Source organism: Nyctereutes procyonoides, unplaced genomic scaffold (genome assembly GCF_905146905.1).
Source record: "Nyctereutes procyonoides isolate TBG_1078 unplaced genomic scaffold, NYPRO_anot_genome, whole genome shotgun sequence".
NCBI lineage: Eukaryota > Metazoa > Chordata > Mammalia > Carnivora > Canidae > Nyctereutes > Nyctereutes procyonoides.
Window position 1 is genome coordinate 10,228,117 of NW_026575025.1, and position 63,869 is coordinate 10,291,985.

Genomic DNA, 63,869 nt, shown 5'->3' on the forward strand with positions numbered 1-63,869 from the left:
ACTTAATCAACTGCGCCACCCAGGCACCCCTGGTTTGTTCTTCTTAAGTCACTTTGGATACACAGGCAGTAAAAGAGAAAATACCTGGGCATTAATTTAACAAGAAATATATGAGGTCCCTGGGTTGAGCATCTACCTTCGGTGCAGGTCATGGTCTCAAAGTCCTGGGGTTGAGCCCCACATGGTTCTCCCTACTCATCAGAGAGTCTGCTTCTCCCTCTCCCTCTGCCCCTTCCTCGTGTCCCTACTTGAGCTTTCTCCCTTTCTTAAATAAATAAATAAAATCTTTTAAAATGTGCATAATATTTATAAACAAGACTTTAAGACTCTACTAAGGAGCATTAAGAACAGGCTGAAGTAGGAGCACCTAGGTAGATCAGTGGTTGAGCGTCTTGCCTTAGGCTCAGGTTGTGATCCTGAGGCCCTGAGATCTAGTCCCATTCAGCCTTGTAGGGGAAGGTTGAATGATTTGCCTTATAGTGCTAGAACCCCACTGAAAATCAATTAGATTGGATCCTGTGATAGGATCCAACTGGATGACTATCCAATTTTTTAAAATTTTTATCCACCAATAAGGGAATTACTTTAAAATGTTGGGGGATTTTAGCTATATAGTGAACCACTATGCAGTTATTTAAAAAAGAAAGAAAGAAAGAAAGAAAGAAAGAAAGAAAGAAAGAAAGAAAGAAAGAAAAGGTTTAAGGAGTCCAGTAATAGGATCCAGAGGAACAGTTCCTGATATAGCACAAGTAAAATGTAGGGAAAATCTGAAAATATCTTTTTGATAAATGGTTAAACTAATAAGAAATGTAAGAGAAATTCTAAGTTAAAATTGTTTTTGTTATAAAAAGCTTCAGGGACGCCTGAGTGGCTCTGCAGTTGAGCATCTGCCTTTGGCTCAGGTCGTGATCCCCGGGGTCCTGGGATCAAGTCCTGCATCGGGCTCCTTGTGGGGAGCCTGTTTCTCACTCTGCCTGTATCTCTGCCTCTCTCTCTCTCTCTGTCTCTCATGAATAAATAAATAAAATCTTAAAAAAAAAGCTTCAAATCTACAAAAAGATAGAATAGCGCAGTGACCACCCACACATCCACAACCTAGGTGCAACAACTGTTAATATTTTGCCAAAATTTTTCATCTATATGAAAAAATAATATAGCCTAAACATATAATAAATAATTTTATGTAAATAAATATATATATAAAGTTAAAACTAGGTGTCATGACATATCAACCCTACATTTCCCATACTTGCTGAATTTTTTCCTTTTAATCACCAACATTCAGAGTTGAGAGCTGACATGATATATCAGCCACTTCCAGTAGTGGCAAAGATGATAGGGTTTTGTTTTGTTTTTATTTCTTTTTGGTTATCACCATGGACTCCTAGGTTTTTATAAATTCAATGTATTTTACTCAATTTCAATCATTTTTTTATTTTTAAAAGATTTTATTTATTTGAGAGAGTAAGAGCAGAAGTGTGGGGAGGGCGGAGGGAGAGGGAGAAGTAGACTCCTCACTGAGCAGGCAGCCTGATGTGGGTGGGGCTCAGTCCCAGGACCCTGAGATCATACCTGAGCCGAAGACAGACACTTAACTAACTGGGCCACCCAGGTGCCCCTACAGTCATTCTTAAAAAAGAGGTCGCATAACAGGACACCTGCCTGGCTTGTCAGTGGAATATGTGATGCCTGCTCTCAGGGTTGTGAGTTCAAGCCCCACCTTGAGTGTGGAGCTTACTTACCAAAAAGAAAATAAAAAGTCCCATGAGAATTCCCAACAAGTCTTATCTTTACATGAGTTGGGAGCCAATAAGATTATATGACCAACCTAAGAAAAAGGTAGTTGCAGTTGACCCAGCAATCCATTGCTTTGTTTATCAACACTTAGTCACCAAGAATCTTCATGAAAGACTCTACAAATCAATTAGCGCTTTCCCATATTATTAGCCTGAATTATGTAAAATGGATACTCTTGTGGATAACTATCAGTTATTGGCATTCTCATATAGGTCAACTTACTAATAAAATAAAGGATGATTCCTTGAGTTATAGATTATTTCCTAAACTTTGCAGTCACACTGAAGACAAGTCTAAACATTTTGTCTCAGCCTTAGAAGTAAAATGGTTTTCTAAAGGAAATTTTTTTTGAAGATTTTATTTATCCATCCATGAGAGACAGAGAGAGAGAGGCAGAGACACAGGCAGAGGGAGAAGCAGGCTCCATGCATGGAACCCGACATGGGACTCGATCCCAGGCCCCCAGGATCACGCCCCGGGCCGAAGGCAGCACTAAACCACTGAGCCACCCAGACTGCCCTAAAGGAAATCCTTTAAAAATATTTTCTTCCCTCTTTGGTATTATTGGGAAATCACTTAATTTAATCAAGGAAATATTAAACATTGGGCACCTGGGTGGCTCAGCGGTTGCGCATTTGCCTTTGGCTCAGGTCATGATGCCGGGGCCCTGGAATCAAGTCCTGCATTGAGCTCCCACAGGGAGCCTGCTTCTCCCTCTGCCTATGTCTCTCCCTCTCTGTGTGTGTCTCTCATAAATAAACAAATAAAATCTTTTTTTAAAAAATCTTACTCAAAAAACAACAACGACAACAAAAAAATCTTACTCAGATACTTGTCACGGAAATATGCCTAACCAACCCGTCAGCCTCTTATATTACTGTTTATTCTTTCCAACTCACCCTGTATTCTTCTTTGCCTATTAAAAGACATTATGGTCTTCAAGTTCTTAAGTACTAGAGAATTACTCTTTGCCTTAACATGAAGGGAGATTCAAAATAGAAGATATATCTTCTGACACGTTCGTTACTGTCCCAATTCCATATCATTACATCAGAAAGTATTTCGACACTAAACTCATAAATCAAACTCAGATCATTTACAAAACAATCATAGCATCTCATTGTCTCGAGTAGTCTGTAGTTTATTTTGGATAATATTTAGATTCAGTTAAGGTTATTTTGCCTCTTTTCTTAATTATTCATCTTACTTTTCCTTTGCATTACACTTAAGGCATGATCATTGCTTTTTAAGTTGTGTGGGTGGGTTATGTTACTTGTGAATCTCTTTTAGGATCTTCAAAGTGGTGTTACAAAATACCTTATAAAAAGAGGGTGTTGGATCTGACAGAGCTGAAGACAAGTGACCCAGAACAGACCTTCTCAACCAGGGGCAATTTTGCTCCCAGCAGACGTTTGGCAATGTGTGGAGACATCATTATAACTAGGGGAAGGTGCTCCTGGTGTCTAGTGGGTATGGTCTAAGATGCTGCTGCAAACCGAAGCCCTCACAACAAATAATTATCCCATCCAGTGTCTATAGGGCTGAGGTTGAGAAGCCTTATCCATAGAAACTCCTGCACAGATGCCCAGAGGATATTTGCAGTGGGTACAATACACCCAGAGCAGCATTGGTTAGACTAGAACATAATTGGAAGCAAACCAAATGCTTGCAACATTTATCTAACAAGATAAACTCCATGTGGCAGTGGAATATTACACATCTGTGAATAGTGAATGAACAATAACCATCATGAATGAATCTCAAAACGTGCTGAATTTTTAAAAAGTTAACTTGCATTTGCATGAAGTTTAAAATTGAGCAAGCTAAACAAAAGTCATTTTTGGATGGACACATCCAAAATGCTGTGGTAAAACTCACAGCAACTGCAGTGACTTTTAAACATGCTGTTTGAACATCCCCCTCCCCTATCTGTTGGGGGATGGAAAGGGGACTGATCCTTAGAAGGACAGTATTGCCTCCTAGGGTACTGGAGAATTTTGTCTTGGTAATCACAATTATGGGAGGAATAGACAGTAATTGCGATTAGTGGCTAAGGCCAGGGATAATAGTTATCCCCAAATGCACAGGACAGTCCCACATGAGGAAAACTTGTCCTGCATCCTGAACAGCTTTTTAACTGACTCCCTGGGCATTCATACAGATTAAAAAAAAAACTTTCACAAAAATTAACTCCAAGGGAATCTTAGACCAAAATGTAAAACACAAGCAATAAGACTTTTAGAAGATTATATGGGAAAAAAATCTAGGTGAACTTGGGTTTGGTGATAAGCATTTAGATAAAACACCAAAAGAATAATCCATGAAAGAGAAAAAAGTGGTAAGATGGACTTCTATAAAATTAAAACCTTCTGATCTGTGAAGGGATTTGTTGAGAGAATGAAGAGACAAGACACAGATTGGGGAGAAATATTTGCAAAAAAAAAAATCTGTATTTAAAACAAATAATCTTAGAAACTTTTTTTAAAAGTTTGTATTTAGGGCAGTCCGGGTGGCTCAGCGGCTTAGTGCTGCCTTCAGCCCAGGGCATGATCCTGGAGACCGGTATGTAGTCCCACGTTGGGCTCCCTGCATGGAGCCTGCTTCTCCCTCTGCTTGTGTCTCTGCCTCTCTCTCTGCATCTCTCTGTGTCTGTCATGGATAAATAAATAAAATCTCAAAAAAAAGATTGTATTTATTTATTTATTTACTTACTTGAGAAAGAGAGAGCAAGAGAGCATGCACAAGTGGGGTGGAGGGTGGCAGGGAGGGAAGCAGAGGGAGGAGGACAAGTAGACTCAGAGGCAGGGTTCAATCTTACGACCCTAAGATCATGACCTGATCGGAAATCAAGAGTCCAATGCTTTTTTTTTTAATTTTTTATTTATGATAGTCACAGAGAGAGAGAGAGAGAGGCAGAGACACAGGCAGAGGGAGAAGCAGGCTCCATGCACCGGGAGCCCGACGTGGAATTCGATCCTGGGTCTCCAGGATCGTACCCTGGGCCAAAGGCAGGCGCCAAACCGCTGCGCCACCCAGGGATCCTAAGAGTTCAATGCTTAATGGCCTGAGCCACCCAGGTGTCCTGCAAGACTCAGCAATAAGAAAACAATACATTTCATAAGTGGGTAAAAGATCTGAACAGACACCTAGCCAAAGAAAATCCACAAATGGAAAATAATCATGTGAAAAGATGCTCATCATAATATGTATTAGAGAAAAACAACAGGATACCACCACATACCTATTGGAATGACCCAAATCTAAAATACTGACAATACCAAATGCTGATGAGGATGTGGAACAATGGAAAAGCTCATTCATTGCTGGTAAGAAGGCAAAATAGTATGGGCATTTGAAAGTTTGCGAGAGTTACTTAGAAAAAAATAAACATAGTTTTACCACACAATACACGAATTATACTCCTGGGTACTTACCCAATTGAGTTGGAAACGTATGTCCATACAAAAACCTGCACATGAATGTTTACAGCAGCTTTATTCATGATCACCCAAAACTGGAAGCAATCAAGATGCCCTGCAACAGGTAAGTGAGTAAAGAAACTCGGGGATGCCTGGATGGCTCAGTGGTTTAGCGTCTGCCTTCGGCCAAGGGCGTGATCCTAGGGTCGTGGGATTGAGTCCCACATCAGGCTCCCTGCATGGAGCCTGCTTCTCCCTCTGCCTATGTCTCTGCCTCTCTCTCACTCCCTCTCATAAATAAATAAAATCTTTTAAAAATTGTAATAATCCACATAATAGAGTACTTTTCAACACTTTTTTTTTAAAAAGGTGAGCTATTGAGCCACAAAAAGACATGGAGAACCCTTAACTGCATATTGCTGAGTGAAAGAATCCAGTCTGAAAAGGTTACAGTCTGTCAGATTCCTACTACATGACATCAGAAAAGGCAAAATTATTTTAACATTAAAAAGATCAATAGAAAAAAAAAAGATCAATAGTTGCCAGGGATTCAGGGGATAGAGAGATGAATAGGTGAAGTATGAGGGACATTTAGGGCAGTGAAACTCTTCTGTATAACACTAATGGTGAATACATGACATGCATCTGTCAAAATCTTTTTTTTAAGATTTTATTTATTTATTCATGAGAGACACGGAGAGAGAGAGATAGAGGCAGAGACAGGCAGAAGCAGACCCCATGCAGTGAGCTCGATGCGGGACTCGATCCCACGTCTCCAGGATCATGCCCTGGGCAGAAGGTGGCGCTAAACCGCTGAGCTACGCAGGGATCCCCTGTCAAAATCTATATAAACACAGTCAATCTTTTTTTTTTCTTTAAAGATTTTATTTATTCATGAAAGACACAGGGAGAGAGAGAGGCAGAGACACAGGCAGAGACACAGGCAGAGGGAGAAGCAGGCTCATGCAGGCGGCCAGACGTGGGACTTGATCCGGGGTCTCCAGGATCACACCCTGGGCTGAAGGCAGCGCTAAACTGCTGAGCCACCCGGGCTGCTCTACAGAGTCAATCTTAATGTAAACTTCGGGCTATACTTAATAATAGTATTGACATTGGTTCATCATTTGGTTTTTGTTGTTGAAGATTTTACTTTTATTCATGAGAGACACAGAGAAAGTGGCAGAGACATGGGCAGAGGGAGAAGCAGGCTCTTCTAGGGAAGCCCGATATAGGACTCGATCCCAGGACTCCGGGACCACGCCCTGAAACAAAGGCAGACTCTCAACCACTGAGCCACCCAGGCATCCATGGTTCATCAGTTGTAACAAACATACCACACTAAAGCAAGATGTTAATAATAAGGGCAACTGAGTGATGGGGTTGGGAGGGTGAGCCTATGGAACTCCATGTACTATTTACTCAAGTATTCTATAAATCTAAAACAGTACTAAAAATAAAATCTATTCTTTATTTTGAAAACCAAATTGATAATTTTCTGAGCCTGGACCCTAACCCCATTTTACGTATGGACACACTGTATTATTTGTAAGGTTTGAGAATGCATAGCATCTTTCGATGACACAGCCACTGTCTAGGTAGAGACAGCTGCACTTGGTTTTGTTTGGAACTTTGCCAAGACTTGGTCACCATTTCAGAAAGTCACATCACCAGTAGCAAACTAGCGGTCTTTGAGCAGCTGGCTCACCACCCACCTATATTGTGTGCACACTGGCAACCATTAGACTCAAGGTAGTTTTATAAAGAGGGGCTCCCATCCAACTGCTCCAATGCGCCTGGGCATTTACATATTCAAACACACACTATTTTACCACTAAATATTTTTACCTATCCTCTGTAGGACAATTAGAACACCATATTGACTTTTTTGGTATAGCGGTAGGTTTTATTATATATTAATTCACAGTAGGATAATGACAAGACATTTAGTATATTTGTGACTGAGTCTGAGAGTTGAGAACCTCTCCTTTATATTAAAATCCAGACTCTGGGATCCCTGGGTGGCGCAGCGGTTTGGCGCCTGCCTTTGGCCCAGGGTGTGATCCTGGACACCTGGGATTGAATCCCACATCGGGCTCCCTGCATGGAGCCTGCTTCTCCCTCTGCCTGTGTGTCTGCCTCTCTCTCTGTGTGTGTGATTATCATAAATTTAAAAAATAAAATCCAGACTTTTTCCTCCTGTCCTAACCAGCGGTCCAGTGGTTCCAGAGGCTCAGCCCCCTGTTCCCCTCAGGCCTGCCAAAGGGATCTGTTTGTATGTCTCAGAATGTGGCAGTATTCTCACGTCCCTAGACTTGGTCCAGGTTGTTCTCTCCCTGAAACACCTTCATCTTCTTCACTTACCACTTGAACAAATGCAGTGTCCCCCAGCCTGTGTTCTTCTTGGCATTCCTTTGAAACCTGCGTCATAGCTGTGCACTACCTGCAATCCTTTTTACTTAATTTTTCTTATTGTTTTTTTGAAGATTTTATTTTTAAGTAATCTCTACACCCAACGTGGGGCTCAAACTCACAAGCCTGAGATCAACAGTCGCATGCTACACCAATGAGCTAGCCAGGTGCCCCAACTTAATTTTCATTAAATGACTCATCTTTCATACATTATTTTTGAATTTACATTAAATTATAAACAAATTTATCTTTTCTTTTATATTTTTTAAATTAATATATGGCTCACATACAATGTTACATTACTTTCAGGTGTACAATAAATAAATTTATTTTTAAATTAAATAAATATAAAAAATAAAATAAAAAATCATAAAAAATTAACCTTTTGTTATTTTAAACTTGTATTTTAATTTAGTGATATTTAACTTTTATTTAATTCTAATAAATTTATAAACATTTATTTATTATACATAAATGTATATACATGTATATAAATGTATATATACATACATTATACATTTATTATACATTGTTTTTCAAAGAAAAGTGCATATCCTTATCATAAATACAAAGCTAGCATCAATAGCCCTATAAATAAAGCAACAATAGGGATGCTTGGGTGGCTCAGTGGTTGCGCGTCTGCCTTGGGCTCAGGGGGTGACCCTGGAATCCCAGGATTGAGTCCTACATCAGGATCCCTGCATGGAGCCTGCCTCTGTGTCTCTCATAAATAAACAAAATCTTTTAAAAAATGAAATAAATAAAGCAACAATAAAAATAGATAAGGAACATAAACGTTATTAATCTCTATTTAGATAAAGTCTGCAGAAGCCCTGAAGCCATCTCTTTGTTAAAGAAAAGGGAAGAGAGACCAACAGATGTTAGAAACATGTTAGGACCGTTGAGACTTTCTCCTTGACATATTGAAGGCTTGAAAGCAAATTGGAAAAAAGAATAACTTTCTCTTTCAGCGTACCTTAATGCTGTCTCTTTACTACCTCAAATCAGTGTATATCATTACAATCCATTTATTTATCCAGCATTTATCAAGCACCTGAAACGAACCAGGCAGGAGCTAGATGTTTGCAATAATACAACACTGAGACAGACAAGTAGTCTTTGCCCCATAGACTCAGTCGACTTAAGAAACACACACACACATGTAATCTGGAAGTGGTCATAATATTACATTGCTTATGAAAATTTGCGATTTAATGCCTCTCACTTCTCCAACATCCCCTATATGCACGATGACTGCAGAGCAAACAAACCCACTTGTAAATTACATGAGTGACAGCAAGTCAGTTTCAAAATTGCAATGGTCTATAATCTCTTCAAAGTTTTTCACACGAAAAAGAAAATGTGGGACGTGGGTACATCTTAATAGGTTTGATATGATGGGACCTGGGGCCCTCCCAAGGTGGTTTGTTTGTTTGTTTAGCAGCAGCAGTGGGAGAGTACCTCCGGGTCACACTTTCCTCCGGAGCCTTTGCTTAACCTCTTGCTGCTCCGAACGCAGCTCAGCCTCACTGTCACCGGGAAGCCCGCCTGGACGCCCCAACTGGGCCCACGCCTCTACAGTGAGTCCCCAAAGGCCCGGCGCTTCCCCAGGTAAGCACTTGGACGAGAAGAGCCAGTCTGTCCTTCTGTCTGCCAGACCTGCCTGAGGGCTCCGACAGCACCCGCACCTGGCCCTCTCCTCGGCCTCCCGAGGCACCCAGCTCGGCGCAGCCCGCCAGGACCGCTGGCGACCGACGCTCGGGTTACCCCCTGGGCGAGTCTGCTCCTCCGAGGGCCCCCGCGTCACCCAGCGCTGCACCTGCGAGCTGGCGGAGGGGGAAGAAGCCGCACGATGTCGGCTCGCCAGCTCTGGGCGGGGGAGGGGCGGGGTACCACCCCCCCCGCCCGCCTCCCCCGACCCTGCCGGCAGATCCGGGACCGGCGCCCGCGGGGCGGGGAGGCCGCAAGGGATCTTCCCGGGTCAGCCGCCTCTAAGCTGCACGGGACCCCGCGGGATGCGAGCGGAGTCCAGCGCGGGAGTCTAGAGTCCGCGCCAGGAGGAGGTGGGGAGGGGTGGTGCGACCCTCTGTCCCCGCCCCGGGGGCGGAGCAAGGTCCGAGCCCGTGGAGCCTGACACCCTTGGAAATCTGTCCCGGCCTTCCTCCCTGGCTCCCGCCTCGCCCCCACCCCCGCCCCTTTCAGGGAGACCCGACCCCCCTTCCCCGTCCACCTCCCTGGTCCTCTGGCTCTCGGGTCCCGGCGTAGGTGCAGGTGCAGCACCCCACCGCTCTTTCACCCGGGCGCATCCCGCTGGGCGGCCATGGCGCGAGGAGACGCCCCACAGGACAGGCGAGTTGGGGGGTTGGGGACCGAGTGGGGTGCGGACGGGGATCCGGGTGGCGGTGAGCAGCGCAGACCCGCTGCCTTCGGGCGCTCGTAGGCTCAAAGCAGGCTGATGGAACTACAATTCCCATCAGCCGCCTCCGTCTGCTACCTGAACGGGAGTGACGGGGGTTGTAGTCCGCTCTGCGGAGGGGTGGCCCTGGGAGGCGGGAGGGGGAGGGCGCGGCCGGGGCGTTGCGTCCTCAGGGTGACCTTCTGACTGATCCCCACAGCTACCACCTGGTCGGGATTAGCTTCTTCATCCTGGGCCTGGGCACTCTCCTTCCCTGGAACTTCTTCATTACGGCCATCCCGGTGAGACTCGCGGCTAGAGTGCCAGCCTCATGGCCACAAACACCATTGCCTTGGACCAGAGAAGCCCAGGCGCTTCGCTTCCCCACCTTGCCGCCGTTGACTCCTCATTATGCCAATATGTCTGTGCGTTTGTCCACTGAAGCCCTGAGCCTCAGAGAGGGGAAGTGCCCCTCTTGCAGATAGGAAAGGCCAAGCTTTCAGGGATGCCCGGATCCTACAGGGGCAAGGCCACCAGCTCAGGGGCGAGCCTATGGAACTAGTGAAGAGCTACCCACCCACCGCCCCTGTTTGTCATTATTCCCTGGCTAGTCATTCCTGGCCTAATCCACTCCAAAAGTGGATTATGGTTTGGTTTTCACTGAAATAGCATGAGTTGCATTCATTCAACCAATAAACAGTTAATAAGGCGCATCTACTGTGAGCCAGGCCCTGTTCTTGGCACTGGGGCTACAGGAGGAAACATAACAGAGGAAGCCTCCATCCTCATGGAGATACTCCCTCAAGGGAAGGCAGAAATATGGGGTTTGTGTTCTCTCTAGGACTGGTTATCCATATATATTCAATGATACAACTTTCCAGATGCCCCTTTAGTGTCTGGCTCTCTGCTGGACCCTAGAGACCCAAATATGAATCAGACCCTGTCTTGAGAGGGAGCTGGGTGCCAAAGAGCTATTAATAATTTAAGAAGGAACCTGCCACCCCAGGCTTGGAGCAAAGTCCTCCTAGGTCCCCAGGGAAGGGAGAGTTCCTTCTGCTTTATAGAAGAGGTGATTTGTAACTTGGGAGAAGGATAGGTAAAGCACTGGTGTTTGGGGGCTAGGTGGGACTGGGAGGAAAGGGGAAAGGCATTCCAGGTGGAGAGGACTGCTGTGCAAAGGCACCAAGGCAGGGGAACACCAGCCTGTTCAGAGACAGGACCAGAGCCTAGGGTACCTAGAGCTTACCGGGATGCAGCAGGAGATGCAACACAAAAGGGAGGTTCTGAGGGGCCTTCAGTGCTGTTCCAAAATCTTGGGACTTTGCCCTGTAGGCAACAGGGAACTATGGGCAGGAGGGAGAAGGAAGTTAAGCAGGGGCTTAACGAACGTGTGTTCCAGAGAGAATGCAGTTAGTTAGCACCTGGGCCAGGGCCTGGCTTACAGTTAGGCACTCAGTAAATCCTCAGGAATCTGGAAGCTGCTGCAGGAGTAGAGGTAGAGACTGGAACCAGGGCACTGCAGAGGAAGGGTGATCGGAAGATAGAGCAAGGCCCAAGTTGGGGGTTCTTAGGGCTTGGGCTCTGTCCCAGACGTCAGCTGTTCAATTCAGGGAACATTCATTGAGCTCTGACTGTGCCAGGTACTGAGATCAGTACCAGGACGGAGAGACACTTCCTGCAGACTTTAACTGAGCAATCCCAAGCATGGGAGGAGACAGAGAGGAAAGGCTAGGGGGTTCCTCAGGGTAGGTTGGAGGGTGACCCCATACCCCCTCCCCTGGCATCCTGGCAGTACTTTCAGGGGCGGCTGGCAGGGGCCAATACCACCACCGGGGCCCTGGACACCAACCACACAGGCCTCGCAGACACCTTCAACTTCAACAACTGGGTGACACTACTGTCCCAGCTGCCTCTGCTGCTCTTCACACTCCTCAACTCCTTACTGTACCAGTGGTGAGAGGCCCCAGCCCTCGGGCTCCCCGCAGGCCATCCCTCTGTGGTCCCTTCACCCTGTGGTCCCTCTACCAGCCCTCTGTGGTCCCTCCACCAGCCCTCTGTGGTCCCTCCACCCCCCTTTGCTAAGGAAGCTCCATCTGGGCCCAGGGAAGACCTCCCATCCTTCCTCCAATCCTCCTGCATGTCCCCCCACAACTCCCAGTGTCCAACCCTGGGCTCAATCTCTTGCCTACCTCCCCCTGCCTGGCCGGGGCCCAGCCGATGCCCACTCTGCTCCTACTTGTGAGCAGCATCCCTGAGATGGTGCGGATTCTGGGCAGCCTGCTGGTCATCCTGCTGCTCTTTGCCCTGACGGCGGCGTTGGTCAAGGTGGATATGAGCCCTGGGCCTTTCTTCTCCATCACCATGGCCTCTGTCTGGTTCATCAACTGTGAGCACTGCTGCCCCTCCCTCTCCCCACTCAGTCCACCCAGGGCTTCAGCCCAGTCCCTTCTCTGTAACTGGAAGGGCCCAACATATTCAAGAAGGAAAGACCACAGCAGCAGCAGCACTCCCATCCCTGATGAGAAACTGAGAAGGAGAAAAGTCACTTGTCCCAAACCCACGGTGACCTAAGATCAGGCCTCCTGACCCCTAGCCCCCCAAACCTATGGCTATACCTGAGAAGAAAGAATGGGGTGGGGGGTGTTACACTAGGGTGCCCAGAGTCTCATGCCTGCCCAACCTAGTTGAGTTTCCCATGCACCCTGCCAGCACCTCCTCAAGGGAGCCTCTAAGGCCTGCCTAGTTGAGCGGCATCCCCCACTCTTCTCCCTCCACAGCCTTCTGTGCGGTTCTGCAGGGCAGTCTCTTCGGGCAGCTGGGCACCATGCCTTCCACCTACAGCACCCTCTTCCTCAGTGGCCAGGGCCTGGCTGGGATCTTCGCTGCTCTTGCCATGCTCATGTCCATGGCCAGTGAGTGGACTTGTATGGCTGGAGGGGTAGAGTGGCCTCTGGGATACTGGGGAGCAGAAAGTATTCTAGGAGTGAGATGCCTTGGGTTCTGGGTAGAGATGATGGGGAGCTGGGGGTTGGGCTTGGGAGTAAGGAGTGGGGCTCTTGGGTTCTATAGCGAGAGGATGATCAGGTGAGGATTGGATTAACTTGGGCCCAGGGGCAGGATTCCCAAGGCTGACACTGGTATCTGGCAGCAGCCTGGGGTTCAGGAAAGGGGGGGACTAGTTTAAGATTCAGATAAACTGGGTTAGAATCCTAGTTGTACTGCTTCCCAGCCAGGGGACTGGACAGGGTACTTCACCTGTGTCAGGTTCCCCACTGAAATGCCTCTTATAGCTCTGTCCTGAGATGGTAACAAAAATGAGAAGTGCTCAACAAAATGACAAGTAGGGAAGAGTGAGAGAAACAAATGCCTGGGCTAGGGTCCTGCAGAGGTTCCTGAGTTTGTCAGAGAGCATAGCGGCAGAGGCCAGGAAGTGAAATCTGAGAAGTACATCATGGGAAGTGGGACAAGAGTCATTAGCCGCCGCCCCCCCCCCCCCAGGGAGCCAGTAGGACCAGCCCCCCCTCCACTCTGCAGCTGAAGTTTCTGCACAGGTGGCGTGGATGCCCAGACCTCCGCCCTGGGGTACTTCATCACACCCTGCGTGGGCATCTTCGTGTCCATCGTGTGTTACCTGAGCCTGCCCCACCTGGTGAGCCTGGTATTGGGCTCAAGGCCCCACTGCAGAGCATCTCAGATACAGTTCTGAGTCTGAGGCCCTGAGAGAGGCCAGGGGAGGGGGAGGGGACCTGATCCCCAAAGGAGTCAGCTACTGGGGACTCCAGCCTCTGAGACGACAGGGTGGAGAGGGATCCAGACACCTCAGCCAAGCCAGGCAGGGCCAACACTTTCCTTCTGCAGGAGTTTGCCCGCTACTACCTAGCCAAGAAACCATCACAGGCGCAAGGTCAGGAGCTGGAGACCAAAGCTGAGCTCCTCCAGTCTGGTGAGCTTGGGCCCCTGCTGGGGATGTGGAAGACCCAGGGGAGGGTAAAGCTACCTCTACAGGAAAGCATTTTCCCTCTGGTACCTCCCCGTCTAGTAGCCTTGTGTGAGCTACTTCTGCTCACCCCTAGTAGCCTTGTGTGAGCAGACACAGAGGTCAGGAAGGGAATTCAGTGGAAGTAAAGTTACTCTTGCTGGCCTAGGGCTTCAGTTTTCCATTCCATAAAATGGGGAGACAGTAGAGCTCCAATTTGCTAGTTCTCTATCCAAATGCATTTGTTTGAATCCTGGCCTTGCAACATCCAAGCTGGATGACCTTAGGCAAGTCCCTTAACCTCTCTGAGCCTGTTTCTTTATTTGGAAAGCAGTAGCAATGACATAATCCATATAAGGTGCTGGGATGCCTGGGTGTCTCAGCGGTTGAGCACCTGCCTTTGGCTCAGGGCATGATGCTGTAGGCCCAGGATCAAGCCCTACATCGGGCTTCCTGCATGGAGCCTGCTTCTTCTCCCCCTTCCTATGTCTCTGCCTCTCTCTCTGTGTCTCTTATGAATAAAGATTTTTTTATTTAAAAAATTCATGTAAGGTGCTTATCTCTGCCTGGCACATGTATGTGCTTCATAAGTAGTAGCTTAGCATATTTACATGGTTAATTCTCTTTGCCTACGTCCCGGGCTGGTGGAAAGTCATTTGTTTTAACTGCTGGGAATCGCCCTCCATGGAGCCTGGCTGTCACAGGCATGACCCTGTCCTCCCCTCTCCACCCCAGATGAGAAGAATGGTATTCCCAACAGCCCCCAGAAGGTAGCCCTGACTTTGGATCTTGATGCTGAGAAGGACCCAGAGCTGGAGCCAGAGGAGCCCCAGAAGCCAGAAAAACCTTCAGTTTTCATTGTCTTCCAAAAGGTTTGACTTGTATATGATCCCCAACCACCACTCCTGGGGAAGAGAGAGCTGTTCTCTCCAGCCCTCTCTGAAGACCCTTAGAATGGAATGGAGCCTTAGTGCTCACCTGGTCCACTTCAAGGTGCCAGGGTCATAGTGGGTTAGGAACACAGCTAGGCCAGGCTCCGGGTGTCCTGCCCACCCCCCAGCAAGCACTTGGGGGCTGGGGCTGTGTGTTGGGCCAGAGTCTGCCCCGCCTGCTTACATCCCTGCCTCTGGCTCCCAGATCTGGCTGACGGCGCTGTGCCTCGTGCTGGTCTTCACAGTCACTCTGTCCGTGTTTCCTGCAATCACGGCCATGGTGACCAGCTCCACCAGTCCTGGGAAGTGGAGTGAGTGCTGGGAAGCAGAAGAGGGCAGGGGAGATGGAGGGAGGAGGGAGGAAGAGGGAAGAAGGAGACGGAAGGAGGGACCAGGATGAGCCCTGTTTCTCTCCCAGGTCGGTTCTTCAACCCCATCTGCTGCTTCCTTCTCTTCAACATCATGGACTGGGTGGGACGGAGCCTGACCTCCTACTTCCTGTGGGTGAGCATACCTCTGGGCTGGGGGTATCTGATGATTTCAGGAAGAAGTTGGGGATCAGAGGATGTGAAAGAGCACAGAAAAGTGATTTCCCAAAAGTCTGACCATTTTAGGTCTGGCAATATAACAGCTGGCCTAGTGATAGTGAGCACCTGGCCCTGGAGGTATACAAGCCAGGGCTTGGACTGTGAGCTCCTTGAAAGCAGAAGTCATATCCAGTTGAACTATGTCCCCAGCTTCCAGCCCAGGACCCAGGCCTCGGTGCTCAGCCTAGACTGTTGCATGGAGATCTCTGTACCATGTGAGAGGTTGGACAAGATTCCTAGTGTTTGATTTTACTCATGGGTGCTGCTTCTTTAAATGAAATCTTCCAAGGAGATATAACAAAGTAGATCAAAGAGGAGCTGCTCTAATCCAGGCTGGCATGGGGCCCTGGATCCCCAGCTTCCAACTCCATTCAGCAACACCATCTGCCCCAAAGGGGTCTGTGGAACCCCCAGGGGTACTTGGAGGAACCCTGCTTGAAAACCAGAGATGCTATCTAAGGTCTCTTCCAGTTCTGCCATGGAGAGAGTCTAAGCTGGAGATGAGAAGGGGCAGAGGCTATCCCCAGGCCAGTCCTTGATTGCTGGAGGGCCTTCCCAGCCCCTCACTGGAGGCCTAAGCAAGCCCTGGGCCCTCACTGGCTCATGTAGAGTAGGAGGTCAGGGGAAGTGACAGAGTCTATCTGGGGTGGGCTCCCAGGGACTGCCCTCACCCGGGTGTCTGCCATAGCCAGATGAGGACAGCCGGCTACTGCCGCTGCTTGTCTGCCTGCGTGTCCTGTTCGTGCCGCTCTTCATGCTGTGCCACGTGCCCGAGAGGTCCCGGCTGCCCATCCTCTTCCCACAGGATGCCTACTTCATCACTTTCATGCTGCTTTTCGCTGTTTCCAACGGCTACCTGATGTCCCTTACCATGTGCCTGGCGCCCAGGTCTGGGGGTCAAGAGGGAGGGCCTGGGAGTGGGGAGGTGGGCTTGCTCTTTGAGGTGGACAGCCTATAAGAGGGGGTCCCTTCTGCTTCTAGCCAGCCCAGCACTAGCTGTCTCTAGGTGTCGCTGTCAGATCAGGCTTTAACCCGAGCTGGCCCCAGGGCAGGAGCTGGGGGAGTTCCTGCCGACGGAAGTAGTCCAGGCACTGCTTCTAGGGCCTCCTCTCTGGGTGTGTTTCCCCAGCTGTGAAATCAACGGGTTGAGCTATCATTCCTTAGGGCCCAGCTACACCCAGAATCCTCAGTTGAAGGGTAGCTAAGGTCTTGTTGTTGTTGTTGTTGTTGTTGTTGTTGTTGTTTTGGGGGGTAGCTAAGGTCTTGATCGAAAGTGGGGGTTCATGGGCTATTTACTCCAGGGACAATGGAGTTGAGAATCCAGAGACAGAAGAGGTGACAGGGAGGACCAGGCTGGGGACATTTTGTTGTGGGGGAAGGCAGTGGAATCTAGAATCCCATTCTACTGGGCCTGTGAGGCCTGAGAGGTGTCCTTGGTGGTAGCCTTATTTTATAGATCAGGAAAATGAAATTGGGAGAGGGACGAATTATGGTAACTCAGAGGTTGGGGCAGCCCAGACTAGGATTCAGGCATCCTGTTACAAGAGGGTTAGAGGGCACTGGGGCGGGGTCCAGGTTTGGCCTGGTCTTTCCTAAGAGCTCCTACTCCTGTGTGTTCTAGGCAAGTGCTGCCACATGAGAGGGAGGTGGCTGGCACCCTCATGACCTTCTTCTTGGCCCTGGGGCTCTCCTGTGGAGCTGCTTTCTCCTTCCTCTTCAAGGCACTGCTCTGATGTGCTCTGTCCAGGGCTCACCCACAGCTCTCTTCTCGCTGCCCCTTTGAACCTGAGACCCACCACAGGGGGAATGGCGAGCCAGGCTTAAGCCTCTGCTGGGCTGGGGCCCCATGGTCTGGGGGTGCCAGGAGGAAGTGGGTGCCACTCTCCTTCCTGGACTGGTATCCATCTGGGGGCTACGAGGAAGATTCACCAGCATCATTCTAACCCTCATCCAGGAATGGAGCTGACAAAGACAGACTACCTAGAGGCACACAAGACCTCATCCCAAGGGCGCTGATCAGGGAAGAGAGGGCCAAGGGCCATGACCCTTCCTCACCTCAAGAGTACTTTTGTCAATCTCAAGAAATGCACTTGCTCGTCTGTGGGGATCGGAGGCCACCAGTGGGGTCTTGCCAAGGGTGTGGCTGGTGCGGCTCCTCTTCTCCCCCGGCCTCCATAACCCCACAATCCACTTTCTCAGACCCCAGCGCAGAGGATGCCGGGGAAGCTGAGGGGAGCAAGGAGAAGGAACAGGCATTAGGGATCTGAGGGTACTCACAGGACCCCGTGGGCCTCAAACAGTGTTTCATTGCCAACGCTTACTTGTCTCCACTCCCCAGAGCCCGGCTGGGCCTAGGTCCCGGAGCTGCAGTTAGCCTACATGCGTGTTTTGCACTTTACAGTTTGCAAAGCTCTTCCGTCCCCACTCTTTCACTAAAGTTGCATTGAGACCCTTGGGAGGAGCCAGGCAGGGATTGTGCTCTCCCTTTATACAGGTGAGGAAACTGAGTCTCAGGGGGAAGTAACTGGTCTGTGGCAGAGCCAGGACCCAGCTCCCACCTCCCTCCTCCCTGTAGGTGCTGTTCTTCCTGCCCACTACCTGCTTCTCTTTTCCTCAAGAGGCTCAAGGCAGGAATCCTAAGCACTTATTCCACATTTTGGATGTTTTTCCTTCCAACCCTGCTCCTGGGTCTAATAATAACCTTCTTCATTTGTATAATCAATTCACTGAGTCTTTATTTCCAAAGTGCTGTCAGCTCCAACGGCTTTGATGACCTGGGTGGGGTAAGGATGCCTGTACCATTTGACAGATGAGACAACTGAGGTTCTGAGAAGGGCAGAGATTCGTGGGCATCACTATGCTGGGCCCTCTTGACCACAGGGTGACCTGTGCTCCTGGACAGAGCACCTGGCTGCATGAACAACTATTGCTCTTCCCCTCCACTGGTGTCCTCTGCCTCCCCAGGCCCCCTCCCCCACTTTCTCAAAAATGGAGCCTCAAGGAGACAGCAAATTTTCTGGAGAGATGGAGAAAAAGTCCTGCTTCACCACACACCCTGTGCAGCCCAGAGAAAAGCAAAGGGTTGTTTTGTTGTTGTTTTGTTTTTTGCATTAGAAGCACTGGCTTTTCTGCCCACATGCCCTCCTGCCTTCCATGAACATTCACCAAGCAGCTATTACATACCAGGCACCAAGTCAGCATAGGGTCCTGGCTCAGAGGTAAGGTACAACCTTGGTAGCTGAAATAAAGCCACAGGGCAGACCCCAAGTGAGGACTCATTCCTTTCACCATTATTCACTGTACCAGGCAATGGCTGGTCTGATGAGCCTGAAACAAAGGAGACAGGTCCCTGCCCCAAGGCCATGGGAAGTAGAAAGTAACATGGGATGGGGTTTGTGAGGGCCCTGCAGAAGTATGGAATGTAAGATTCCAAAAAAGGATGTCGCAGGTCCCTCTGGGAAGTCAGGGTAGCAGATCAGGGGAGGTTCCCCCCAGCTGGGCCTCAAGGGAACAAAAACTAGTTCCCTGGGCTGGGTGGGGGAGGGGTGTCCCAGGCAGAGACAGCAGGGAAGGTGGAAGGCTTGGACTCAGAATATTCAGGAAACAGGGGACTTCTGTGGGGGGAAGTTCTGTGGAGCCCCTAGGATGTGAGAGAGGGAGTGGTGAGAGGATGAGGCTGGAGCAGTGGGTTGGGGACAAGTGATGAAGGCTTTAGTGATGAAGAGTAGATAGCAGGTTAGACAGAGGAGGAGAGATTCAGGAGAGAAGAGGTCGGTGACCTCTTCAAAGGCCATTTAACTAGTGGTTAAGTGCATGTGAGCTGGTCCAGCATTATGGGTTCAAAGCTAGGCCCGTTCATTTACGAGCACTGGAGATTGAGACTTGCCCATGTGTGGAGTCCTAGGGAGAGGTCGGGGCTGGAGTACAGACTGGCATCTACTAAACAGTGATTGTAGTTCTAGAGGTATCTTGTGTAGACCATGAGGCCTGGCCATTCCCTTTGACCGGGAACGGTGAGGACAGGGCCCCATGCTTCCTGGGTCCCTTCTCCTTCCTCACCTTCACAGATTGTTTGTTGAACACAAAGCTCCTTAGACCTGCCAGAGCCATCCTACTGGCCAGGCAACAGTGCCAGGGAACCCACGGGGGCTGGTCCACCTTCATCTGGAGCAAGCCCACGTTGGGCTGAGCAGTGGAGGACGGGCCCCAAAAGAGGACACTTACCCCTCAGACATCCTTATGATATCACAACCTGGAATTCCATCTTCCCAACCTCCTTCCCAGTAGACCCAGCCCCCTGCCTCACCCATTAAATCAGTATATAGTCAGCTTCCAATGACAGAAACAAATACTGGGGCAGAAGGATGCACCTCCTCACTCCTCTCCTGATACCCAGTCCCCTGGCCACTGCCTCCTCCCCAGCCTGATGCAGCTCTGCCAGTGGGCCCCAGTTCCCTCGGAAGTTCCCAGGGGCCATCAGCAAACACCTGTAGAGGGCTCTATGTGGCAAGAACTGAGATAGGCCTGGTGGAGAGACACAAATATTTGAAGGCCAGTGTTTGGCCTTGAATTTCTCACCCTCCCATGAAGAGGAGGCCTCCTGGTTTGTAGATTGATTCAACTTTCCAATTAAAAGGCAGAGGTTCGGCAGCCCCCCGGATGGCTCAGTAATTTAGCGCCGCCTTCAGCCCAGGGCCTGGTCCTGGAGACCTGGGATCCTGGAGACCTGTCGGGCTCCCTGTATGGAGCCTGCTTCTCCCTCTGCCTGTGTGTCTGTCTCTCTCTCTCTCTCTCTCATGAATAAATAAATAAAATCTTTAAAAAAATAAAATAAAAGGCAAAGGTTGTCAGATGGATTAAAAATGATGCAACTGTATGCTATCTACCAGAAACTCCCTTTAGAGCAAAAAACACAAATAGGTTGAAAATGAAAGAATGGGTGGATCCTTGGGTGGCTCAGCAGTTTGGCACCTGCCTTTGGCCCAGGGCATGATCCTGGAGTCCTGGGATTGAGTCCCACGTCGGGTTCCTTGCATGGAGCCTGCTTCTCCTGGCTGTGTCCCTGTCTCTCTCTCTCTCTCTCTCTCTCTCTGTCTCTCATGAATTAATGAAATAAAATGAGGGCAGCCCAGGTGGCTCAGCAGTTTAGTGCCGCCTTTGGCCCAGGGCCTGATCCTGGAGACCTGAGATCGAGTCCCATGTTGGGCTCCCTGCATGGAGCCTGTTTTTCCCTCTGCCTGTGTGTCTGCCTCTCTCTCTCTCTCTCTCTCTCTCTCTCTCTCTCTCTCTCTCTGTCTCTCTCTGTGTGTGTGTGTGTGTGTGTGTGTCTCTCTCTCTCTCATGAATTAATAAACAAAATCTTTTGGGATCCCTGGGTGGCGCAGCGGTTTGGCGCCTGCCTTTGGCCCAGGGCGCAATCCTGGAGACCCAGGATCGAATCCCATGTCGGGCCCCCGGTGCATGGAGCCTGCTTCTCCCTCTGCCTATGTCTCTGCCTCTCTCTCTCTGTATGACTATCATAAATAAAAATTTAAAAAAAAATAAACAAAATCTTTTTTAAAAATAAAAAATAAAAATAAAATGAAAGAATGGGCAAGAACAAGCATGGTATTCCATGCCAATAGTAAACAAAAGACAGTTGGGGTGAATATACTATCAGACCAAATAGACTTCAAGTCAAGAATTATTTAAGAGATGAAGGAGGCTGTTATATATCCATAAAAGGGTGTAATAATTATAAACATGCACACCTAACAACAAAATCCTAAAAAAAGATATGAAGCAAAAATGGACAAATTTGAAGGAGGAATTACACATTTCTACAAGAATGGTTGGACACGTCAATACCCTACTTTCAATGAAGGACAGAACAACCAGACAGAAGATTGACAAGGACATAGAGGAGCTGGTGCATCATACACCAGTTGGACCAAGCAGACACACATGAACACTCACCTACAAACAGCAGAATGGACCTCCTTCTCTACTGCACAAGGAACACCTCCTAGGAGAGATCAGAAATTAGGCCACCAAACAAAACTACAATACATTTTAAAAGACTGAAATCCTGCAAAGTTTCTTTTCCAATCACTATGGAATGAAAGTAGAAATCTGTAACAAAAAGTAGACACTTCACAAATAAGTACCAATTAAACAATGCATTCTGAATTAATGGGTTAAAAAAGAGTCCAAAGATATGGAAGCAGCCCAAGTATCCATTGATGGATGAATGGATAAAAAAGATGTGGGGCACCTGGGTGGCTCAGTTGGTTAAGTGTCTGTCTTAGACACAGGTCATGATCCCAGGGCGAGCCCCTTGTCGAGCCCCTCCCTCCTCAGGGCAGGGGCCTGCTTCTCCCTCTCCTCCCCGCTCGTGCTCTCTCTCACCATCTCTGATCTCTCTCTCAGATAAATAAAATCTTTAAAAAAATAAAAAGATGCATACGCACACATATACACATGCTGGAATATTACTCAGCCATAAAAAAGAATGAGATCTTACCATTTGCAACAACACAGAAAAAACTTAGAGCGTATTATGCTAAGTGGAATAAGTCAGAGAAAGACAAAGATCATATGATTTCACTCCTATGCAGAATCTGAACAATAAAACAAGCAAAAAGCAGAAACAGACCCATAAATATAGAGAACAAACTGGTGGATGCAAGAGGAGAAGGGAATGGGGAGTGCCTGGGTGGCTTAGTTGGTTAAGCATCTGCCTTTGGCTTAGGTTATGATCCTGGGGTCTTGGGATCGAGCCCTGCATTGGGCTCCCTGCTCAGTGAGGAGTCTGCCCTCCCCCAACTTGTGCTCTTTCTCTCTCTCGTGCACTTTCTCTCTCAAATAAGTAAATAAAATCTTAAAAGAAAGAAAATAGGGATCCCTGGGTGGCGCAGCGGTTTGGCACCTGCCTTTGGCCCAGGGCGCGATCCTGGAGACCCGGGATCGAATCCCACGTCGGGCTCCCGGTGCATGGAGCCTGCTTCTCCCTCTGCCTATGTCTCTGCCTCTCTCTCTCTCTCTGTGACTATCATAAATAAATAAAAATTAAAAAAATGTATTAAAAAAAGAAAGAAAATAAATAGGCAAAGAAGATGAAGAGGTACAAACTTCCAATTATAAAAGAAATCAGTCAAGGCTTCTGGGTGGCTCAGTGGTTGAATGACTGCCTTTGGATCATGTTGTGATCCCAGGGTCCTGGGATTGAGTCCCACACCAGGCTCCCTGTGGGGAGCTTACTTCTTCTGCCTCTGTGTCTCTCATGAATAAATAAATAAAATCTTTTTAATAAATAAAACAAGTCATGGAGATGAAAAGTACAGCATAGGGAATATAGTGAATAATATTGTTATGACATTGTGTGGTGACAGGTGACTGGAATTACTGTGGAATCAGGATGTTGTCCACCTGAAACTAGTATAACATTGTATGTCAACAATACCTCAACACTTTATTTTTTTACCTCAACACTTAAAAAAAAAGAATCTATACAATGTATACTAAGTTCTATGAGTAATTTGCAATGACTGCTATAAAAATAAATAAAGGAACTACCTTTAAAATCCTCCCTCAAAAAAAAAAAAGAAATTGAAAGAGAAATTGGAAAATGCTTTGAGATAAAAGAAAATGAAAACACAACACAATGAAATTTATGGGATGCAGCCAGAGCAGTGCTGAGAGGAAATCTAATGTGTAAATGCCTACATTAAGAGGAAGAAGGGGGGGGATCCTGGCTGGCTCAGTCGGTGGAGCCTGTGGCTCTTGATCTCAAGGTCCTGAGTTTGAGCCCCACTGGGTAGAGATTACTTTAAAAGGGGGGGGGACAAGAAGGATCTCAAATCACTAACCTAACTTTACACCTTTAATAATTAGGAAAAAGAAGAGCAAATTAAGCCTATAGTTAGCAGAAGGAAGTTAATGATAAATATTAAGGTGGAGTGAAACACAGTGGAGGATGGAAAAACAACAGAAAATCAGTGAAACTAAAAGTTGGTTATTTGAAACAATCAACAAGACTGACAAATTTCTGACTAGACTGACTAAGAAAAAGAGAGAGAGGACCTTAAAATTATTAAGGTTAGAAATGAAGGTGAAGCCATTATTACTGATTATCCAGAAATAGAGTATTATAAGAGAATACTATGAACAGTTGTACACCAACAAATGAGAAACCTAGATGAAATTAACAAATCCTAGAAACACAAACTACCAAAACTGATTCAAGAAGAAATAGGAGGCCTGAATATACTTCTAACAAATAACAAGATTGAATCAATAATCAGAAACGTCCCAACAAGGAAAATCCCAGGACTGGGTAATTTCACAGGCTAGTTTTACCAATCATTTAAAGAATGAGCACCAATCCTCTCAAACTCTTCCAAAAAATACAAGAGCAGGGAACACTTCCTAATTCATTCTGTGAGATCAACCTGAGGCCAAAGCCAGATAAAGACATCACAAGAAAATGTAATAAGTTGGGGATCCCTGGGTGGCACAGCGGTTTGGCACCTGCCTTTGGCCCAGGGCGTGATCCTGGAGACCCTGGATCGAATCCCACGTCGGGCTCCCAGTGCATGGAGCCTGCTTCTCCATCTGCCTATGTCTCTGCCTCTCTCTCTCTCTCTCTCTGTGACTATCATAAATCAATAAAAAAAATAATTAAAAAAAAGAAAATGTAATAAGCAATATTTCTTATGAATATAGATGTAAAAATTTCAACAAAATGGAACCAAGCAGCTCCAAAGGGATTGTATACCATGACCAAACAGGATCTACTACAGAATACAAGGTAGTTTAACATACAAAAAAAACAATTAATGTAATATGCCACATGAATAGAATGAAGGGGTAAAACCACATGGTCATCTCTTTTTCCACATGATGTGGAAAAAACGTCTGACAAAACCCAACACCATTTCAAGATAAAAACACTCAACAAACAAGGAATATATGGGAACTTCCTCAAGCTGATGATGCACATTTATGAAAAATCCACAACTAATGTCATATTCGATGATAAAAGACTGAAAGCCTCTCCCTAAGATCAGGAAAGGGCCCACTTTTACCATTTCATCTGCTCAACTTTGTACTGGCAGTCCTAATTACAGCACTTTTGCAAGAAAGAAAAATAAAAGGTATCCAAATTGGAAAGAAAGAAGTAAAACCATCCATACTCACAGATGATATCATACATACATTCACAGAAAAAAAGAACACACACACGCTTAGAGATAATAAGCAAATTCAGCAAAATTGGAGGATTCAAGATCAACACACAAAATTCAGTTGTATTTCCTTTTTAAAAATATTTATTTATTGGGATCCCTGGGTGGCGCAGCGGTTTGGCGCCTGCCTTTGGCCCAGGGCGTGATCCTGGAGACCCGGGATCGAGTCCCGCGTCGGGCTCCCGGTGCATGGAGCCTGCTTCTCCCTCTGCCTGTGTCTCTGCCTCTCTCTCTCTCTCTGTGTGTGACTATCATAAATAAATAAAAATTAAAAAAAAAATTAAAAAAAATATTTATTTATTCATGAAATACACAGAGAGAGGCAGAGACACGGGTGGAGGGAGAAGCAGGCTCCTTACAGGGAGCCCAATGCAGAACTCAATTCCAGAACCCCGGGATCACACCTTGAGCCAAAGACAGACGCTCAACCACTGAGACACCCAGGCATCCCTAGTTGTTCTATACACACAATTCTGACACCAATTTTTTTTTATTTATGATAGGCACACAGTGAGAGAGAGAGAGAGAGGCAGAGACATAGGCAGAGGGAGAAGCAGGCTCCATGCACCGGGAGCCCGATGTGGGATTCGATCCCGGGTCTCCAGGATCGCGCCCTGGGCCAAAGGCAGGCGCTAAACCGCTCGCTGCGCCACCCAGGGATCCCCTCTGACACCAATTCTGACATGTGGGTTTCCTCACACACACCAAGCGACTCTCTGACATCGCCTGAGTGTCCTCCAATACAATTCAATTCTGACACCATCTACCTGAAGACAGCATCAGATCTCACAGCTCGGTCCCACAAGACCAGCCCCACTTCAGATGCCCAGAACAAGTCCCAGTGGTTACCTGTGCTTCTGACTGGCTCTAAGTCAGAGGTTCAGCAGTACACACACACACACACACACACACACACACACACACACACACCAGACTCAATTAATTTGACAGCATATCACAGAACTGTTTTACTCGCTGGATTACAGGTTTCATATAAAACGATGTACATCAGGAATGGCCAGATGAAAGAGATGCAGAATGTAAGGTATGTGGAAAGCAGATCCCTTATTAATGGTTTTCAACTCTGGTCTTTTTTTTTTTTAAGATTTTATTTATTTATTCATGAGAGACACACAGAGAGGCAGAGACATATGCAGGGGAGTAGCAGGCCCCATGCAGGAAGCCCAATGTGGGACTCGATCCTGGGACCCCGGGATCACATCCAGAGTCAAAGGCAGATGCTCAACCGCTGAGCCACCCAGGCATCCCATCAACTCTGGTCTTTGAATCTCTCATGCTCCACTCTATCACAGCCAGTGTCTCTCCCCAGCCAGGCCTTTCTGCCCCGATATCAGGCAGTAGGCCTTTCTCTGGGCCTTCCATATAGCTTTCCCTGATCTTGCCATCTCAGTGAGATTCAGTTGCTACTTTTCAGACTCCCCTCAAGCTAAGGTCACTGAGGACACTTCAGAAGCTTCTTATTCACTCATTCAACAAATAACATTCTGATGCTGGCTATGTGGCTAGCATTATAGTGTGTGGCAGGTGGAAGACACTGTGACCAGGTGCCTGGGCAGACAGAGGGAGATATCATGTGAGTGCTGCAGGTGAGACTCAGATGCTCAGGGGCCAGGGTGAATAGTGAAGGGGCAGGGTTGAGACCTTGGCAGAGAGAAAACTATTTGCAAAGGGTGAGCTACTCTTAGTTCTGGCCAATTGTCACCCTGTGGAAATGCAGGCCTGGCATTGCCAGATCTTTCAGAATTTAAAGCAAAAGTTGGAAATGTGGATTTTATGTGAAATCTCCTGATTCGCCAAAGCCAACAACTAATGTGATTCAAATTGTAATTTTCAACACTGAGCAGGTCAAAGACCCTAACAGCACCAAACCTGACACCTGAGCTTCCAGTTTGCAAGGCCTGTGCCAAACAGGTCTGCATATACTTTTGTCCACTTTCCTACCACAGGTCACCAGTGCAAATCTTCAAAGATAGTACCTGTCAAGTCCCCTGCAAGGCTTCATCCGGGGTGCCTAACAGCCCCTGGCACCGAGTGGGTGCTCAGTAGGTGTTATTTGCTGGGGCTGCAAAATATAGGTGCCCTAGTTACTCTTCAATTCATCAACCTTGGCTTCCTGGGGCTCCTGGGTGACTCAGTTGGTTAAACATCCACTTTTGGTTCAGGTCATGATCCCAGGGTGCTGGAATCCAGCCCCACCTTGGGCTCCCTGCTCAGTGGGGAATCAGCTTCTCCCTTTGTCCCTCCCCCTTGCTTATGCTCTTGCTGAGTCTCTTTAAAAAAAAAGAAAAAAAATTTAAACTTGCTTTTTAAAATACAAAACCAACCTTAGTTTCCCATTGCCTATAGGGAGGAATTGGAAGCCCTGTCCTGAAAATTGGAAGCCCTTCCCGGTCTGCACCTTCCCAAGATTCACAGAGCTCATATAGTTATCATATATAATTGATTGAGCTGTGAAAGTACCTGCCTTTCCCCACAGCCTCTCCTTGTCTAGAGCCCATGGATTAATTATTTCACAAATGCTTTTTAAGGGGTTTCTGTATATGTTGGCCGGTGTTTTAGGTTTTCTAGGCCTCCTGCTTAAACGTGTGTGTGTGTGTGTGTGTGTGTGTGTGTGTGTGTGTGTGTGTTGCGGGGGTAGGGGTGGGAGGTCTCCCCCTAGGAGAATTGCTGTCAGTGGCCTGAACAGAGTGATAACTTCAGTGATCAGACACCGAACTACTACCAAATTCCACCACTTTAGAGAATAAGGCGGCACCTCCAGGGGGGTTTCTCTAATTGCCGTAGATAATAGATTGGCTCCCAATTTGGCTTCAGCCAGAGTTCCAGTTCGGGTCTTTTACGGGCCACTGGACCCTGGGCCCTCTTCCCAGGAAGGCAGAAAAGTACACCCCCCTCACCTCGTGTAAAACACGATCGACGAGGATGGGATTCGAACCCACGCGTGCAAAGCACAATGGATTAGCAGTCCATCGCCTTAACCACTCGGCCACCTCGTCCCACGTAGAGCGGCCCTTTCTACATGCACTTATCTCTCATCTCCTCCGCACCTTACGAGCCTCTCCGCATCCCTGCCTCAGTGTGGGTTTCATAGAACCTGGCGGAGGGAGAGACGGCGGAAAGAGAAAGGGCTTTTTTGTGTGTTCCATCCCGCCCGCCGCGGCCGCGAACCCGCATCATCCTTCCCCCAGCTGCACCCAGAGCTCTGCCGCGGCTTCCCTTTCCTAAGGCGGGGGGAGCGCGCGGGTGTTTCAGAACGCGCTGGGTCCCGGGGGGGTCGCACACTGATCGGGAGGGCGGGCTGCGGGTCCCTGAGAACCCCGCAGGCGCGGCCGCGGGCACTTTTCAGGGTTTGCAAAGCGCGGCGCGGCGGCGAATGCAGTAGCTCCTCCTCACGCGCAGGGGGCGAGCTGGCGCGCCCCAAGGCCCGCTCCGACGGGGAAGCTGCGCGGGGCTCGGCTCGCCTCGGCTCGCTTCGGCTGTGCTCGGCAGGCTGCGGTAAATCCGGGCTTGCTGCGGCTGGCAAAGGCTGCGGCCCGGTGGTCCCTGCTGCGCGCTCGGAGCCCCGAGAGCCATGCAGATGTCCTACGCCATCCGGTGCGCCTTTTACCAGCTGCTTCTGGCCGCGCTAATGCTGGTGGCGATGCTGCAGCTGCTCTACCTGTCGCTGCTGTCCGGGCTCCACGGGCAAGAGGAGCAAGACCAGTATTTTGAGTTCTTTCCCCCTTCCCCGCGGTCCGTGGACCAGGTCAAGGCGCAACTCCGCACCGCTCTGGCCTCTGGAGGCGTCCTGGACGCCAGTGGCGACTACCGCGTCTACAGGGGCCTACTGAAGACCACCATGGACCCCAATGATGTGATCCTGGCCACTCACGCCAGCGTGGACAACCTGCTGCACCTGTCGGGCCTGTTGGAACGCTGGGAGGGCCCGCTATCCGTGGCGGTGTTCGCGGCCACCAAGGAGGAAGCGCAGCTAGCCACGGTGCTGACCTACGCGCTGAGCAGCCACTGCCCCGATATGCGCGCCAGGGTTGCCATGCACCTTGTGTGCCCCTCGCGCTACGAGGCCGCTGTGCCTGATCCCCGGGAGCCTGGGGAGTTTGCCTTGCTGCGGTCCTGCCAGGAGGTCTTTGACAAGCTAGCCAGGGTGGCCCAGCCGGGGATCAATTATGCGCTGGGCACCAACGTCTCCTACCCCAATAACCTGCTGAGGAATCTGGCTCGTGAGGGGGCCAACTATGCCCTGGTAATCGACGTGGACATGGTGCCCAGTGAGGGGCTGTGGAGGGGTCTTCGGGAAATGCTGGATCAGAGCAAGCAGTGGGCGGGCACAGCACTGGTGGTGCCTGCCTTTGAGATCCGCCGAGCCCGCCGCATGCCCACAAACAAGAATGAGCTGTTGCAGCTCTACCAAGTGGGCGAGGTGAGGCCCTTCTATTATGGGCTGTGCACACCCTGTCAGGCACCCACCAACTACTCCCGCTGGGTCAACCTGCCAGAAGAGAGCTTGCTGAGGCCTGCCTACGTGGTGCCCTGGCAGGACCCCTGGGAACCATTCTACGTGGCTGGAGGCAAGGTGCCCACCTTCGACGAGCGCTTTCGCCAGTACGGCTTCAATCGCATCAGCCAGGTGCCCATAAGGGAAAGGGCAGGGGCAATGGGGGAGGAGGAGTGGGGGGCGCTGGGAGCTATGAGTGGTCCTGGATGGAAAGGAGGCAATGTGGCAGGATAGTCATAGTTGAGGAAGTGGTTGGATGGTGTAGATGCCTCCAGAGGAGTAGGGATGCTGGAGAGAGGCTTCAGGGATGCCAGTCTCAGGCCTAGAAATGTCATCCAACTTCACTGACCTGTCTCTCCTCCAACAGGCCTGTGAGCTGCACGTGGCAGGATTTGATTTCGAGGTGCTGAACGAAGGTTTCCTGGTTCATAAGGGCTTTAAGGAAGCTTTGAAGTTCCATCCCCAAAAGGAGGCAGAAAATCAGCACAATAAGATCCTTTACCGCCAGTTCAAACAGGAGTTGAAGGCCAAGTACCCTGACTCCCCTCGTCACTGCTGAGGCCCTCCCTCCCCTAGTCAGAGAAGTCTCAGCCTTTTCCCTCCTTAGGCCGTCCCTCAGGCCTGACAGGGATAATCAATGTCACTCCACTTTACCGTGGTAGCTGTGGTGTTGGAACACTGGACTTGAATATGGGGTGCTGGGATCAAGTCCTAGCTTTACCACTAACTAGCTGTGTGGCCTTGAGCAAATCCCATTTCCTCTCTGAGCCTCAGTTATCCCATCTGTAAAAAGGGAGGTGAAAATACCTACCTCACAGAACTGTTGGGAGGCTCAGATGAGATGCTATATGTGAAAACATTCTGTAAGCTTCGTACAAATGTGAAGTATTATTAATATTATTACAGTATTATTGTTATTATTATTAACAATCTGGGGTGGGTGAGCAGTCGGAGAGCAAAGAGTATGAATGGGGCAGAACTGAGAAGTCTGAGTACTTAGCAAAATGGACTTTTTGGAAGAAATCAGATAAAGGCGCTGAATTTAGTTCTTAGCTTTGGGGCAGAAAACTAAACTTCCTGGTTCTTCCAGGCCTCCACCCTCGGGAGCTCTGGGGAAAGGAAGGGTCTGCAGGTTCCGTGCCAAATCTGTGCCGTCGAACAGACTGGGTTATTTGCCTACCAACGACCATGTGTAAATAAATGAGTGTTCACACCTACAGCTGGCTCCATGACTCTCCTGATCCTGGCGGGCAGAGGGTGGGGTCGCAGCTTCTTACCTTCCCCGGGGCGGGGGGGGCACAGGGGTGGGGAGGAGGTTGCTGCGGCCCAAGAGGCGCCCACCGCACAGCAGGGAAACCACGAGGGTCTTTTCCGCCAGCCGGCCAAAACCCTGCGAGAATGTCGGCCGGTTGCTATGGAGACCGGCCCCGCGGTATCCCAGCATGCTTCGCCGCTAGCTGTCTAATTGTGAATTTCGCGACCGGCGCCTCCTGATGACGTATGCGGAAGTGCAGCGGGCCCCGCCTCCCGGAGTAGAGGGACTGGCGCGTCGTTTCCGGGAGCCCGGCGCCGCGGGCACCTCTCAGGGAGTTTCAGAAGTCAACCTGGAGGCCCCCTCCCCACGGTGCGTAACGCTCCTCAGGGCACCTGGTTCTGGCCAGTCGGTCGGAGCTGGGCCAATCAGGGCCGAAGCGGAGACCTAACCGGCCGGACGCGTGCGGCGCCGCGGGGCCGCTGTTGGCCGCCGAAGAGGCAGTGACTCCCCCGCCCGCGGCGCCGGCGCAGACGGGAATGGAACGGAGCGGGAGGGTCCTGGCGCCCCGCGCCGCGCAGGGGTCTGGGTGGGCTCTCTCCAAGGACAAGAATCGGCCTTCCGTGGAGGTCCGCCCCGAAATGCTCACTTTCTAAAAATATAAATTGTGTGTGTACAGCGCCTTATAATTTCCTTTTCCATCCCCTACGCCTTGCAATCTTTAGAACGCTCAGACTAGCAACGGTTATCCTCTTTTGGCTAGCCTCTTTTTGCACCTGGGGTAAGGAGGGGAGGTTGTGATTTAATGTTGCTCCCTCAGTAGAATCAGAGACAGCTGGAGACAAAGGAAATATATATAATTTTACAATGAAGAGGAATTGCGAAGTTTGGGAACTGCAGGAACTCAGTTCCTGCTTAAGAATGGGAAAGATGAGGTTGGTTTGGAGAACTGAGGTTTTCGGCTCAGGTTCACATCACTTGTGAAATCATTGAAGAATGCGACTAAGCTGAGCCGTGCGCCAGTTAATTATACACAACTCAAATTGTGTCAAGGAAAGGCTTTTGCTTTCTTTTTTTAAGATTTATTTATTTATTCATGAGAGATGCAGAGACACAGGCAGAGGGAGAAGCAGGCTCCCCGCAGGGAAAATTAATGCGGGACTCCCGGATCCCAAGACCACGCCCAGAGCCAAAGGCAGACTCAACTCCTGAGCCACCCAGGCGTCCCAGTGTGTCAAGGAAAGTTAACAGAATACTTTGGGTTTGCTACCACTACAGGGTCCTGGGGCAATCAAGAAGTAAAAGCTGCCCTGAAAAAGTGTGCTTTGTTTAATTTGTATTTGCATATCCACCAGTTGTGAAGTAAGTACTGTGCTGGGTGAATGAGGTGCATGTGCATCCCCATCCTGGTAAGGCTTACAGCCTGATTGGATAGACAGACATGAAAACGGGCAAATAGAGAGGAGATGTAAACAAGTAGAGCTTCCTGGAGGGAGTGGTGTCTGTATCCATCTAAAGGACTACAGTACCGTGCCCAGAGCAGTTGGAAGAACATCACAGTGAAATCGAAGCCTTCAGTAGGTAGAGATTAGCTGTTGGTTGGACTGTTTAGTCTTCCTCATAATTGATCTCTTGGCAGTATTTGGCACTATGATCGTCCTTCCTTCTGAAATTCTTTCTCCCCATGACTGTGCTTCTCTTCCTCTGTTTCTTGCTAATTTCCTTCTCCTTTGCAGGGCTTTCATCACCTGCCCCTTTGGTGGCCCTGGGAGTTCTATCTTGGACCTCTTCTCACTCCACACATTTTGCCTTGCTGGTTGTGCCTTCTCCCAAGGCCTGAAGCACTCACTATATGCCGATGACCAGATCTCTGCACCCCAGATTTCTCTCTGAGGCTTAGACTCATGTACCCCCACCCCTGCCCCTTCTCTCATTCTAGAGTCTTTGCCCATGCTATTCACTCTGCTTGGAATGTTCCTTCTCCAGCCATCTCAGCTCATCTGTCTGCAAGTCCTCCCTATTGCTGCAGCAAGGATCTTCCTCTGCAAGCCCTCACTGTTGGAGCAAGCTCCAGGTTCCAGTGAGATGCCTCCCCCATATGCCCTCCAGTCTTAACCATTCTCATACCATAGTACGGTCTGCTTATTGCCTGTCTCCCAGGAACCTACAAACTCCTTGAGATCAGAGACTGTCTGTCTGCTCCATCGTGCCCAGCATCTGACCATAGCATCTGACAGTACCTGGCATATATTAGGTCTTCAATAAATCTTAGATGAGTAAATAAAGAATGATTAATAGTGTTCATTGTTCCTGAGAAGTCAACGAAGATAAGCACTAAAAAATACTGGCATTGGACACAAGGTGGACATCGGTTGATGCCACAGAATTCACTTCAGCTGAGGGCAATCATAGAGATATGGAATGGAACCTCTGGTTGGTGAAAGAGTAGGAACAGCCAGAGCCTTGGGAAAGGTAGCTGTGAGGTGGGAAATGGGGAATGGTTAAGTGGAATAGGGCGAGGTTTTGTGTTCTGCTATTTCTAAATGGGAGACAATACCCGAACACATCTAAAATTTCATGGGTAGAAGCTGTCAAGGTTTGGAGAAACAGTGGAGATGGGGGTACTGGTAATATGAGGCTCCAGAGAAAGCAGAAGGACATAGGCGTTGATCCAGAACACAGCGAGAAAATGAGGATTGCAGGGATCCCTGGGTGGCGCAGTGGTTTGGCGCCTGCCTTCGGCCCAGGGCTTGATCCACGTGTCCTGGATGGAGTCTGCTTCTCCCTCTGCCTGTGTCTCTGCCTCTCTCTCTCTGTGTGACTATCATAAATAATAAATAAAAATTAAAAAAAAAAGAAAGAAAATGAGGATTGCAGAGTGTTCTCAGGATGAGAAGTGGATGGCATTCCAGCTGAAAGGATCAATGGACGGGGTGGGGAGTATGAAGGCATGGCGCACTTAAGGATGGTGGCGTAAAGGAGCTGGCTCAGTACTTCAAGTCCAGTCTGTGCAGGTCCTTTTTTTTTTTTTTAATTTATGATAGTCACAGAGAGAGGCAGAGACATAGGCAGAGGGAGAAGCAGGCTCCATGCACCGGGAGCCTGACGTGGGATTCGATCCCGGGTCTCCAGGATCGCGCCCTGGGCCAAAGGCAGGCGCCAAACCGCTGCGCCACCCAGGGATCCCTGTGCAGGTCCTTAAACACCCCAGCCATGAGTGCGGGCCCAGTCCCAGAGGCAGTGGGGAATCCATCCTTGGTGTTTCCCAGGTGGACCATCACCTTGGCCAGCATTCCCCAGATTGGGATCACCAACAATGTCCAAGATTGAGAGCGTTTCTGTGGCTCCCAGGCTTCTGGGAGATATTTGGGCAGGGCTTGGTTTGACTCCCCACATGGTCACTTTCTCACTCAGAACTGAGGGTGATGATAAGTGATGGCTCCCCTCCTCCCAGAGCCCAGATGCCCATCCAGCCTCCAAGCAAAGACACAGAAGAGATGGAAGCAGAGGGTGATTCGGCCACTGAGATGAATGGGGAGGAGGAAGAGAGCGAGGAGGAGCGGAGCGGCAGCCAGACTGAATCGGAGGAAGAGAGCTCAGGTGAGCCCCCAACATGTGCACACAAGCGTCCGCCCGCTTTTCCTCAGCCAGAGCTGACTGGCCTCTTGTCCCAGAGATGGACGACGAGGACTATGAGCGGCGTCGCAGCGAGTGCGTCAATGAGATGCTGGACCTGGAGAAACAGTTCTCGGAGCTCAAGGAGAAGTGAGCACGGGGCGTCTAGGGCTGGGTCTTTAGGCCCCCTGGGGTGAGGAGGCAGCGGGCCTGGTCCTGGGCAGGGGTGGCCAAGGGCCTGACGCATGGGACCTGCCATGGAGCAGGCGCTTAGCCACGTGTCTGATGAACAAACATGTGCTGCCTTTTCCCTCCCAGGTTGTTCAGGGAACGGCTGAGTCAGCTGAGGGTGCGGCTGGAGGAAGTGGGGGCTGAGAGAGCACCTGAATACACAGAGCCTCTGGGGGGACTGCAGCGGAGCCTCAAGATACGCATTCAGGTGGCAGGTCTGTGGGCTGTCCTGTGCTCTGGGGTGACCCCAGGCCTCCTCGCATCTTCCTCTGCCAGAGCCCATGGCTGTCTGTTCCCTTCTTTCCTCATTCCTGCCCAGCTCTGCTCCTGGCTCCCCCTTTTGGACACACAAGACCCTGGCCAAGCAGGGCTTCCCATCTCCCTCCCTCTACAGGGATCTACAAGGGCTTCTGTCTGGACGTGATCCGGAATAAGTACGAATGTGAGCTGCAGGGAGCCAAACAGCACCTGGAGGTGAATGTGACTGCGGGCTGGGCTGGGGGAGGTGAATGGAAGGTGGCTTGTCCCTGCCACCCTGCTGAGCACCTTCACCCTTTCCAGAGTGAGAAGCTGCTGCTCTATGACACGCTGCAGGGGGAGCTGCAAGAGCGGATCCAGAGGCTGGAAGAGGACCGCCAGAGCCTGGACATCAGCTCTGGTGAGGCTGCACTAGGCACTGTTGTAGCCATGCCCCCACCCCTCCCACCCACCCCCCATCCCGCCCTCCCACACCACCTGCTGCTCTGCCTGCACAGGGAGCATGTAGGAGAGCCTGCTTCTTGGTGTCACTCTGGGGCCTAAATGGAACCAGGCACAGAAAGGACACAGCCCAGTGCCTGGTGCACAGAGGAGGCTCAGAAAGAACGGTCCCCCTGCCCTCCTTGGCCCCTGATCTCTTTCCAGAACAGGAGGTGTCATTCTGACACACCCACACATACAATAGCCACCGTCCCCTCCGTGTCCACAGCGCCTGTGTTCACATGGTATCCCAGGGAGGCCAGAATTGTCATTGTCACACTGCCCACTAAACAGATGAAGAAACCAGGCTCACAGAAGTACAGTGACCTCTTCCCCAGGCTTGCATGGCTCTGCCATCTAGCCTTGGCCTCAGCTTCCAAGCCCCTGGCCCAGGGTGCTCTCCACTGGCCTGGGAGGGAGAGGAGGGGTAGGGGCTGGTCTGGCTCATGTGATGGACACAGCTACAAGAGTGGGGTGTCCAGGGATGGCCAGCTCTTTGATCCTGACTCTGGGTCTGGGGGCACAGAGTGGTGGGATGACAAACTGCACGCCAGAAGCAGCGCAAAGACCTGGGACTCCCTGCCACCCAGCAAGAGGAAGAAGGCACCTCTCGTTTCTGGTATCCTTCCACCCACGGCGGCCTGACCTGGGCAGGACAGCAGGGTTAGCTCCAAACTAAGGGAGGGGGTTGGGGGGACACGGCAGGCAGTCATTTATGGCAGTTTATGGTCATTTGGCATCATGTGGCCATGTCCAGGCAAATCCAACTGTCAGGAATTTCCTGTGAGGCCCTGGGTCTCTCCTGGGCTGGATAGAGAAACAGAAGTATCCATTTAGTGACTCCCCATAACTTCCTGAGGGAAGTCTCCTTTGAGGTTCTTCTGGCTTTCCCACAATATTCCCAACAGGTCCTAGATTTTCCTACCACCACCACGTCACCCCGCCTTCTCTCACTTCCCACCCTCTTCTTGGAATGCCTTGCTGCCTCTCTGTGCCCGTTATCTCCTCTGTGAAGCCTCTCCTGGTTTCCCCCCAATAGCTATGGCTTCTCTGTCCTCTGCAACCCTGTGGCCTAAACTGGGGGTACCCACATCCCACACAGTAGTTGCCCAGCCTCACATTAGGCATGAGCCACTTCAGCCCAGGGCTTGCTGAGCCCTCATCCTCCCTGGCAGAGCCCACCACAGACGGGAGCAGGATCCACATGCCCTCCACCTGCACCCCCGGTACTCCTGCAGCCTTCAGGCTCCCAGGACACTGGCCGCCCAGTGATGGCAGTCAGGGCAGGCAGGGAGGGAGGAGTCTGGGCCTTGAGGACTTGTGGGTTGAACAGGGGGTGAGGGTGTGGAGGCATCAGGTACAGAGCCCGAGGACAGAGCAGACCCTCCCACTCTGGAAGGGAGTGGGAGACCAAAGGAGGGTCGTCTCTAGGATGGAAGAGACTGTGAAGTCTGTGTGTAGAAGGGGCCAGATGAAGGGATACTAAAGGGACAGGGAATAGAGGGATCAAGGTCCCTGAGTGGGGGACCTGGGTTTTGGCCTACTGACCTTTAAACTGGAGGGAGGAGTGAGGAGGAACTAAGGGGAGGTAGGGGGTGAGGCTGAGTACGCTTCACGGACTCATGAGGCCATAGGCCCTGCCCCAAGAACCTGGGATCCAAGAGGCAGGAGGCAGAACCTGAGCTCTAACCAGGGTCCTCAGCCTCCTGGCCTCCCCACACTGCCTCCCCCAAGTTTTGGAGCTCCCAAGCGGGAGGCCTGTCACCTGCCCCCTCCACTGGGCTTCCTGCTTCCTTGACCCCCATTGCAGGTCCTTACATCGTGTATATGCTGCAGGAGATCGACATCCTAGAGGACTGGACAGCCATCAAAAAGGTGGGGCCAGTGCCACCTGCTTCCCTGGGACAGGTCCCCATCCCTGAAAGCTTTGGCCCCTGCGGCCTCACCACACACGGGCTTCCTGAGGGCCTGGGAGCTCTGCTCAGCCCTCAGCACCTCCTGCCTTCTGCCCAGGTTCCTTGGCTTTGCTGTCAGCTCACAAGCTCCCCCACACACACCCATTTGTTTTTAGAGAGAGGGAGAGAAAGTGCACACGTGCATGCAAGTGGCACAGGGGTGGGAGGGCAGAGGGAGAGGGGGAGAGAGAATCCCGAGCAGGTGCCATGCTGAGCACAGAGCCTGATGTGGGGCTTGATCTCACGACCCTGAGATCATGACCTTAGCTGAAATGAAATCAAAAGTCAGACACCTAACCGACTGAGCCACCCAGGTGCACCCCACACAAGTCCCCTTTTGCCTGAGGCTTCCCTGCAGGAGGGACCTTTTAATCTGTGTCATTCCCTTCCTCCTTCCAGGGCAGGTTTTGATGGGATGGGAGGGAGGGAGGGTGAGAAGGAAGGTGGCTGGGCTGCCCTGGCCTGGCCTGGCTTGGCATCTGTCAGGAGACCACATCAGAGCTTTGCCCAGAAAGGGGCTTATGCTCCCCACGCATCTTGATGCTGCACTGACCCAGCAGCGCCCCCGCCCCAGAGAAGCTGATGTGGAGGAGGCTACTTGCCAAGTTGGAGGCGGGCTCTCAAGGGGGGCTTTTCTTCTTACCCCCCCAGGCTAGGGCAGCTGTGTCCCCTCAGAAGAGAAAAGCAGATGGTAAGAACCACAGGAGTTGTTCTGCCTCCTGCCACCACCTCCCCCAGCCCAGCCTCCTGGAAGGAAACCCAGAAAGAGGCAGTGGTTATGTCAGCTCTGTGGCCCCAGTTAGAATGGTTTGGGTTTGAGGGCACTTTGGGGGCTTGGGGAAGCGGAGCCGGGGTGGGGCTATGGGATGAAGCTCCCTGCAACCAGGACTAGTCAGGGAGGGCTGGAATGCTAGGCCCCAGCAGCGGGGTGGCCCTGGTGAGCCCAGGGGTGAGGGCTGTAGAGCTGCCCTGGGCCAGACCAAGGCTGTTCCTCTCAGCACCCCATAGGCACTGGTGTTCCCCTCTTGGTTCAGCTTCTTACCTGCGGTGCTTTTTCCCCTTCTGGTGTCCCTCTAGGACCATGACCCTGCTCTTCAGAGCCAAGGGCCCCCTTGGAGCAGCTGGCAGCAAACCCAGGATTTGCGTTTTCCTGCTGTAGGAAGGCAGATTGACAAGCCCCTCAGGGTCTGTCCGGCCAGCTTCCCAGTGCTGCTGCATGGCCTTCCCCTCCAGCTATCACGGTCTGGACTCCTCTGCCCTCCTCGGGGCCTGCACACTGTGTGGCCCAGAGCTGCCTTAACCAGACATGACTATCTTCCCTGTCCCCAGTGAGCGCCCCCCCCCTCCACCCACGAGATCAGCCTTCTCCTCACCATCCCAGACAAAGAAGATGTGGCTCCTCTTAAGCCAAAGCAACATTCTTCCTGCTGACCTTGGACTAGTCACTGAGCTAGTGAGCTGGGCCCCACTTCCTGGGAACTTTGAACCAGAAATTATATTTTGGGGGGCCTGTCTCTCCTGGCCGTTGTTGGAGGTGAGAAGGCAGGCTCCCCAGGTCTTCTCAAGGAGGTTCTTGATGTCTCCCAGATTTCAGGGACTGGAATTAAAACCTTCCATGGGACCCTAGCATGACCTGTGTGTGTCTGATTTACTTTGCGAGGGAATCAGGGCTACCCTGGGGAGTGCCTGAGTCAGGTGGGCTCTCCTGGAGTCTCTGGTACCTCCTCTCTGTACCTGGCAGTAGCCTACCTACTCTGAGTTGGGGTATGGGGGGGGGCCCTCCCAGAGGTGGGGGAGTGAGCAAAGTCTGAAGCAACATGTGGCACAGGCTGATCATGTGTCGGGGGTGGGGAGGGTTGTGTGCTCTGTGCTTGGAGCCTGGGTCATGTCTGCACCTGCCCCAGTCACTTGGCAGATTGGTAAGGCAGGCTGGCGGGGCCTGGGAGTGTAGGAGGCAGCTGGCAGCAGCACCATGTGCTGACGACCTCACAACCAAATTCCCCCACCCACATCCCATTTAGCGCCAAGTGTTAGAACCACCCCCAGAACCTCAGTTAAGCAAAGGGGTTAGTTTCCAAGGAGACACAGCATCCTTTCTCCATGGCAACCTGAAAATCCAAAACCCAAGTTAGGCTGGAGAATGAGTCATCTGTGACCAGTAGGGGGTGCCCTCCCACTGGGCTGATGGGGGGGCGGGGCGGGGCACACAAATGAGCAGTTGACCACAAACTTAATTAAAGGTGCCCCATGGGCAAACTTGGGCCTGTGGGACCCAGATGGGCCCAGCTTAACCCCTTCCCACCTGCTCGTGTGCCTTGAGGAGGCTGGTGAGGCTTCAGGATGCACTGTGTGGAGGTGGCAGCCCCACAGCCGGGGCTCATGGAGTGGCACTGCATGGAGAGGACCCTTGCTCTGAGGGTGGGCCTGAACACAGAGGAAGCGGGCACTGCCCGGGCTAAGGGGACACACAAGAGTTAACTGGCGGGGCGTGACAGGGCGAACCGCCCTCAGGAAGTGTTACTCACTGCTGGGAATGTGAGCGCTCTTGCCTTGGGGGCTGGATTCTCTTCCTGAGTCCTGGGAGAAACCGGGAGAAACCAAAGGAGCTCCCAGCCATGGAAACCCCTGGGGAGCCAGGGGCTGGACCTCTTGGAGCCCCCAGCCTCTCCAACTTCACACCTGGGCACCCGGAGAGAGAAAAGCTAGTGAAGTTGGAAGGGCAGCCCCGTGGGACAGAGAGGGATGGCAGAGCAGGGTCCGTCCCAGGGCAGAGGGGGGGGAAAGGGTTGGGCAAGGGTCCCACCCCCTGGGCCTCTGCTCAGATCTGGTGCCCACCCTTTAGGCCAGCCCAGGACCCACTGTATGATGTGCCCGGGGCCGGCGGGTGGAAGACAGTTGGGCCCCAGCGGCCCGGGCGCACCGTGAGCCTGCGGGAGCGCTTGCTGCTCACGCGGCCCGTGTGGCTGCAGCTGCGGGCCAACGCGGCGGCTGCACTGCATGTGCTGAGGACCGAGCCCCCGGGGGTGAGTCTGGCCCCTGACCCTGGGACTGGCCAGGGGAGGCGGGGGTGGGGGGGAAAGGCTGGACACGGAGGTCCCGAGCCTCCGACCCCTGTCCCTTGCAGATGTTCCTTGTGCGGAAATCTAACACTCGCGGGTGCCAGGCCCTGTGCGTGCGGCTGCCCGAGGCCAGTGGCCCCTCCTTTGTCTCTAGCCACTACATCCAGGAGAGCCCTGGGGGTGAGCAAGACTGGCCTGGGGGGAAGGGGCTGGAAGCAGTCAGGGCTGGGCACAGGGGTGTTTTCTGGAGAACAACCGCACTTCCCATCCCTCAGGCGTCTCCTTGGAGGGCTCAGAACTCATGTTCCCAGACCTGGTCCAGCTCATCTGCGCCTACTGCCATACCCGGTAAGCCTGGCTGCAGGGTGCCTGGTGTCCGTTGGTCCCAGGTCCCTGGGACATCCTGTCCTCCCAGCCTCTGCAGGTCCTGTCAGCCCCCAGTGCCCTGAGCATCCCTCACCCCTGGCTTTCTGTTTCTCTCTCTGGCCTCAGAGACATCCTCCTCCTCCCACTGCAGCTCCCCAGAGCCATCTGCCAGGCAGCCACCCACAAGGAACTGGAAGCCATCTCCCATCTGGGCATTGGTAAGGGCTCTTCTGCTACCCATTGCACAGATGGACTAGCTGAGGCCAAGAAGGAAAGGAAGGCACGTGGACGCAAGGCCTGAGTCAGTGCCTTTCCCTCATTTGGGCACAACTCCCCAAACCTCCCCGAGGCCCCAATTGGTTTCTCTTCCCTAGAGTTCTGGAGCTCCTCCCTCAACACCAGGGCTCAGCAGGGCCCATCTGAAGACCAGCTGCTGCCCCGGCTGAAGCCCCGGCCCCCACAAGAGCTGGACCAGGGTACGGGAGCTGCCCTGTGCTTCTTCAATCCCCTGTTCCCAGGGGACCTGGGCCCCACCAAGCGGGAGAAATTCAAGAGGAGCTTCAAAGTGCGTGTGTCCACGGAGACCTCCAGCCCTCTGTCTCCACCCGCTGTGCCACCTCCCCCGGTCCCCATTCTGCCAGGTGCAGCCCCCAGCCAGACAGACAGGTTACCCCCTCGCCAGCTTCTGCGAAGGGAGAGCTCAGTGGGGTACTGTGTGCCAGGGGGCACCAGCCCCAGCCTCCCACCCCTACCCTCCCTCCGGGAGGTAGACTGTGGCTCCCCCAGCAGCTCCGAAGAGGAGGGGGCGCCCAGGGCCCACGGAAGCCCGGCAACCTCACCCCGCCTGGGCCACCGGAGGCCCCTGCTGCGGTCCATGAGCGCGGCCTTCTGCTCCCTGCTGGCGCCTGAGCGGCAGGTGGGCCGGGTGGCCACAGCTCTGATGCAGGACCGACAGACGGCTGTGGGCCAGCTGGTGCAGGACCTCCTGACCCAGGTGCGGGCTGGCCCTGAGCCCCGGGAGCTGCAGGATGTCCGAGAGGCGCTGAGCCGGGCTCGGGCCATGCTGAGCGCAGAGCTGGGCCCTGAGAAGCTGCTGCCGCCTGAGAGACTGGGTGAGACCCTGGCCCCCAGCTCCACGGGCTCAGCGGCAGAGTCTGTAATTCCAGCTCTTCGCGCTCCCCACCTCTCTCCCACTATTCTCCCGTCTCACCAGAGATTCCTCCTCCTTTTCATCTCTCTCCCCCTCTGGCTGCACCCCCCTCCCGGGGACTCTGGCCCCCACTTGCGCCCTGCTCCCCTTGACCCTGCCCGCCTCTCCTCCTCAGAGCACATCTTGGAGAAGTCGCTGCACCGCTCCGTGCTCAAACCTCTCCGGCCCATCCTGGCCTCCCGCCTGCGTCACCGGCTTTCTGCCAATGGCTCCCTGGGCCGCCTGGCTGAAGGCCTCCGCCTGGCCCGGGCCCAGGGCCCTGGAGCCTTCGGGTCCCATGTGAGCCTGCCCTCCCCGGTAGAAATAGAGCAGGTGCACCAGAAGCTGCTGCAGCTGCTCCGTGCCTACTCACCCAGTGCTCAGGTCAAGCGGCTCCTGCAGGCTTGCCAGCTGCTCTACACAGCCCTGAGGACCCAGGCGGGTATGCCCCCTCCTCCCACTACCAGCCAGCCCCCTGCTGCGGCAGAGGCAGCCTCCCACTGAGACTCCAGAATGGCACAGCAGGGGGGAAAGTGAGCCCAACACTCCCATCTCACAGATGGTACAGCTGAGGCCCAGAGAGTAGAGCACCCTCTCCCCAGCCTCTGTCTGTGGTTGCCATAGAGACCACTTCACCCAAGGCCCAGCAGGTGGAGGGAAGGGTCCCTCTCTGAGACAAGGAGTGGACTCTGACCCTGGGGCCCCAGAGGAGACTGATGCTTCCTCCCCTGTCACCCCACAGGGGAGGGCGCGGGGGCAGATGAGTTCCTCCCACTGCTAAGCCTCGTCCTGGCCCAGTGCGACCTTCCTGAGCTGCTGCTGGAGGCTGAGTACATGTCAGAACTGCTGGAGCCCACCCTGCTCACCGGAGAGGGTGAGGAAGCTCCTCCACCTGCCTGTGTGGGACCAGGCTGCCTCAGGGGCTGCACGGTCCCCATTAAGTGGTGGGGGGTGGCGAAGTGTCACCTACCCCTAGCCTGAGCTGCAATCTTCCCCTTGTGTCCTAGGCGGTTACTACCTGACCAGCCTATCGGCCAGCCTGGCCCTGCTGAGTGGCCTGGACCAGGCCCACACCGTCCCCCTGAGCCCGTCACAGGAGCTACAGCGCTCCCTCAGCCTCTGGGAGCAGCGCCGCCTGCCCGCCACCCACAGCTTCCAGGTAATTGGGCATCCACCCCATCTGCTGAGCTGCCCAGCCCCAGCACAGGGCAGAAGGGGGGGTTTGGCATCACCCTGCACAGTCTCCCCCTTCCCCTAGTTAGACCCAACAAGGGAGAGGCTAGTCCTATATCACCCTGTCATAGACATGGCACCCTATGGGGACCAAACCTCAAACCCTAGCCTTTCTCGAGAGGGTGCATTCTGTGTGCCAGCACCGTGCTCTGTGACTCTAGGGGCTCAGCCCTGCAGCTTCATAGAAATTCCAAATTGGGACCATTAGTATATGCCCACCTTACAGACTGAAGAAACTGAGGTATGACATGGTGGCAAGCTCAAGCCCCACATCCTGACTTCTGGCCTCTGCCTGGGGCTCTGCCCTCCCGTGGAGTGAGGCTCCCAGCCCATGCTCCCCCTACCCTCCTCTCCATCCAGTCAAGGGACCCTTCCTAGACTTTGTTAAGAGTTCACATCCCGTAGCCAGATGCCAGGTTCAAATCCTGGCTCTGCTACTTTCTGTTTGCAGGAGCTTGGGCAAGTTATGTAACCTCTTTGTGCCTTGGCTTCCCCATCTATAAAATGAGGTTACAGTACTTGCCTCCTGGGGTCAATGTGCGGATTAAACGAGTTGACACAGTATATGCGCTTAGGGCCCAGGCTTAGCCTTAGGTAGGCTCTGAATCTGGTTGTTGGGCTCTAGAGACCTGCTGGGGCCACCCTTCCAGCCGCTAGCCAAGGCAGATCTCTCCTTTCCTCTGAGCCCAGCTTGAAACTCACCTTGTCCAAACAGCTTTTGTCTCTTGGCTCTACCACTGGATTTATACCACCCCACCCTGTCCCCAAAGAGCCTACCCTGGGACCTCAGGCTTTGCAGCCAGATATATGCCAGGCAGGATCGAACTCTTGCTTTCCTTCTACACAGCACCTCCTCCGAGTAGCCTATCAGGACCCCAGCAGCGGCTGTACCTCCAAGACCCTGGCAGTGCCCCCAGGGGCCTCGATTGCCACCCTGAGCCAGCTCTGTGCCACCAAGTTCCGAGTGACCCAGCCTGACACATTTCGCCTCTTCCTATACAAGGAGCAGGGCTACCACTGCCTGCCCCCTGGAGCCCTGGCCCACAGGCTTCCCACAACCAGCTACCTGGTCTATCGCAGGGCAGAGCAGCCTGAGGCCCAGGAGGCCACACCTAGGGCTGCACCAGAGGTCCGCAGTGGGCAGCCAGAGGCAGGGGGCAGGGAGGAGGTGGGGGGGCGCCAGGGAGATGGGGCCCTCAAGGTCAAAGCCAGTCCCGAGGACAGCAGAGGAGAGTCTGAGACAATTACTGAAAGGGCCGAGGGAGGTATGGGCCAGGCTAGGGAGGGCCCTGCTCAGCCAGGGGGGCCAGAGGCTGAGGCAGCAGAGGAGTAGCTGGAAGGGGCCAGACTGGTCATTTGGGACATAAAACTCAGCCTGCTGGGAATGCCTCTCAGGCCCACCCCTCTCAGGCTTCCCCACCCCAGGCCACTCCTGGGCGTGCCACCCTCTGTCTGATACTCATCTCTGTGATCACACCTGCAGGGGTGGTGCCTGGACTGGCTATAATGGAACACTGGAATAAAGCTGAGGGGATCTGAGGGACTCCACACCAAGGGCTAAGGCTCTTTGCCTCTTGCCCTTCCCTCCCAGCTGGAGGCCAACCAGTCTTTAGTAGCCAGAGTGCTGGCAAGGGACAAACTCAACAGGGGCCCAGCCTCTGGCAGTGGCAGCAGTGGGGCAGAGGCGCTGTGCTGGCAGCCCCTCCTGGCTTGGGGCTTCAGGGCCCCAGAAGGCTTCACCTGCTTTTGGGTCAGGAGGATTCAGGGACCCCACAAGGGCTCAGAGCCCAGTCTGGCCTTAGCCCACCCGGAAGACTAACAATGCCAGTCTTCCAGTGTCCTCACCTAGAAAGAGGGGGTGCTGTTGCTGTCCTGCCTTCTCCCAGAAGTCCTCCAGGGGTCACATGGATGGTTCTGATGCAAAGCAGAGCTCAGACTAGAGGGAAGGAGAGGGTGGGGGTGTGCTGTTAGCAACACCCCCTCTGAGGGTCTGTTGTGTGCATTCACTGAAGGCTCTTGTCTGTGATTCTAGAGGAGATCCTTGAGATCCCAGCCGGAGGATCACCCAGACCCCAGTCCATCCTCAAGATGGGAAGTCCTGCCAGACACTCTGGCAGCCCAGGGGACTTGAACAGGGGAGACAGGCTTCTCAAATGGAAGGGTGCTTGGAAACTATTTTCTCTGCACTTAGCCTCTTCTGGGCCTCACAAGAGCTTCACGGGAGGCTGGGCACAGTTTATTACACACTGAGGTTTGGGGAAGTGACTCTTGAGATATTGATTGCACAGTCAGCCATTAAGGGTTCCCCACCCAAACCAGGTGTCAGGTTACAAAGACACCCTCTAGTCTAAGTCACCAATAAATTAACCCTAATGCCCTACAGCCCCAAAGTGGGGGGGAGGGGCAGAGCTGGGAGCAAATCGGAGCAAAGAAGATGCCAGTAACGACCACAAGAGGGTGCGTGTAGCCCAGGAAGTGGCAGAGTGGGTAATTCAGAGGGGTGAGGGCGGCTCCAGGGCCCCACAGAGTTAGGTGGTCATAGGCTCTGTACTCTGGCAGCCACCAGGCAACCAGGGGTCGGGGCAGGGGCCAGTGCTGTGGGCCCTCAGCTCCCTTGGAATCGGGGATCTGGGGGACGCTAACTCCATGGGGATCACTATACACCTGGCCCTGGTGGAAGGAGGACCCCAGCCAGTCTCCCTCAGTGCTGAGCACAAAAGGACATCAGCCCGCATGTCAGACAGACAATGACAACTGGAAGAGAGAAATCCTGGACGTTGGGATTTCAGACAGTCCAGATACAGATTTGGGTGCAGGGCTCCCAAATTTTTCACTGGGCCACCAGCAGCTCTTCCCACCCCATATTCACCCACCACTCCACGCTTTTTGCTGATAGGGAGTCTCCCCTTTTGTATGTCCTCCCTCCCCATCCCATGCCCACACCTCAGTGCCTTGCACAGCACTGGGGCACTACGGAGACACTCAATAAATGTTGTCCCCTGATTTGAGTTTGATAAATAAGAGTGAAGGTCAGTGAGGTGGGGAGCTGGGAGGTTAAGGGAGGCCTGGGTTCTGGGAACCAAACACAGGATGCCTCAAGTTCAGTTCCAGAGGAAGACGTAGAACCCCAGGGCCAGATGTGGAGCTCACGTCATGGGAACTGGGGCTGGCAGAGGATTCTGAGCCCCTTCCTTAGGGGCCTCTGCAAGCCCCTTCCTAACCCTCTAGCTGTGCTCAGTCCCAATTTCTGGCTCTGGGAATTCAGCACACTCCTCACAGTGGCTCATCAGAGCACTACCGGGCCCTGCTTGCTACTGAGCCTTTTAGTTTATCTTCTCAAGACATTCTGCTTGGTCAGGGGCCGAGGCCGAATAACTCAACATGATCAAGGGTCACCATACAGGGGCTGGGACTCTGAGCAGGGCAGGCGATGGTAGGCCAATATAAGACTGACCTATCCCCATTTTACAGATGAGGAAACAGGCTTGCTCAGGGCAAGTAGTTTAGTAAAGGGCAAAGAGCTGGGTTGCCAAGTTCTGTGGAACTTCAGATTCTGCAATCCTCCAACACAGAAGCACTCGTATACTCATCCTCTCGGCAATACTCTCCTGCGTCCTAATGGACCAAGCACCAAGCACCCCCAGCCCCAGGCAGAGGGAAATGAGTGTGATCTGGCAAGAACAGCATGCCCTGTGTGTGCATTGAGATTCAGGAGTGCCCCTTACTGACGCTGCCTCCCACCTTTGGCCTTTTGGAAGAGGAAGTCACCAAGAGGTGCCGCACCTTGTCCAGCACCCACTGCTGCAGAGCAGGGCTGGAAGGCAGAGTTTCGCTCTCAAGCAGCAGCCAAGTCCTTTCCTGGCTTGGAAATGTTGCTCTCATCACCCCTAGAGTCACCACAGCTCCCGGTCTGTCTTCCCCACTAGGTCAGAGCCAAGTCAGCCTTGTTCGCCTAGAACAATGCCTGGCCCGGAACTGGCACTCAGTAGATGTACGTGTAATGATTGATTGAGGAAGACGCAGCCTGAACAGTTCCTCCGAATTCCTGGGGAGGCGGCGGCGCATCCTCCATTGCTGCCGCCAGGGGGCGAGCACACCCGTTCCCAGGCGCATTGCCGGCCTCCTTCAGGCAGGAGGCCGCCGGGACTCCCGGGCTCTCAGCCTGGTGCCAGGCCGGGGGAGAGGGGCGGGGGCGCCGGGGGCCATCCCCCACAGTAGGGTCCTAGGCCTGTCCTCTGAAAGGAGTCCTGCCAACAGAGGTTGGGAAGGAGAGCTGGGTGGCCTGAGAGGGGCCCTGGGAGGCTGGGGAGAAAGGTAGTCATTGACACCCACCCACCACCATCACTTGCCTTCAACACAGAGCATTTAACACCCTGCCGTGGTCTTGTGATCCATGTTCACCAACCCCCTCCCCGATTGAATACAGAAACATCCTGACTCATGTTTGTGCGCAGAATTTGTGGCACCTTGCATGCCACGGTCATGTACCGAACACCTAGGCACCCCCAGCCTTAACAGGAACTCTCAGAACGTCAGGAACACCAGGAGACTGTTAGCCATTCATGGCCTGCGGGATGGGACACAGTGACACACACATAGGCCGCTCCTCTGAGCCCCACCCTACAGACACCCTTAGATCTGCAAACTCAGAGACATTCCCTCAACACCCTCCCTGCCACCATGGTTCAGATTGTGACTCCGTGACACACATACATGGGAACAGGCTGACACAGAGACATGTGATGACTGCCACACAGGGATTCCATAACACACACCTACCCGTGTAGCACTGCCACTGCCACAGCCAAGTCCCCCACTCAGACACGGCACGTGGGCTTCCTTCTCACTCTGCACGGGCATAGGAAGTGTACACACACACACACACACACACACACGCATACGCATGCAGACTTTGATACTTCTGATCATGCAGAAGAGGTCCAAGCCCCCCCCCCTTTTTTTAAGGTTTTATTTATTTAATAATATGGGAGAAGAAGGCTCCATGCGGGGAGCCTGACATGGGACTCGATTCTGGGTCTCCAGGATCACGCCCTGGGCTGTAGGCGGCGCTAAACCGCTGAGCCACCTGGGCTGCTCGAGGTCAAGTCCTTATTCTGACTAATCTCACTCCAGCCCTGGCCTATCCCTGCCACACTCAGCCATTCCAGTCCATGGTGGACCCTGTGGGGGCTGTGAGTTGCTGAGAAGACCCCTGTGGGGGGTGTGGCAAGCCCACTGGCCAGGAAGGAGGCAGAGGCCGGCAGTACTGGGCGGGGAGGCCTGAGCTCATCAGATTCCAGCCTGAGTGATTCACGGGAAGCGCCTGGGGAGGATCTGGGAGGGTGAGGGTAATGACCCAGGGGCTGGGGCTTTGGGGGCCTGGGTGGGCTTCACACTAGAAAGCATCTTGAGTCCAGAGCAGGCCTCTAGTATGGGAGTGGGCTTCCTGAGGGATGGCCCAGCATGAGGGGTGTCTGCTTGGTCTGGCTCCTGGGAGGGGCTTAGGACGCAGAGCTGAGCTGCAGGATGAGACAATCAGCCCCTCCCGCCCTCCCCACTAGGGCCTGGGCCCCTGACCCCAAGCCTTCCCAGCCCCAGCAGCTGGGTGTCTTTAGCAGGGGTTAGGCCAAGGGTGGGGGGCAAGGGTGGGGTGACCTTCACGGCTCCTTAGGCCCTCAAGCAGGCAGCTGGGGTGGACCCCAGAGGCCCTGAAGGGCTGGACGGGGCTGGCCCAGTCGGGGCTGATAGGGTTACAGACCCTCACTGCCCTGCCAGGCGAGGCCTCTGCCAGAAAGCGGAGAACACACAGCTGTCCCAGCGCCAGGGCTGTTTTCCTGCTGAGATGGAGCTCTCTGCTCCTGCCACCTCCTGAGCCCCCTGCCTCCCTGGCTGGGCTGATGCTCAGAGGATCCAGCTGCTCCTGCAGGGTGACAGGAAGAAAGGATGGGGCTGGAGGCAGGAGGGTGTGTGTGTCTGTGTGCGCACATGTGCGTGCACGCATGCACAGGAAGTGCCTTTCTTGGAACTCTGCACCAAAATAGCCTGTTCTGTCCCCACTCTAGGTCTGTGTCCCATGGGGGAGATAAGTGTCCACAAGGAGACCCTCACCAGGGAGGGGCCTGAGCTTTTGCTACCACCCTCCTCCCCTCTCCTACCCACACTGGCTCCCACCAAGCCTGCCTCAGGCTCTGCTCCACTTTGAAGTCCTAACATAAATATCATGTCTGTTTGGGTTCCCCTTCCCGGCCTGGTCACAGCCCCCAGACCTGGCTCCCACCCTAGCCAGCCCTGGGGGTGCGTGCCGGGAGAGAGGAGGGAGGCCTGGACCACCCAGGGAAGGTGGGGAGCCAGAGACACTGGAACAGGAATGGGGAGACAGGGAGGCAGACGCCAGAGGCAGAGAGGGATGATCCAGAAGTGGGCAGAGAACAGAGAGACAGACTGGAGAAACCAATAAGGTGATAATCCTAGGGACGGGAGAGGAGACAGAGAGACCCCAGAGAGTGACTGCCGCACTGGAGATGTCTGTGACAGAGAGGGAACAGAGAGGGAACAGCACCGGAAACAGTGTGAAGGACAGTGAGACTCCAGGGGTCCCTGGGACAGCGAGACGACAGGAAGAAGAGGACAAGTTCCAGGTGCGGGATGCTGCCACTGGGGTAGCAGTGGGAAGGACACGGTGGAAAAAGTAACATTCCATGGGGATCCCCGGGTGGCTCAGTGGTTTAGCGCCTGCCTTCGGCCCAGGGTGTAATCCTGGAGACCTGGGATAAGGTCCCACATCGGGTCCCACATCGGGTCCCACATCGCACTCCCCTGCAGGGAGCCTACTTCTCCCTCTGCCTGTGTCTCCGCCTCTCTCTGTGTCTCTCATGGATAAATAAAATCTTAAAAAAAAAGAAAAAAGAAAGAAAGAAACATTCCTGGTGACACAGCAAAACCATCCTTGTTTGCTCGGGGGCCAGGATGGTTCCCAGCATCTGGGACTTCCAGTGCTGAGACAGGGAGAGCCCTCAGCAAACTGGGGCAGGTTGGTCACCCTAGGTACCAGGCTTCTCCCAGATGCCTCGGGGAGCACACAGGCCTCACCCGTAGTCACCTCTCCCACAGATGAGGCAGCTGCAGCCAGGTCAGGGCAGCCTCACAGGCTCTCCACAAAGCCTCACAGCCAGGGAGCAGCAGAGGAAGGCCAGGAAGCCAGCCCCTCCTGGGAACCCCAAACTTGCGTAGCTCCTGCTCTGCCTCCCCTGTGACCTGGGGCAAGCCCTGTCCCTCTCTGAGCTGGGAGCACACCGAGCAGAACAGCTGGGCCCTTCTAGCTCCGAGGTGGGCTCCAGGACTCCCATCCTTGTGGGCAGATGTGGCCAGATGTTCAGGTCAGGCATCTGCCAGGAGAGGGACTGGGGCTCCAGCTGTGCCCAGGCTGGGCCATCCAGGGTCTCCCCTCACAGCTGTGGGCCCATGGGGACACACACAGCTGTGGACACCCTCAGCCATGCCAACCCCACGCGAGCATACACACTCCTGGGCACGCGTTCATGTACGACACCCAGGTACACCCACCAGCATACCCAGTCTCTCTCCAAGGTGAAGTCCACCTCCCAGCACCCTCCAGCTGTCGGAATCCCTTAGTCCCCCGAGGGCCCTGGATCCCTTCTTCCTGGACCCCACCTTCCCCAACTGTCTCTCCCACCCATCTCCGGTCCCCAGCACCACCCCCCTTCCTGCGGTCTTTCCCATCCAGAAGCACAGAGGGTGCGGCCCCAGCACGTGGGGAGGAGAAGGAGGCCAGAATCACTGCCCTCCCCCCACACTGCCCTCCCTTCCCACTCCTGCCCTGGGACCCCTCCCACCTCCCCTCCTGCGGCTCCCACCCAAGACCAGGCGCCTCCTGCCCACTAGTTGGCCTTTCCTCCCTGACAGCCTGCAGGCTGGGTGGTTTGGGAAGAATTTAGAAATGGAGGGAGGTAGGGGGATGGGGACAAAAGAAAAAGGAGGCAAGGAGGTGATTTGCACACAAAGCAATGTGCTGGCTCAGCAGCAAACTGTGCCAAGTTTCTAGGACGCCTGCCCAGGGGGCGCCCCCTAATCATACTCAACCCCCCCATCCTGGCTGTTCCATTGGGCTCTCTTCGGGCCAACCCCTCTGCAGGCCGCCTTCACCCCCACCCCACCCCCACGGGCCCACACATTGCATCCAAAACCACTGTCTGGCTTGTCCCAGTAGCTGGAACACAAGGCTCCTTCTGGGGAAGTGGGCTTCTGTTTTCAAGCCCGTTTTGAGGTGAGCTCTCCCCATAAAGGCCATGATCAGAGCAGAGGACTCCAGCCTCCTCACCCACACTGCCAGGAGAGCTTGGTGTCCGGAGCTGTCTCCACCCCTGCTAGGAAGACACTGTGGCCTCAGGCCCCAACAGAGAAAACAGATTTGTGGTAACGAGAAGCATCACATGTGATCCCTGTCAGCGGTCCTCTTGGCTGTCCTGCCTCCCCCCACTGGACTGCACCCCACAGATCTACGGAGTCGCATTCTGCACACCACCCATCGCAGCGTGGCTCACTGTGAACTAGCACTTCTGCCTGAATCCCGGTATCCAAATGCCTCTAAACACCTTCCCATCCACACACCCATACACTTAGCCATCTATCCACCCACCCACTTACTCCTTACATCCATCCACCCATTATCCGTTGGTCCACCTACCCACGGGTCCCCCCACTCTCCTACCTCTCACCACCCTCCCACCCATGCACGCATTCATGCACTCACCCATGCAGGCATCCATCTATCTATCCACCCACCATCCTCCAAGCATTTACTGCACCAGTTAGCATCTTCTCTGCACTATGGGGGAAGCAAAATGAGCCAGACCGAATGCGACTGGCAGAAACAGTAAGACCACAACCAGTCCCTCTCTGTCTCCTCAACCCAGATCCCATCCCTGACACTGTGCGCACTGTGTCACTGTCCTGACTAGGGTAGGAAGTTCTTAGGCCGCCTAAGAACTCCACCTCTCCCAACTCATGGGGGCAGGGGAATGCCAGGCATCCAGGTGTGGCTCCAAGCCTCATTTTCCACCCACAAAACCCTTAGTTTTGTTGGGGTCAGAGGTGCCCCACTCAATCTCTACCCCCGCCCCCTCCTGACCCAGCAGTCCCTCTACTTGCACGTCAGCCCAGCCAGATCATCTAGAATTTGGCCTTTGAGCCTCTTCCTCCTGCTTCTCTTGCCTGCCACCCAACCCCTCACCCTAACTGAGGCTGGAGTCCTGACCTCTGCTCTGACCTGCCTACTCGCCAGACGGCTTACAGCCTCCCCTCAGACGCCCCAGCACAGGCCATTGCCCGAATCATGACTGGGCCCGCCACACCCTTGGATCAGGCTCTGGCCAGCCCCTAAGGAGCCTCCAGAGGCTGCCTCCCCCAGCCCGGCCCGCCCTGCTGCCCGGCTCTCCAGCCAGCTCCCTCCCCTCTCCCAGACTATTGCAACAACCTCCTAACTGGTCCCTGGCCTCCTGTCCCCCCTCCACCCACCACACACCAGCCACAGGGAACTCCCATCATACCTCTTTCCCGTGGTCCCCACGATGGAGGCCAGTCTTCTAGGGGTAACTTACTGCCTTCCAAGCCAAGCTTCTACCCCCTTTCTGACATTCTCTCTTCACTTACTTTCTCTCTAGATGTCCCTCACTCCAGACCCAGTGGAGTCCTTTGTAGTCTCCAGACACATCTTGGAGCTCCCCCACCTCAGCACTTTGTCTAGGCTCTGCCTTCTTCCTGTTCCGCCTCCCCCATCCTCTCATCTTGATGCCATGCTGAACTCTCAGACCCTGCCTGATGGCTCCTTGGGGACACCATGGCAAAAAGAGAACTGGCACAAGAGGCAGGCAGCTTTCACTCTAGTTCCAGCCGTGCCACAGACCAGTTCTGAGATTCCCTGGGCCTCAGTGTCCCTACCTGCAAAAAGGTTTCCTGATTTCCAGGGATCTCCCTGTTCTGAAATGATGTGACTTCTGGGGAAGGCTGGGCAGGTGTGGGGAGTAGGTGGGTATCCCAGATTCCCCCAGCATGGCCCTGGGCCAGGTTCTTCACTTACCTGAGTCTCATTCATTCATTAGACAAACCCTACTGAGCAGCATCTCTGGGCAGGGCTCTTTCCAGGCTCTCGGGATACAGTAGGGAACAAGACAATGACGCTGCCCTCATGGAGCTCACAAGCTGCTAGAGCAAGAGTTCTCCACTGGGGGTGATGTAGTCCCTGGGGCGGGTGCGGGGGGGTGCATAACCTTAGGCAATGTCTGGAGACATTTTTGATCGTCCCAACTGGAGGGATGCTACTGGCATCGAGGTAGAAGGCAGGGATACTGCTGAACATCTTACAACATACAACACAGTCCCTGTAAGATATAGACGTGGACCTGGTGAGTTTCACATACAGCCACAAGGCCAGAGGAGTTGGAGCAGGAGTGAGTGGGAGTGGGGTAAGAAGTCTGGGGGCAGACCACAGCAGCCTGGAAGTCACGGCCAAGACGTTGGCCTGTCTTCTGAGTGCGTTGGGGGCCCAGAGGGTTCTGAGCAGGGGAGTAACCAGATCTGTCTTGGGCTTTAAAGGGATCCCTCTGGCAGGATGGAGAAGGCAAGACAACGACCAGAGGAGAGGCTGTTGCAAGGATCCAGATGGAAAGGGCCAGTGGCATAGGCCAGAGGTGGGTGGCAAAGAAGGTGGTGAGGAACAGTCAGATTGTGGATCTACTCCGAAGGTGAAGCCAACAGGATTTGCTGAGAGATTGGATGTGGGGTGTGGGAGAAAGAGAAGTCAAAGATGATCTCAAGGCTTTGGGCCTGAGCCAAGGGAAGGATGACCTGCCTTCCTCTCATGAGGATTGACTTTCCTCTCATGAGAAGGGGGATAATTCTATACGTTTCAGAGATGTAGACCTTTCAAGAACAACCTTCTAGGCATATAGTAAGTGCTTCAAAAGCCCTGGTTTTCAGGGGAGCTGGCCATATCTGCAGGGCTAGCCCTGGCACTGTAAGGTGATTAGTAAAGCCTCCCGGTCCCCACCCCCGACCCAGAAGATTTGCTCAGAAGACTAAGGAACATTTGCCTCATGCTTTGTAGCTGACAAAGCACATTTGCAAACACTGAATGCTGTGATTCGATAGCTCTGCTGAGCCTAAAGGCCCTGACATATTACCCCATTTTGTAGATAAGAAAAACAGAGACCCAGAGAGGGTCAGTGACTTCCCAGCAGTCACACAGCACATCAGTGGCAGAGCACTGAGGGGCAGAACCTCTCTTCCATGTGCCCATCCCTGGCTCAAACTTCTGCTAAGAGTACAGTGGGTGTTCACGGGTTAATCTGACAGCCAGCTCCCCAGGGACCATCCTGGATGATGGGCTCAGTGCACAAACCTCCAGAGGCCTCCAAGAGGGGCGGGAAGAGGACCCTGGCCAGGCCCATGCAGCAGACTCTGGAGGCAGGGAAGGCTCCACACATGTGACGCCTGTGTCACATACACATGTATGTGTCATTGTGAGCTTCATGCCCATACATGGCCTCTCACCAGTCAGTTCCCTCCCAGTCAGCCCTGCTCACCCTGAGTGCAGCCGAGTCCCCCACCCCATCCCCTCCCCCATGCACCCTGCCCTTCTGCTGCAGGAGCCCAGAGAAGCATTTCCTGTTTGGGGGCTGCCTCCTCCCCCTCTAAGCCCAGGTTCCCAGGGCCCCAGGCTGAGCAGAGGTGAAGGGAGGGCAGCCCCCTGCTCCTCCTCCTTCCCCCCACAGACCCGGTCCAGCTGGAGCCAGGAAGCTTGGGGGTGGGAGGAGGTTGAGGCAGGAGTTTAGTTTATAAATGAGGGTTTGATGATGCCCATGCCTGGTGCCTGCGTGATCAAGGTGGTTCCCATTCAGGACCTGCACGTGAACGTGAGGGGTGTCTTGTGTTAGGGCACGTGGATGCCTCACCACCTATGTATGTGTAGCTAAGAGGGCTAGCATGCCAGAGTATGTACAAATCTGGGATGATGGGACAGTGTTGTGAGGGTGCTCTCCAGTGGGGAGAGGAGCACACGTACATGTGTATGCTGTGAGGGGCATGAGACAGGGCATGTTTCCACATATATGATGAGCAGTTGGGCCCCGCAACGGTTCACAAGTGTGATGAGGTTGGTGTGTCCCGACTGGATCTCGGGCGAGTCTCTGGGAGGGGACCTCACCCCACTGCCAAGAGCCCCGGACTGAGGGTCTTCCAGCATCCGGGACAGGCATTCCCCCTCTTCTTGACTCCCAGTGAGCGAGCTGCGCCTCCCCCAACCCCTACCCTCCAGCATCCCCCACCTCTGCCCCCCGCCCGACTGCTTCCTGCTCTGGCGGCCCCGGGGGAGCGGGAGCAGGGAGCTGGCAGCGGCCCCAGCCCACTCCTTACAAGGCCTGAGCCCAGCCCTGGCCCGCCCCCGGCCCGCCTGCCGGAGGCCCCGGTCCCTCCCCCTGTCAAGAGCGGCCGCGAGCCGGCCCCGGGCCAGTTGGGGGGCATCGCGATGCTGCTGCGCCTGCTGCTGGCCTGGGCGGCCGCGGCGCCCACACTGGGCCAGGCCCCCTGGGCGGCCGAGCCCCGGGCCATCTGTGGCCCGGGCAGCTGCTACGCGCTCTTCCCTCGGCGCCGCACCTTCCTGGAAGCCTGGCGGGCCTGCCGCGAGTTGGGGGGCGACCTGGCCACGCCGAGGACCCCCGAGGAAGCCCAACGTGTGGACAGCCTGGTGGGCCCCGGCCCCGCCAGCCGGCTGCTGTGGATTGGCCTGCAGCGGCAGGCGCGGCAATGCCAACCACAGCGCCCGCTGCGTGGCTTCACGTGGACCACGGGAGACCAGGACACGGCCTTCACCAACTGGGCCCAGCCGGCCATGGAGGGGCCCTGCCCGGCCCAGCGCTGCGCTGCCCTTGAGGCGAGCAGTGAGCATCGCTGGCTCGAGGGCTCGTGCACGCTGGCCGTCGACGGCTACCTGTGCCAGTTCGGCTTCGAGGGCTCCTGCCCAGCGTTGCTGGATGAGGCGGGCCAGGCGGGCCCGGCGGTCTACACCACGCCCTTCCACCTGGTCTCCACCGAGTTTGAGTGGCTGCCCTTCGGCTCCGTGGCTGCTGTGCCGTGCCAGGCTGGCAGAGAAGCCTCCCTGCTCTGTGTGAAGCAGCCTGAGGGGGGCGTGGGCTGGTCTCGGGCCGGGCCCTTGTGCCCAGGTACCGGCTGTGGCCCGGACAACGGGGGCTGCGAACACGAGTGTGTGGAGGAGGTGGACGGTCGTGTTTCCTGTCGCTGCACCGAGGGCTTCCGGCTGGCAGCGGACGGGCAAAGCTGCGAGGACCCCTGTGCCCATGCCCCGTGTGAGCAACAGTGTGAGCCTGGTGGGCCACAGGGCTACAGCTGCCACTGTCGCCTGGGTTTCCGGCCAGCCGAGGATGAGCCGCACCGCTGCGTGGACACAGATGAGTGCCAGATCGCCGGCGTGTGCCAGCAGATGTGTGTCAACTATGTTGGTGGCTTTGAGTGCTACTGCAGGGAGGGCCACGAGCTTGAGGCTGACGGCATCAGCTGCAGCCCCGCGGGGGCCATGGGTGCTCGGGCTTCCCAGGACCTCGGGGATGAGTTGCTGGATGACGGGGATGATGAAGAGGATGAACATGAGGCCTGGGAGACCTTCGATGGTAGCTGGACGGAGGTGCCTGGGATCCCATGGATGGAGGCCACGCAGCCGCCCGACTTTGGCCTGGCCTATAGACCCAGTTTCCCAGAGGACAGAGAGCATCAGATGCCCTACCTGGACCCCACCTGGCCACCCCCACTTAGTGCTCCCAGGGTCCCCTACCACTCCTCAGTGCTCTCTGTCACCCGACCCGTGGTGGTCTCTGCCACACGCCCCACATTGCCTTCTGCCCACCGACCCTCTATCATCTCTGCCACACGCCCACCCCTGGCCCCTGCCCCTGAGCCCCCCATGATCCCTGAGAAGCATCCAGCTTTGCCTCCTGACCACCAGTTCCCCATGATCTCAGCCAACCATCCGGATCTGTCCTCTGCCTACCAACCCCCCATTATCTCTGCCACTCACCCAGCATGGCCCCCTGCCCACCAGCCCCCAGTTATCTCTGCCAAACACCCTCAACTGTCCCCTGGCCATCAGTCCCCTGTGTTTCCAGACACCCAGGTCACTGATACCCAGACCACCACTCATCTGCCTCAAATCCCTACTAACCACACTCCTCTGGTTACCACTCCCAATGCCCATCAATCCCTTGTAACCCCAGATGTCCTGGACCTCAAAGGCCAGGCCACCCACCTCCCCCTTACCTCAACTGTCCAGCCCCCTCTGACCACTACTCCCAGACCTCCTGTGCTCCCTGCCCACCAAGTCCCTGTGCCTGCTGCCACCCAGCCCCCAGGCCTCCACACTACCCTCACCTCAGAGCCCCCTGGGAGCCCCACTAACCATACCTCACTAACCAGCCCTACACACCCCCATTCCAAACCCTCACAAGTGCCAAGGGAGGGTGCCCATGATTCCAAGGTGGCCCCATGGCTGCCCTCAGCAGCCCCCACAGCCCTGGGGGAGGCCAGTATGGCAGGCCACAGCCGGAGGGATGACCGGTGGCTGCTGGTGGCACTCCTGGTGCCAACATGTGTCTTCTTGGTGGTCCTACTCGCACTGGGCATCGTGTACTGCACCCGCTGTGGCCCCCACGCACCCAACAAGCGAGTTACCGACTGCTATCGCTGGGTCACCCACGCTGGGAGCAAGGGCCCAACAGAATCAATGCCCCACCGGGGCAGCCTCACAGGGGTGCAGACCTGCAGAACCAGCGTGTGATGGGGCGCAGCCCCTCCTCTGCGGGGTGGGGGGAAGGGGCATGCGTTGGACACATGGCCCAGGCTGCACCAGGGACCCATGGGGGTTGCCCAGCTGGACAGAGGGCTTCCTGCTCCCCCGGGCCTAGCCAGGCTCCTCTATCAGTCAACTACCAGACTTCACTCTTGGGAACTCTGCTCCCCGGCCCAGCACTCACAACAGAGGAGACGCCGAGGCCCCCAGGACCTCAGGGGGTGGGTGCTGGGGTCTTCTCCAATAAACGGGGTGCCAACCTCACCCAAAGCTCCTGACCCCCATTGATGTCTGAGGGGAGGGTCTGGGAGGACTCAGCAAAAAAGATGGGATCTTCCTTCAGCTTGTCTGGGCTCCAAGGAAATAAGGTAAGACCCTTTTAAGGGAGGTATGCTTCAGATTCTTGAGTAAACAGGAGGCCAGAGAGGGCAGAGCTTTTCCCCAGGTCACACAGCAAGCCCAGGAGTGGGAGGTTTGGCATGGGGAGTTTCATATTTGTTCCTCTTTTTACCAAAACTCCAAGAAAGTGGGGCTGAATATGGGGGAGGATTCTAGAATGAGGGCTTCTGCTGAACCAGAGCCAAACTGGGATTTAGGAGTCAAAATTAAGCTCTGGATCTGGTGATTCTGGGGAGTGAAGGGTGTCTAGTGGGTGAGCTTATGACTGTCCTCTGGTACTTGCCATCCTATCCCCACAGGCTGCCTGCATATTGGCAGCTGGGGCCCAGCACTTAAAGGTGCTGCCACTCCTCTGGTTTGGAGGTGCTCCGAAGGTGCCCTTCCTCCGTGCTCTGGGAAGGAAGTGGGAGTCACTGCCTAGCAGGCTAAAATGGGGAGACCATGGAACCTGGGAGAGATATCCCATATCCAACTCCTTTGGCAGGATTCTGAGCCAGGCACATTTTGCCCTTCTCTGTGTGGGTGGTGCTGGGACAGAGAGACCTAGGAGACCAGAGCTTGAGCAAGTTGCTCAATGTAGAGGTGTCCTATGAATCCTGAAAGGGGATGGTCAAAGATCACAGCCTGGGGGAACCTGGCAAACTTCTTCATCCTGGGTTCACTGCCTTGGGGACCAGGAGAGGCGGGACCTGGGCCGGGAGGCTTCGGTTCCCATTGCCTCTGTAATTTTTCAGTTGCAGTCTCTAAGGGGCCTCTAATTAGAACGGAGCAGAACCACCATGACCACCCAGGCAGGAGAGGGGTGGCCTAGAGACCTCTTTCCTACCGAGTGCCTTATGCCACCCTCTGGCCCCGGGGCCTGGGCCTGGGCAGGACACCGGAGAACCGGTAGAGGAGGGGCCAGAACTGGGGACGAACCCGGGCCGATGAGGGGGTGGAGGGAACGCTATGCACCGCCCCCGGTCCTTGCTCTCCTGTTCCCCTAACTCAAACCAGACGCCCCGCCAGATCCTGCCCAAGATTTTTTAACCTCGGAGATGCTGCTGCAGAGATTCAAAGCATGAGAGTAGGGTCGCGGGGTGGCCCAGAGGCCTGGGTCTGAGAAGGAGGTGTGGACGCAGCCTGGGGGTGACAAAGCCTGCCAGGATGGGACAGACTGGAGCTCCCTCCTGTGACGCTGGGCCGGGGATCCCGAGCGTCCTAAGGGCAGGAAAGAGTTAAATGCACTGCTGTCGGAGGGAGGGAAAGGGAGTGGGGAAGGGGGCCCAGAGCCGGCTCTTTGTCATTCTGTAATGAGCAACAGATGCGGAGCTGCGTGCGGGCCTAAACAGACTGCCTCCCAGGGCAGAGCCCCCGCCTGCGCCCAGCCGGGGCTCCGCCCAGACCCGGAGCTGCCTTAGGCTCCGCCTCCTGACTCTCGGAGCCCTACTCCTCCAGGCGCGGACCCCGCCCGCCTCCCGCGGCCGCCGCGGTCAGACTGGTCCCGCCGAACTATGAGCCTCGCCCACCCACTGCTGTCAAAGTGCCCCCTCGGGAGCTCTTCGGAGGCCCCGCCCACCAAAGCTACAAGCCTCGCCCCCTGCCAGCTCAGAGATTCTCGCTGACCCACTGCCCCGCCCCTCTGCTCTATCGGCTCCGCCCCGGCCGAGGCGGTAACCGTGGCCCCGCCCACCAGGCCACAAGCCCCGCCTCCTCAGGGCGGCTCGCAATTAGGGCAGACGGGCAGGGCAGACTGGCAGTTCGTCCCGCTTCTAGGAAGTATAAGCCCCGCCCGAAGTTTACACTTCCTTCTCACGCCGCGTTGCGTGCCCCGCCGAACGAAACACAAACTCCACCCCCTCGGAGGCGGAGCCCCGGTTCACGAGTACAGGGAATCCCGCAGAGACTCCCTCGGTGTCCGGGAGAGCTGCAAATTCCGCCTTCCAGGAGGTTACGGGTTCCCCTTAAGGGCCTCTGTAGGCTCCGCCCCTAGTTACAAGTCCCGCCCACTGAGCGGGAGAATCGCAGGGGCGGGGCCCAGGCCCGCCTCGCTGGGAAAAAGAGCTCCGCCCACGTCCAGCTGACACTTTCCCTTCACGCTGGAGTCGTGGCCCACCTACGGAGTCCCGGGTCCCCCCACTAGGAATGCCCCCAAGCCCCACCCCTGGAGATCCCGTGAGTCCCACCTACCCAGGCGCCCACGCTGAGAGCGCAGCCTACCCTCTCCCCTCAGGCTCCACCTACTGTGAATGCATGGGCGCGCCCACCTCTAGGTTCCACCTACTCGGGATTCCGGGACCCGAGACTCCCAAAGTCGCTCAGCGCCTTCTGAATTTGCTCAGACTAGTGTGGATCCGCACTCCTTGTCCCTGACCAGGATGCTCCTGAACCCGGCTCTGGCACCCTGTCTCCTTCCCTCCTCGCGGTTTCCGGTCGTCTAGATTGCAGGTTCTTTGGAGGGAGCTCTGAGAGGAGGTCGAGAGCCTGGCAGGAGGCGTGGATGAATCGGCCTTTGGCGCCACCTAACGTCGGCTCCCGGGCTTGCAGCCACCGCGAAGCCTGGCTTCTCTCCCAAAGCTCATTAGAGCTCAATAAATAACTTGCTTAATTTATCAAATGTAGGGACGTCCCGGTGGCTCAGCGGTTGAGCACCTGCCTTGGGTCCAGGGCGTGATCCCGGGGTCCTGGGATCGAGTCCCACATGGGGTTCCCCGCCTGAGCCTGCTTCTTTCTCTACCTATGTCTGTGCCTCTCATGAATAAAAATGTTTTTAAAAATTTATTAAATGTTTGTGTTATTCCGATATTGGCCACCTCGGCAAATATTTGCCCCCCACGGAAAGACAGCAGATCCCTGGCATGTGTCCTCTGTCCTATTTGGAAGACCCCAGGGGTCCTCTGTAAGCTGAAGCAGGCCCTGCCAGTCTTTACAGGGGCTGGTGGGACTTTTGCTGTATCTTACCCATGAAGACTGTTTCCCAGAGGCAGAAGCACAGGCTGTCACCTGAATTATTAGGGCTGGGTCCTACTTTCCCAATTTGTGCTCCAAAGTGTGGACACCTTCCTTAGAGGTGTGCATTTGGCAGGAGGGACTGGGTTTGGGCTCAGAGACCCTCAGGCAGAAGCTGAGAGTCGCAGTTTTGGGAGCAGGATTGATCTCAGGGCAGATCTCTATATCAGTGCTCATCACTGCATTTGAAAATGTTCACCTGCTCACTCCCACACTAGTCTGGGGCTCCAGGAGTCCAGGACACTCTGGAGTTCAGCGCCAGGGGCTCAGTGTAATGTTTTTCAGACATTATTGGTACAGACTGGGGCTAAGGTTGAAGAGGGGCAGAAACAACACCTACTGAGTTTCAGTAGGTACCAGCACCCATCTGGCCACCTTTCACTTCCTGCATTAGGCATTTAGTGGAGTCACCTCCCAAGCAGCTCAAAGCCCAAGGAATAAGATGCTTTCCAGATGAGATTCCTGTTTTGGTGCCCCGGCCACTATGAATGGGAGTAGGGTTTGGTGCCAAATCATAATTAAAATACTAGTGAATACTTGCGGTGGCGATTGTACGCCTCATCTTATCCTAAGGGCTTTACATGTTTTTACCCACTTGAGGTCCATAAAAACCCCCACCCAGTGAGTGCCCCTCTTATCATGATTTGCAGATAAGGAAGCTGAAGTCACTTGCCCAGGTGCCTTGCATCAAGCCATCCACTCTATTTGACCAAGTTAGGGAGTGGAGGTTTGAACCCAGATAGATTCTGTGATCTTCACCTCTATGACAGAGCCAGTCCATAATGATAGCCATGTCTCTGATTAGAAAATGCCCACCTCCCTGGGAACTTGCTTTTTTTTTTTTAAGTCAATATACTTTTATTTAAGGAATTTTACCTGACTCCTTCCACTTAGTTCCCCCAAAGTCAGAATCATAATCTTCAAAATAGCCCTTTTATTTATTTTTTCAAAATAGCCATTTAAAATTTTTTATTTATTTATTCATGAAAGACACACAGAGAGAGAGGCAAAGACAGGTAAGGGAGAAGCAGGCTCCATGCAGGGAGCCTGATGTGGGACTCGATCCCAAGACTCAGGATCATACCCTGGGCCGAAGACAGGTGTTAAACCACTGAGCCACCCAGGGATTTCCCCCAAAATAGCTCTTTTAAAAAGAACTTTTGTTGAATCCACAGTTGTCACTGTCAGTCCACAATTCGTCATGGTGGGCTTCTTTCTTTTTTTTTTTTTTTAGATTTTATTTATTCATTCATGAGAGACACAGAGAGAGGCAGAGACACAGGCAGAGAGAGAAGTAGGCTCCATGCAGGGAGCCCGGGGTCTCCAGGATCACACCCTGGGCGGAAGGTGGCACTAAACCGCTGAGCCACCCGGGCTGCCCAATGGTGGGCTTCTTTGATCGCCACTTGAATATGGACATATGTCAGAAACTCCCCGCTGTAATTGCTTTAGAGCCACATTTAGGGTCAGAGTCGATGGATCTTTCTGGTTCTCAATTTCAGACACCCTCTAAACATGGATAAATTCAAGTCACATTCACCCCTGAACGACCACACCCTAAAATTGTACAGATTGTTAGGATACGCCAATACCTAAGATTTAAAATTTTGACTGCAGGGCGCCTGGATGACTGTAAAGCTGGGCTCTTAATTGCAGCTCAGGATCATAGCCTCATGAGACATGACATTGAGCCCCACAGGGAACACCCCCCCACCCCCCCTTTCCTGCCTGTGCCAGCTCTGAGCTCCTCTCGGAGTCTGCTTGAAGATTCTCTCCCTCTGCCCCTCCCCCTACTCGTGCACGCATTCTCTCTCTCTCAAATAAGTAAATATTAAAAAAAATAAGATAAAATATTTGTTCGGTCTTTCACACAGTTTTAGCAGATAGATGTCCTGGAGCTCTTTCCCACAGATCTAACACAAAGTTCTGTGAATAAAGGAAACTGCACATATACTCTAGAAGGCATTTCCCGCGATGTAGGTCTATAGAAAAAGCCCCACTGGGTAGAGGGAACTTTTAGCAAGGAGGCTGCGAGATGTACACTCCCAGGCTGATAATGCTTTGCTTTCCAGGCAGGGGGTGGGGGTGGGGACTGTGTGAAGTCTTCCTCACCCAGAGTCAGTTGTGATTTTGGCAGACGATGCTGGTAAATGAGGATTTACCTGTGACCTTGTGGGATCCAGACAAAGGGTCCGGTTGAGGTGCAGTTTTAGGGCATCTGGCAATGTCCATGCTTTAGCATGGTTTTCTCCAGTTCAGGGATTTCTCCCTGGGAGACAACTAGGAGTGCCTTAAAGCAGACACTGTGAGCTACACAGCCGTGCTCTGATTCCAGCTCCACAGCTTGAGGGCTGGGGAACCTTAGGCAGGCCCTCTAAGTGCTCTACATTTGTCTCCTCGTATGAAAAATGAGCATGCTATAATACCTACCATAGCCACCATAATCTGTCGGAGAGAAGAAGGGACTTGTGAGGAAAGTCAAGGGTTCCTGCTGGAAGCCAGTGAGGTATTTCAGGGTGGCTGCACAAACCTGCTGTCTGCTTTAGCGGGCACCAGAGAGCCCTAAGGACAGAGTCCAGAAACTGATGGTGGGGGAGCCCAATGGGCAAAAACTGAAGTCCCAAACCCACCAAATCCCTGTGGCAGAGGTTTTCAGACTCCCTTGGTTCGTGGTATCCTCCATATCCTGTGTACCTCAGTGGGTTTTTCATGGGGCC

General features: G+C 53.6%; 5 protein-coding genes and 2 non-coding genes across 17 annotated transcripts; 5 read left to right on the forward strand and 2 right to left on the reverse strand.

Moving 5' to 3' along the window:
- The first annotated feature begins 9,122 nt into the window (after positions 1-9,122).
- Positions 9,123-20,689, forward strand: SLC29A2 (solute carrier family 29 member 2). 9 transcript variants are annotated; one of them, XM_055308795.1, is made up of 13 exons: positions 9,123-9,236; positions 9,891-9,974; positions 10,241-10,322; positions 11,813-11,973; positions 12,267-12,406; positions 12,798-12,932; positions 13,572-13,669; positions 13,879-13,963; positions 14,732-14,868; positions 15,134-15,239; positions 15,347-15,432; positions 16,204-16,403; positions 17,470-20,689. In XM_055308795.1, the coding sequence occupies exons 2-13, from the start codon at positions 9,946-9,948 to the stop codon at positions 17,780-17,782; spliced, it is 1,572 nt and encodes a 523-aa protein (XP_055164770.1). In that variant the 5' UTR covers positions 9,123-9,236; positions 9,891-9,945; the 3' UTR covers positions 17,783-20,689. The 9 variants fall into 9 exon arrangements, with proteins under 9 accessions (XP_055164770.1, XP_055164761.1, XP_055164788.1 ...); XM_055308786.1 differs by having other exon boundaries at positions 9,133-9,236; positions 9,828-9,974; XM_055308813.1 differs by lacking the exon at positions 9,123-9,236 and having other exon boundaries at positions 9,812-9,974; positions 16,321-16,403.
- Positions 20,690-27,674: 6,985 nt separating this feature from the next.
- Positions 27,675-27,756, reverse strand: TRNAS-GCU (transfer RNA serine (anticodon GCU)). The gene has a single exon. It is a non-coding gene; the product is annotated as a tRNA-Ser (tRNA).
- A 455-nt stretch (positions 27,757-28,211) lies between these two features.
- On the forward strand, positions 28,212-30,472 carry B4GAT1 (beta-1,4-glucuronyltransferase 1). Its single transcript, XM_055313439.1, has 2 exons — positions 28,212-29,387; positions 29,623-30,472. The coding sequence occupies exons 1-2, from the start codon at positions 28,332-28,334 to the stop codon at positions 29,812-29,814; spliced, it is 1,248 nt and encodes a 415-aa protein (XP_055169414.1). The 5' UTR covers positions 28,212-28,331; the 3' UTR covers positions 29,815-30,472.
- Positions 30,473-30,769: 297 nt separating this feature from the next.
- BRMS1 (BRMS1 transcriptional repressor and anoikis regulator) lies at positions 30,770-38,672 on the forward strand. 3 transcript variants are annotated; one of them, XM_055315179.1, is made up of 10 exons: positions 30,770-30,879; positions 33,922-34,107; positions 34,182-34,272; positions 34,441-34,568; positions 34,748-34,827; positions 34,915-35,011; positions 35,618-35,710; positions 36,902-36,966; positions 37,698-37,737; positions 38,124-38,672. In XM_055315179.1, exons 2-10 carry the CDS (start codon positions 33,933-33,935, stop codon positions 38,129-38,131), a joined length of 777 nt encoding a protein of 258 aa, XP_055171154.1. In that variant the 5' UTR covers positions 30,770-30,879; positions 33,922-33,932; the 3' UTR covers positions 38,132-38,672. The 3 variants fall into 3 exon arrangements, with proteins under 3 accessions (XP_055171154.1, XP_055171152.1, XP_055171153.1); XM_055315177.1 differs by lacking the exons at positions 37,698-37,737; positions 38,124-38,672 and having other exon boundaries at positions 36,902-37,690; XM_055315178.1 differs by lacking the exons at positions 37,698-37,737; positions 38,124-38,672 and having other exon boundaries at positions 33,962-34,107; positions 36,902-37,690.
- A 950-nt stretch (positions 38,673-39,622) lies between these two features.
- On the forward strand, positions 39,623-45,896 carry RIN1 (Ras and Rab interactor 1). The gene is made up of 10 exons (XM_055315206.1): positions 39,623-39,801; positions 39,889-40,069; positions 40,171-40,285; positions 40,381-40,453; positions 40,598-40,689; positions 40,846-41,583; positions 41,797-42,102; positions 42,403-42,534; positions 42,668-42,819; positions 43,741-45,896. The coding sequence occupies exons 1-10, from the start codon at positions 39,662-39,664 to the stop codon at positions 44,224-44,226; spliced, it is 2,415 nt and encodes an 804-aa protein (XP_055171181.1). The 5' UTR covers positions 39,623-39,661; the 3' UTR covers positions 44,227-45,896.
- Positions 45,897-55,404: 9,508 nt separating this feature from the next.
- Positions 55,405-58,029, forward strand: CD248 (CD248 molecule). Its single transcript, XM_055308640.1, has one exon. It carries the CDS (start codon positions 55,435-55,437, stop codon positions 57,751-57,753), a length of 2,319 nt encoding a protein of 772 aa, XP_055164615.1. The 5' UTR covers positions 55,405-55,434; the 3' UTR covers positions 57,754-58,029.
- A 5,008-nt stretch (positions 58,030-63,037) lies between these two features.
- On the reverse strand, positions 63,038-63,171 carry LOC129503259 (small nucleolar RNA SNORA18). The gene has a single exon (XR_008663142.1). It is a non-coding gene; the product is annotated as a small nucleolar RNA SNORA18 (small nucleolar RNA).
- Positions 63,172-63,869: the final 698 nt, after the last annotated feature.

Coding starts and splice junctions, on each gene's coding strand:
- B4GAT1 (XM_055313439.1), top strand. CDS start 28,332: ATGCAGATGTCCTACGCCATCCGGTGCGCCTTTTACCAGCTGCTTCTG. Junction 29,388..29,622: donor GCTTCAATCGCATCAGCCAG/GTGCCCATAAGG, acceptor CTCCTCCAACAG/GCCTGTGAGCTGCACGTGGC.
- CD248 (XM_055308640.1), top strand. CDS start 55,435: ATGCTGCTGCGCCTGCTGCTGGCCTGGGCGGCCGCGGCGCCCACACTG.
- RIN1 (XM_055315206.1), top strand. CDS start 39,662: ATGGAAACCCCTGGGGAGCCAGGGGCTGGACCTCTTGGAGCCCCCAGC. Junction 40,070..40,170: donor TGAGGACCGAGCCCCCGGGG/GTGAGTCTGGCC, acceptor TGTCCCTTGCAG/ATGTTCCTTGTGCGGAAATC. Junction 41,584..41,796: donor GCTGCCGCCTGAGAGACTGG/GTGAGACCCTGG, acceptor TCTCCTCCTCAG/AGCACATCTTGGAGAAGTCG.
- BRMS1 (XM_055315177.1), top strand. CDS start 33,933: ATGATAAGTGATGGCTCCCCTCCTCCCAGAGCCCAGATGCCCATCCAG. Junction 34,273..34,440: donor TTCTCGGAGCTCAAGGAGAA/GTGAGCACGGGG, acceptor TTTCCCTCCCAG/GTTGTTCAGGGAACGGCTGA. Junction 34,828..34,914: donor GAGCCAAACAGCACCTGGAG/GTGAATGTGACT, acceptor CACCCTTTCCAG/AGTGAGAAGCTGCTGCTCTA.
- SLC29A2 (XM_055308795.1), top strand. CDS start 9,946: ATGGCGCGAGGAGACGCCCCACAGGACAG. Junction 12,933..13,571: donor CATGCTCATGTCCATGGCCA/GTGAGTGGACTT, acceptor GTTTCTGCACAG/GTGGCGTGGATGCCCAGACC. Junction 13,964..14,731: donor AGCTGAGCTCCTCCAGTCTG/GTGAGCTTGGGC, acceptor TCTCCACCCCAG/ATGAGAAGAATGGTATTCCC.